Here is a 72,089-nt window from a genome sequence, read left to right as displayed (position 1 = left end):
GAGGCAATTTTATACATTATTTATCACATCAGGAGATTTAAATATAGACTTTTAAATAATCTAATATGTGCCCAGTTAAAAAGCAGAGCTTCAACAACACTGGGACTAAATTAGCGTAATTTTTAGGGGGAAAATAGAAGTATTCCATTAATTTTCTTTATGATTGTAAGTCTCTAATTTAAAACTCTGATGATTTCATCAAAGGAAAGAAAAAAAAAAAAACTAGTGAGCATTAAAAATTATTTAAATATATAATAGAACATCCATCCAAACAGAATTTGGACTTCTGCATTTGCAGCAGGTCACTTAGATTTAAATACAAATAGTAATGTCTGATTTAGTTTCCTAAATACCATGCACTATAAAATATATTATTTGAACTTGCTGCTAGTTCTGAGGTTTTAAAAGGTTTATTAACATTTTATGTCATTCACTGTGAACTAAAGTAGCAGACCAATTACTTCTATGGAACAAAATCCTTAAAGTGATTCATGTTCAAAGGGACTGCTTTAGGACAGCACTAAAAAAACACAACATTCTAATATGCTACTGTTAATACTTTCTTAGGAATGTTGCCATAACATCTCAAAGCTTTACCTCATTAAACATCAACCTCATGCAATTAATTTGGTTTTATTTCCTAGTTATCTTTCCTGTGTGACAGAAAACTGTTAAGTTGGGTACTATTCCTTCATCAGTTTTTATTTTACATTATTCCTTGATTCCGAATTAGGATCATCTAGAATTGAAACTTCTCTCTGCAAATTACAGTCTGTTTGTCTTCTCAGTTCACTTGATAGCAATGAAGGAAATGGATTGTCAACTTAATGAAGAGCAGGTATTAATCAACAAGTGCATGGCAGCCAAAGCTCAGCCTCTGCAGAAGCTGAGTCAGTAAAAGAGTGGCCAGGGGCAACATAGGAATTTGTGACAAGTACTGTGTTCAGCCTCACTTGAATTCCGAGATTTTCTCTCATGTTACAGAGTCTCAGGTCATCAAGCAGCCAGCTCCCAACTGTAGCCAGCTCCCAACTGACTCTCAATTATATTAAAATAAACTTTCCACTCATTAAGGTAATATAGCATCCACATAAGAACTTAGATCTAGACCGAAACCAATCTGGTTTCCAATCCATCAAGCACTATCCAGTCCTCTTGGGTAAATTACTGAACATTTTAGCCTCAGTTTTATCTTTTATAAAATGGGAATAAAAATAGTACTTTCTGCATAAAATTATTGTGAAGGTTAAAGGTGATAATCCATGTAAAGCATTTAGCACCATGCCTGGCATATAGTAAACATTCAATAAACATATATTTTGAAATGGAGTTTTAACTAAAGAACAACCCCCCTTGGCTAAGAAGGCAGCTACAAGCCTTTCCAGCTGTGCTCATCACTATGCCACCCTTCTTGTAATAATGTAACAACTGTGTGCTCTCTGTCCAAGCCAGCAGCCCTGCTAATCAGGTACCCAGCATTGCTTATCAGTTCTGCTTCTGTAACCTTGCTTGCTCAGTTTCTTAGGGAGGAACACTGTCTGCTTGGGGATGGGGGAGGTCTGGGATGCTTACATGGGAAAATCAAGACCTTGTGGTGTATAAAAGTTACTGAGAACAAAGACCTGGTGCTCAGACTCTGGAGGTGACTCCTCTGAGCCCGCACCAGTGCTGAATAAACCTTGCTTTTCCATATCTCCGAGTGCTGTTTATCTCCTTCCACTGCCACGATTTTTGCAGTTTCCGCAACATTTTGGTGCATTGGCCAGGAAGCCAACAACCGAGCCGGCCTCTTGTGCCACCAGTGTCGGGGAACCAGGGGAGGCCACGGTCGCCCGCCCAGAGACAGGTGGATAGCACGCACCGGCCATTTTGCCAGATCCAGACCCTCACTCGGGCCGTGCTGGCCTTGGCCCACACCGCTTCCCAAATGGACTCAGAAGGAGAGTGGAAACAGGTTCCAGGACAGGACGTCTGACTGGTGGGTGCCCCAGGGACATCTGCCCAAGTCAGGACCCGCCATATGGCAGAAGGAGAGACTGATCACCTCTCAGTGACCAAAGGGTCACTCAGGTCAGGGTTTGCTCCCTTGGAATCGGGAGGCTTGTCAATTCTGGTGTGTGTGTGTGTGAGTGACTGGAGAGAACGAAAGCCCATGCTCCACCGTCTTTGGACTACGGAGCCAGAGTGAGTCCTAGCCTGCAGTTCCGCGGCGACCCTCATACGGTTTATGGTGGCCCTCTTCGGGGGGATCCTGACATTGAGGTTTATACAGTCCCACCTATGCTAAGAGGCGCCTGAAATATCTCCTCTGGGGGAGCGGTCAGGCAGACGAAGCGATTTTTACCTGAGGCCTTGTCCTCACTGTTTGTCTTGTGTCACCATCACAGGGTGGGACTTTACACAATGGGTAAATCGGCTTCAGAGCCAATTTAGAGTCTTAGAGTGTATGGTTAAGAATTTTAAGAAAGGATTTTTCTAGAGATTATGGTGTTAGGCTGAATCCTGGAAAACTGTGTACCCTCTGTACCCTAGAGTGGCCCTCCTTTGGTGTTGGCTGACCTCTGGAAGGGACCTTAGATGTGTTCACAGTTACAGCAGTATATAATGTTATAACAGGAGACCCTGGACACCCAGACCAATTTTCATATATTGATCAATGGTTGGAAATTGCCTATTTGAGGCCCCCATGTGTTCGGTTCTGCACCACAGACCAGGGACAGTGTAAGGTGCTAGTAGCCCAGTCCAAGAAGAAAACCTATTCTCAAAAGAAGGTGCCACCTATTTATCAAGGGGAACCTGAGGACTCGCCCCCCTATGCCACAACCTTATGTGCTGCCGGCCCCACCTCCAGGAGCCGAAGGTCCCCAGATGCCAGATAGCCCACCACCTTCTGTTTCTCCTCCTCCTTCTGCTTCTGAAGTTCCCGAGGTGATATCACCCCCACAGCCAGATTCTCCAGAACCTAAGAGCAGGCGTCTCAGGTCAGCTCAGGGAGCAGCCACTCCAGCATTACAAATGACCTTACGGGAAACACGGGGACCACAGCAAGTCGCCCCCAATGGGACCATACAAGAGGGGGGACGTTTTTATTATTACCAGCCCTTTTCCACTGCTGATCTCCTCAACTGGAAACACCATACTCCCTCATATTCTGAAAAGCATCAGGTGCTGATTGATCTCTTGGAATTCATTTTCCAGACACACTGCCCCACCTGGATAGACTGCCGGCAACTCCTTTTTACCCTATTTGACACTAAAGAGTGCTGGTGAATTGTAACAGAAGCCCAAAAATGGTTTCAGGCCAATGCGGGGGGTTGAGCAGACTTGGCAAACTGGGTGAGGGAAGCCTTCCCAGAAGAAAACCCCCACTGGGACTATGACACCGAAGAAGGGAAACGTAACCTAGAGAGGTACCGGCAGGCCTTCCTACAGGGGGCAAAAGCTGGGGCTAAAAAGCCCACTAATATAGCTAAGATCAGTGAGATACTACAAGAGCCAAATGAAAACCCAGCCAAATTCTATGAGAGACTATGTGAGGCTTTCTGAATCTACACCCCTTTTGATCCCGAGGCCCCTGAGAACCAACGGATGATAAATGCTGCCTTTGTGGGACAAGCCCAATCAGACATCCATAAAAAGCTACAGAAATTAGAAGGATTTGCAGGAGAGAATGCCACTAAACTATTGGAAATAGCCAACAAGGTTTTTATTAACCGAGACCAGGTGGCCCGCCATGATGCAGAAAAGAGAATGAAACAAAATGTGACTCTTCTGGCAGCCGCCCTGTCAAAACCGGTGCCCCCAGTGGGACCATCCTGTAGGGGACAAGGCACAAGGCCAGGGAAAAGGAGTCCCCTGGAACATGACCAATGCGCTTACTGCTTATTGGTCATGTTGGAAAAATGAATGCCCCAACCGTCCTGAGAAAAAGACCAAGGCCCCACCTAGCTGGTACCGATCTGAGCCATTCAGCACCAACCTGATCGGCCTAGCTGAGTCTGATTAGGGGGGACCAGGCTCTCTCCAACTGGGCCCCCAAGAGCCTATGGTCAAAATTCAGGTAGGGGTCCACCCCATAGACTTTATGGTTGACACAGGTGCCGAACTTTCTGTGGTTACACAACCTGTGGCTCCCCTCTCAGGGAAAGAAACCACCATTGTTGGGGCTACAGGTAACCAAACCCACAGGCCCTTCTGCGGTCCTTGACGATGTCGGTTAGGAGATCATGAAGTAATACATGAACTTCTTTACCTGCCTGACTGCCCAGTCCCCCTGATGGGAAGAGACCTGCTGGCTAAAATGGGGGCACAAATTTCCTTTTCTACTGATGGATAAGCCCAACTTAAATTGACAGAACCCCCTCTCCTTTAATCATGGCTCTTGCTGTAAAAAGAGGAATGGTGCTTGTACTCTTCCCCTTCAGAAATGGGGACCATTCCCCCAGAACTAGAGACTAAACACCCATTGGTTTGGGCTAAAGGAAACCCACCAGGACTGGCAAAACGCCACGCTCCTGTCTTAATTGATCTAAAACCTGGGGCTCAACCGGTAAAGCTATGGCAATACTCAATTCCCAAAGAAGCTCGACTGGGAATCCAGGTTCACCTGGATAGGCTGCTTCAGCATGGACTGTTAATAAAATGTCAGTCCCCTTGGAACACCCCTTTACTGCCCGTGAAAAAAACCAGGAACACAGGACTACCGCCCAGTATAGGACTCGAGAGCCATAAATGAAGCAACAGTCACATTACACCCATCCATCCCTAACCCGTATACCCTGCTAGGGCTGATCCCCTCCACTGCTGAGTGGTTTACTTGCCTGGACTTAAAAGACGCTTTTTTCTTCCTCTGGGTGGCACCTGCCAGTCAGCCCTTGTTTGCTTTTGAATGGGAGAATCCACATACAGGGCCAAAGGAACAGCTCACCTGGACTAGACTCCCACAAGGATTCAAAAACTCTCCCACTCTTTTTAGCGGCACCTTAGCTGCTGACCTGGCTAAATTTCCTGGACGAAAACTGGGCTGTGTTTTGCTACAGTATGTTGACGACCTCTTACTAGCGGGCACCACGGAGGCTCAGTGCCTAGAGGGAACAAGAGCTCTCCTTTCCCTACTGATGGAGGCAGGGTATTGGGTATCAAAGAAAAAGGCACAAATCTGCAAAAAACAAGTCTAGTATCTGGGCTTCTACATCATGCAGGGCCAACAAATGCTGGGGACTGAAAGAAAGCAAGCAGTTTGTGCCATTCCTGTCCCTACCACCCACTGGAAGGTTCGTGAGTTCCTAGAGGCAGTATGGGAACCTAAAGAAGTTGCAGTTATCCACTGTAAAGGCCACCAAAAGGGGGATGACCCAGTGACAAAAGGAAACCATAGTGCTGATGCAGCTGCCAGAGAGGCAGCCCAGGGACAACAACCAGACAAACCTAAGGTCTTAAAATTAGAACACTCCCTAACACCATACACAAAAATAAACTCCAAATGGATTAAAGACCTAGATATAAGACCAGACACTATCAAACTCCTAAAGGAAAACATATGCCAAACACTCTCTGACATAAACAACAGCAACATCTTCTCAGATCCACCTATCAGAGTATTGACAATAAAAAGAAAAAAAAAAAAAAAAAAAAAAAAAAAAACCTAAGGTCTTGCTGGCCCCAGAAGTGCCACCTGTCCCCAGATATTCTCCAGAGGAAGAAAAATGGATAAGGGAGGAAGGAGGAACTAAATCTAAAATGGGATGGTGGGTCACACAGGACCACCGAGTTTACATTCCAGAACAGCTGGCCTGCAAACTAATCCACCAAGAGCATGAGCTAACCCACATGGGCAAAACTGCCTTAGAGACCCTACTGGGCTGGTACTATCTCATTGCTCGTCTTCCTGCACTCTGCTCCTCTGTCTCCCAAAGAGGCATAACCTGTTTACAGAATAATGCCCGCCAGGGGCCCCACAGACCAGCTGGGGCACAACACTGTGGACTGTCCCCATTTGAGGATATAAAAGTGGACTTCACTGAGGTCACCCCTAGTGAGGGGTACAAATATTTACTAGTTTTTATCTGTACTTTTTCAGGATGGGTAGAGGCCTTCCCTACCTGAACTGAAAAGGCAAGTTCAAGGGAAGTAACCAAGGCACTCCTGAGACATTATTCCCAGATACGGAATGCCTCTGACCATTGGGTCAGATAATGGTCCGGCATTTGTGGCTGAAACAGTACAACAGGTGGCAAAAGCTTTACAGATCCAATGGAAACTACCTTCTGCTTATTGCCCTCAAAGTTCAGGGAAAGTAGAACGCATAAACCGAACCCTTAAACAGACCCTGGCAAAGTTATGTCAGGAAACTGGCTTGCCCTGGATAAACATGTTGCTGGTGGCCCTCTTAAAAGTGAGATGCTAACCCCAAGCGGGAATAGGATTCTCGCCATTTGAAATCTTATATGGAAGGCCACCTCCACTAATCAGTTTAAAAGGAAACACCAGGGAATTGAGAGACAAAATTACATAAACAATTACAAGGACTGGGGCTCACTATTTCTCAGATACATAAATGGGTCACAGACAGAATACCTGTGTCCTTAGGTATAACAGTACACCCCCACAAGCCGGGGGACCAGGTGTGGATAAAGGACTGGAAAAAGGAGCCTTTGAGGCCGGTATGGAAGGGCCCCTATACTGTAATTCTAACCACCCCCACTGCTCTTAAAGTAACAGGAATATATGCTTAGATCCATCATTCTAGAGTAAAACCGGCTGGCACAGCTGACAACCATGTAGAGTGGGAGACTGCCCTCGATCCGGAGAGACCTCTTCGCCTGACAATACAGAGAAGGAGACGACAATCTCAAAGCCCTGCTCTGACCACACCGGAAGCTGGTCAGTCAACGCACGGCTGAAGCTTGAGGAATAGGCTGCCTGTGAGCCCAAATGAAAGGAGGGTTTCAAAATAAGCATTCGCATTGACAGAAGAGGCCTTGACCCTGGAGCTGTGCTACATTTCCAGAAAATCACGTTTGCGCTCCAAGCTGCCTCTCACAGCACCTTTCATTTCTTTTATAAAGAGATAAGAAACACCCCACCTCCCATTCTGGCCACAACTAAGAACTTGTTCTTAGCCCTGGCAGAAACTATTGCACAAACTCTCAAGGTCTCCTCTTGTTATGTATGCGGGGGAACGAACACAGGAGACCACTGGCCTTGGCAAGCCAGAAAACTGAACCCATTAGAGCCTCATAATGAGACTGCATACCCCCAACTCACTGATGGGGTATGGCTCCTCAAAACTACTATTATAGGGAGAAATTGTCTTGCGATGCAGGGAGGATGGTTTAATGTTTCAGTTGGAAGCCTAACATGTTTAGGCCTAAGGTATTATAATCTGACTGCCCAAAAGACTCAATGGTGGTCATCCTCCAATCGCTCAGAGCCCAAGCCTAATCCCTTGTCTAACTTTTCCCACCTTCGACAAACATGGGAAGATATCAGTACTAATATCCAGTGGCGGGCACCAAAGGGATTATATTGGATTTGTAAAAAAATGGCCTATTCCATACTCCCCCCAAATTGGGCTGGGACATGTGTACTGGGAACAATCAGACCTTCCTTCTTCCTGCTCCCACTGTTGCTAGGGGAGCAACTGGGAGTTCCTATATATAGGGCACAGAGTTCCCAGAGAGACCAGAGGGCTCTCCAAATTGGAGACTGGAAAGATGATGAATGGCCCCCAGAATGGATAATTCAATATTATGCACCTGCCAACTGGGCAGAGGATGGCTCTTAGGGATATCGCACCCCTATCTATATGCTGAACCGCATCATCAGACTACAGACAGTTTTGAAACTTATAACAAATGATACTACAAGGGCCTTGACTATATTGGCCCAACAACAAGCTAAAATGCGCAATGCAATCTACCAAAATTGCTTGGCCTCGGATTATTTACTTGCTTCTAAAGGAGGGTTTGTGAAAAATTTAACTTAAATAATTGCTGTCTACAAATAGATGACACCAGAAAGGTGGTAGAAAAAATTGCTGACCGCATGACTAAACCAGCCCATGTACCTGTACAAACTTGGAAAGGATGGGATGCAGACAGTCTCTTTGGTAAACGGTTCTCTTGGTTGGGAGGAATTAAGACAATGGTTGGAATAGTCATGGTTATACTCGCAGGGTGCCTACTTGTTCCCTGCCTTGTACCTCTCCTGATAAGTATTATGAAAGGTTTTATAAAAACCATGGTTGAAAGAAAACCAGCCTCCCACCTGCTACTTATTAGAGGCTACCAAAGGGTTATGACTGATGATGATCTGTAAAGGGTGCAGATGCACCCTGAACATCAAGAGGGGGGAATGAAATGGAGTTTTAACTAAAGAACAACCCCCCTTGGCTAAGAAGGCAGCTACAAGCCTTTCCAGCTGTGCTCATCACTATGCCACCCTTCTTGTAATAATGTAACAACTGTGTGCTCTCTGTCCAAGCCAGCAGCCCTGCTAATCAGGTACCCAGCATTGCTTATCAGTTCTGCTTCTGTAACCTTGCTTGCTCAGTTTCTTAGGGAGGAACACTGTCTGCTTGGGGATGGGGGAGGTCTGGGATGCTTACATGGGAAAATCAAGACCTTGTGGTGTATAAAAGTTACTGAGAACAAAGACCTGGTGCTCAGACTCTGGAGGTGACTCCTCTGAGCCCGCACCAGTGCTGAATAAACCTTGCTTTTCCATATCTCCGAGTGCTGTTTATCTCCTTCCACTGCCACGATTTTTGCGGTTTCCGCAACAATTTCAGTAAGTACACGTTATCAATGATTTTTCAAATTTTACATTAGAGACCCCTGGTCACAAATCTATTTTTTATTATTAAATGTTTTTTGTATTATGTACCTGGTTTGAAGGATAGCAAATACGCCTTAATTTGAAAAGTATAGGCAGTTGATACTTTTGCCAAGATAATAATCATAAAATACATTCAGAACTAAAATACAATGGATGTTGGATTTTTACCCTTTTTATTCGTCATGGCCTCTGTATTACCACCACAGTGAACTGACAGTTAACCACAATTCCATAGAAATTTGGGCATATCTGATCTAGAGATTCAGGTTGCTGAATCTGGGCGTGAATTCAGATTGCTTTTGCAGCCCTGGCCCCATCTTGGCAAGACTTTGCAGGTCCAGAAAGGTACATAGAGACTAACAAATGTGTGCCCCCAGCACAGATCAGGAGGAGAGGAGATGATCAAGATTAGAGCTAAATAGTTGTAAGATGCATTTTGGACACAAGCACACTTCTCTGTGCTCTGCAGCAACCCAGCCACAGGGTGGGCATAAGTGGCAGCTAAATGTCCTGTTTATTGCCACATATCTGTGGCTCATTGGATCAGGTGTGGACACTGGTCCAAACTTGACTAACAAAAATCACTCCCTGGGCAATTTCCAACTAAGGCTGACAGAGTGAAGTGTCTTTCTCAGTCACCTGAATTAAAGAAATGTTGACACTGAAAGCAGCCCTCAGTTACCTGGTGCATAGATGGCAAAGGAAGTTTTCCAGAGAGAGAAGAATGAGGCTAGAAACAAGATGATGTATAGGGAATTAGAGAGAGTGCTGGTCTTTGTTTCCAACATACCCAGTTTTATTTATTGCCACTCAAAGGGACTGAAAGTACTCCTTGCCTGGTTTAGTGGAGCAGCTCAGAGTCAGAATGATTCCCCTCCCTCACCCTTTTTTTTTTTTTTTTTTGGCTAATAAGTTTTTGTGTGGTATGACCAAATCAGACATAAACTGCTTATAAAGTTTACTGCTAATTCAGAAGGGATTCTGAATCTTTAAGGGATTTCATTTTTTTAAGTCTCAGTAAGAGTAAATTACACCTTTTCTCCACATAAAAAGTGCAATGGCTGCTCCTGCAAAATAGAAAAAAAGTGTAAATATATCTGAGTTTGCCTGTGTGTGTGTGCCTGTGTGTTTAGGTAACCAAAGTAGGGAAGGGTATAAAGAAAAATACCAAATGCATTTAAATAGCTTCCATTATTGAAGTTCCCTTAGTGGCTCAGAGGTTAACAAACCCAAATAGGATCCATGAGGATTTGGGTTCAATCCCTGGCCTTGCTCAGTGAGTTAAGGATCTGGCATTGCCGTGAGCTGTGTTGTAGGTCACAGACTCGGCTTGGATCCTGCGTTGCTGTGGCTGTGGCATGGCCTTGGTGGCTGTAGCTCTGATTTGACCCCAGCCTTGGAAGAAGGCATATGCCATGAGTGTGCCCATAAAAAGAAAAAATAATAATAATAATAGAAAACCTACAAATTCACAGACTTTTTCATAGAGAACCTACAAATTCACAGACTTTTTCAATACAACATCACATTTATTACAGTAAACTCTCTCAATGACCCTGGGAAAGACCCTATAACAACTATGAGGCCTGGGGGAAGAGGGAAAAGTGACTAATCCAAGATCACACATGAAGGGATTCATCTTTACATGTGATTTCATCTTTATATGTGATTTTATACCCTTAGTATTTTGTTCTTACTGTTTTCTCTGTTTCTGAAAATGTATTCTTAATTTTACCCTTCCTTTGGGATATTCTATGATTCAATAAATTTGGGAACTACTAAATAATCCCTCTCTTAGAAATTAACATTATACATCCAAATTATAAGTAGTCTGTAAAGAAATGCATTCATCTTTAAAGCATTTTTGAACTTGTGTTGGCAAAAGAGCTATTAATAAACTGGAGTGTTAATAGTTATTTGACTAAAATTAAGAAATGTTGAATAGTACATTGCTTATTTTCATGTATTTTGCTGACTATATTTCTTTTGAATATATTTTCTTATTGTTAAAAACACTAAAATAAATTAAAGTACAAATAAATAAAAGTCAATTAAAATCCCTTAACCCACGAGTTCCCCTGTGGCACAGTGGAAACGAATCCAATCAGTATCCATGAGGATTCGGGTTCAATTCCTGGGCTCGCTCAGTGGGTAAGGGATCCGGCGTTGCTGTTAGTTGTGGTGTAGGTCAGAGATGCAGTTTGGATCCCTTGTTGCCATGGCAGTGGCCATAGGCAGACCTCTGTAGCTCCAATTCAGCCCCTAGCCTGGGAACTTCCATATGCTTCAGGTATGGCCCTATTAAACAACAACAAAAAAATTCCCATAACCCTGGGAGAACCACTATCAACATTTCACTGATGATGCTATCATGTGTCTCTATCAATATCCACTTGCAATTACAAATGGTTTGGCATAAATCAGGTAGCACTGTAGGATGATTTCTCTTGACTATTCCCACATTTTCTCTCTTTAACTCCACCTGCATCGACAATATTTAAAAATTGGTAACCAATGTTTAAAAATTTGATATGCAGTTTTCTATGACTGGACAGGTGAGGAGAGAGGGAGCAAGATGGAGTGCTGGTTTCTCGGCTTTGATTGTGTTATTATCTTTTCTCACTGTCCAATATAATGTGAAAATTCCTCCAAGTTAAATGGTGTAGAAAATAAGAAGAATAAAAATGAATCAAATAATTAAATAATCCAGAAAAAATATAGCTTCAGATATGGCTGCTTAAAAGAGCACAATCAATATTTTTTTTTTCCATTTCTTGGTTCTTCTAGATGCTTCTCTTAGATAGACTTTTCCCCTGGGGTGGGGAGAAAGTAATCTCTGGTGATCCTAGGGCTACCTCCATTCTGATTCAGTTTTATCAGCCAGAAGTGTGCGTATTTTTAGCCCAAAATTCCCTACACTTTCACTCTAGCGTGTATACTGATTGAACTGACTTAGGTCACCAGCCTGTCCCTCAACAAATCCCCTTGGTCAGTGCTGTGTACATCCCCAGTGAGCTTTCCACTTTTAACAGGGCATTCAGCTTTCCCAAATCCGATAGATTTAAATGAAGATGGCAAAGTCCCAGCTAAAAACTGAGAGAGATTAGTGCCAGTAATAAAGTAAATGAGTAATGGGTGTCCAAAATTAACCAAGTTCTTACAAACATATTAAAAGGTGGAAATCAAAATAGAAAAACATAATGTTCTACTAAACACCAAGAAAATACAGCATGATTATACTTCTTATTTTTAGAGAGTTAACTCTAACATGGAATATTGAGATGAAACAAAGCTACTTACCATAATGGTATCTTGAATATCTTAGTCATCATGCGGCAAAGGAAGCGGGGGGGTCATTTCAGCTGGTTTAAGGTGAAGGTGACTTAAGCTGAAGTCTACAGAGGAACCATGGATAACCACATGGCAAGAAGTACAACAGGTGTAGCTGGGTCTCACAGAGAGCTGGAGTTTCTCAAGGAGATGATCTAAGACTTCATAGTCTCCTATCTACACCTTTCTGTACATCTACATCATTCTCTTCTCACATCAATTTCTTCTCCAATATAGGATTAGGGATGCTCACTTTCCTACTGAAAAAAAAAAGATGAGGTTTCTATCCCCTTTTTTTCTTTGTGTAACTTGCCACCGGAATCTTATTTCCTTCCTGATACTTCTCCCCAGAAGAGCATTTTGCCCACATTTTTGCTTTTGAAATATAAAGATGCCGACTCCAGCCCCATTTCCATGCAGTCTCTCATGTGGAACACATTCCTGTTTTTTTTATTTTGCCGGGCTCTCTCTGCTGGTCTCTGTGTCTGAATGAAACAAACCCTCTGCCGAACCTGGAAGGAGAGGCCTCTTGTAGACAAAACTTATCCTGCAGCCCTGCCCCGGCCCTTGGTCGACTCTCAGCCCTGGTGACCCACCTGCAGCCAGTTTTGTTCCTTGGCCAGGGCGGTGGAGGCTGTGCCCAGACCCGCCAGCGTCTGGAAGCTCAGGTCTCCGCACCTGATTTGGGCTACCCAGCCTCAGGCAAGTTTTTAAAGTACACAAACATATCCCTGTGCGACCTCAGGCCAAAGCCACCAGAGCCAGGCTGTCTGGAGGTCCCCTATGCATCAGAGGTAAAAATCCAGGCTCCACCGGACGGTCGAAGCTCCCGAGTGCAGCGCAGGGCGAACTGCCCCAGCAGCGCGGGGCCGGAAAGATGGCGGCCGTCCAACGCCCTGGGGGCGTTCCTCCGGACCCTGCAGACTCGACGCGGTTCTCCTGACGAGAAGCCCGCCCCTCAGGCTGAAGCTCCTGGAATGTGCAAAAAGGCTTCTTTCTCAGAAAAAAACGGGGTGTGTGTTCCAGTCAGCAATCTGTGCTTTGGGGCGGGGAGCCGGCTTCCAAGAACTGTGAGTCCCGTGGGACCAGGTACACACCAGAGAGAGTGATGCTGTGTCGGAAGCGCAGCCTGGGAGAGCCTACACCGCCTCCGAATTCTGGAAAGGGTCACCTGAGCCCTCAGCATGGGTTTAATTAGAAGACGCCTCTCAGGTCACAGCTGGTGAGGACAAGTGAATATCTGTTTCACAGAGAGATCCAGCTCCTGGGTCCCTTGCCTCTTGCTCTGCCCCTATGGGTGGTCGCTGTGGAAGAACTTTCTCTCTGTGGGTTACAGTCTGTGGGACCCCTTCGGTCCCCAGAGCCAGGTGTTGTAGCTGAGTACCCTTGAGGCAGCTGCAAAAACCAGGACCCCAAAACCAGTAAACCTCCAGAGCTAAGAAGTGGGCAGTGGGGGAACAGGAAGATGGTACCTTCCAGAGCCTCTCAGCAAGCACCACATGTTTCCCCAGCACAGCCTGCCCCTCAGGACCAGCTCCACCTGGCGAAAGAGCTTCTCCTGCCACAACCTTCAGCGCTCTCAACGGGAACCTGAGGCTGGTGAGTCCAGGCTGCGAGCCCTTTGAGAGGTACTTCTCAGGTCTATAATCTCTTGTGCATCTCCTGGATGTAGCTCCACTGGTTTTCAAAGCTGAATGTTCTGGGGGCTTGTCTTTCAGCTGTAGGTCTTGGCGTCTGGTTCAAACTCTTCACTCCTCAGCACCTCTGGTGTTGCAGTTCCCTCTAAGGGTGGGTCTCAGCCCTGGACTGGGGTTCCTAGCCAGATGTGTCCCAGCCTCTCCTACCTGTTTCAGTGACACTGGCCTCCTCTCTTCTGACTCATGTGATGCAAAGGAGTCATTCAGAGAGGTCTTAGGTTTTTTTCCCAGAGAAGTCTGTTTCATATCTAGCTGTAGATCTGGTGTTGTCATGGGAGGAGGTGAGTTCAGGGTCCTCTGGTGTCGCCATCCTGGAGGGGAACCTCATGTGTACATGACCTTGTATCCCCCCAAGGGCTCATTTAATTCGCTATCCATTTCTTAATTCCAAATTCCTGACACAGAATTGGATTGGGACATCTTAGGTCAGGTATGCATTCCTAGTACAACCATCTATAGCTGAAGGGGGAACTTGGCATATTTTCCAAGGGAAGTCTGCGAGGAGGATGTTGCTTTGGCTGCAAAGCTGGGCATCTTATAGGTGAACCAGCTGCAGGGGTGTGAAAACACATAGTCCTCATACTTCATTTCGAGGCCTGGTGGTTAAGCTTGCTGGTGCTAAAAGCAGACTACCTAAATTTGAGACCTAGATCCATTACCTTTTTATGTGACTCTGATTTTCTTAATCTCATCTGCAAGTGAGGATAATGCTGATTACCTGGTAGGGTTGCTATGAACAATAAAGAAGTTAATAGAGCTAAAACTTTTAGATTCATGGCTGGTACGCAGAAATCACTAAATAAATATTTGCTCTTATTAAAATAGAAGGTCCATAACCTCTGTGGCTGAAGTGACAATTTCAGACAAAGACTCAATTGATGCAGAGTGAAATTTACAGTGAGAGCCAGGCAAACATGTCATCCACAATCTCAATCTTAATAATCAGAAGAATGGGGACTGGAGACTAAAGTTGACACTGAGGACAAAACTCCCTGATCCTGTGTTTATTAGCCCCCCGTTGACCTAGCAGCTGTTACTGTTGCACTAGGGCAACATGCCCCAGCCTCCAATAGATCCATTCTACTTTAAAACCCCTTCTGCCAAATTGCTGAGGCTTTTGCTTGATCAAATTTACATGGAGTGAGAACTTGCCCCATTGAACAGCAGTGGGTAGGTGAAGCCAAACATGGCATCTTCTCATTAAGTCAGGGAGCAGAGGCAAGAAAGCCAATTATGGCAGCCTGGAGCCCCGTGCAGGGGCTGCTGTCAGGGGCTGCCAGCCATTCTTGCCTTAGGGCACCAGATAATAACTTCGGAAACAGCACTTGGACGGCCAGCCAGGCTCAGCTCCTACTTCAGAGCGGGTGGACATGAAAGGCAATATCTTTCAGAACAGCAGAAATGTCCTGAAAGCAGCAGGGAGATGGAGTGTTTAATAGGTATGTTCTCCTGGTAGGCGGGTGTCAAGGAAAATGGTCTTAGGGTGCTCATTAAATGTTACCAAGACATTGAGACAGAGATGGCACAAGAGGCCCAAGCAAAACTCAAACACTGTCTCACAGTGAGCATGAGTGGATGGATTTCATAGGAATAAAATTCACCAGCTCACAAGAGGTCCTGGGTTCTGAATGCACCAGAGTTATGGGATGAAATTACAAAGGAAGTCAAGAAGAGTTTAATAAATTCATAGATAATATTCTTAATGCAGGTAGAAGTTAGGAAAAGCCATCCTCCACTTTCACTGAGTCTCACAGGACATTGGTAACAAGCTTTAATACTGATGGTGTGGTTTGGAAAGGACTATTCATGGTGCGTATGCTGATGCATAACTTTCTTCTGAAAATCAACCCACCTGGAAGAGGTCAACATGATCATACAAATAACATATCAAGCATAGCACCTCACATATAGTCAACATTCAGAAACATCAGCCTTTTTTTTTTTTTTTTTTTTTCCCTCTCCCTTGTATAACGCCCTCTGGAGTAAGAGTTCCTTATTTTTTACAATTTATATCTCTATTTATTTGACAACCACACACAGCGTGACTATGTGCCAGGCAATCTTCTCAATGCTTGATATATAATAACTCACTTAAACCTTATAACAAATCCATCAGGTAGAGTCAGTTATAAACTCTGCTTTAAAAGTAGGACACAGTAGAGTTGCTAAGTAGTTAATAAACAGTGAGGCCAGGATTTGAAGACAACGATGCATGCTTTTAGTCACTAATAGTGGACTCTGTTCTTTGAGGACAGAGAGGATGTATATTTGTCTCTCTTATCTGGGCTTAGGCTCTTTCTGTACCATAAGAGGTATCCAGGAGGCATCCAGTATATGGTTATTGAATATCAGGAAGAGTAAGTTACTTGTTCCTAAGACACTGGTACATACCTATACCATCTGCACTAAAATGATTTATATTCTCACTTAAGAATTTAAAACAGGAATTTCCTGCTGTGGCATTGTTGGTTAAGAATCCTTGCCACAGCTGTGGCATAGGTTACAATAGTGGCTCAGATTCCACCCCTGGCCTCGGGAACTTCCATGGTGCAGTAGGTGCGGCCATTAAAAAGAGAATTTGAAAGAGAATGGGCTTAGTGAAAAGAGTGGCTTTATTGTATGACTGTTCCACCAGTCCAGAAGGAGAATAGAGAACATAAAAATGTGTAGAGTTTTCATTTCATTTCTCTACAACCAAATATTCAGAAGCTCTCTGTTGAATCATTTTGCCAATTCCCAGGCTGCTCCATCTCTGTTGTATTTCCTGCTCCTGCCATAATGAGATGAAAGACATCTATTAGGATGCTATCTTTCATGAGTCTTTTGGTTGCAAGGGCATGATTCTACCTTTAGGTTCAGCTAATCGAGGACTCCCCTGGTGTCATTGATGTTTGGCTATTCTTCCATCGCTTTCATCTGCCTTTTCCAATTTGCTGCATACACAGGTTCTTCCCTCAACAGCATGAACTGGCTACATCAGCTCCAGATTTTATAGTTTCTTAGTCCTTTAGCCCATGAGAAAGACAGACTTTCTAAGAAATTCCGGCCAGTTTTGTTATAATGCATAAGTTTGGACTGGGTTATATGTCATCTATGAGCAAACCAACTAATAACTACTATAGATGTGATCCCCTTTGAAATATGGGACTCAAATTAACAATCACTTTGGATCAGGGGAATCTTATCTACTAATTGATTAGGCCAGGCTAAGTGCTCTATCTTTGGACCAAAGGAAGAGATGAGTGGCTCTACAAACAAATGCTACACAGTGCAGGCATAATGGTTATTTCTGCAGATGCAAACAATCTCCATTATAAAATTTAATATCAATCTAAATGGATACTGGAGAACTTACATAGGATAACTAATAACTCCTAGTTTTTTTCCTCATCCATCCCCCTACCACTTTTACACCCTCAAAGTTTGTCTTTCTAAGGACAGTTTCATTTGGCTTTAAACTTGCCATTAGTGGAAAATCTAATTGCCATGGGCAGGATCTTTATACATCAAGTGCAAGAACAGATTGCTGTCATCTTAAAAGAATAATCAGTGGAGGTTTATTCCCTGAACTACTTAGAAGCAGCTTTTCTCTCTCTCTTCCCAAAACACCAAAATGAATCAATTGCCTACAAACATAAGTACATTTCCCTAGTTGTTAGATTCACAGCAGAGGCTCTTGGTGCATTTCCTCTTCCCACAGAAGAAAGGCATGCAAGAGGAATTTTTTGATTTTCAGTTTGGAGTTAAGAAGTTACTATTAAACTTTTAAAATAATTGCTATGGTTAAATTTGAGTGAGAACATGATATTACTTGTGAAAGTATGAAAGATTTAAAGAATAATGATACAACAAACACTAGTTACAAACCTCACCATCTGAGACATAAACCCTCCTTTGAAGGCTCCTGTGTGTCCCTCTTTTATCGCATCTTCTTCTCTAGAGTTCTAGGGGGTGTGAATAAAGGGGATGGAAATTCCTAAAGATATGGATGAGGCTGGAGAGAAAAAGTGGTATCCTACACATAGGTTCCTGTCATTAATTTATTCAACATTTTCATAACATATTCTTTTCTAGCCCAAGTAACATTCTACTTGCTATAAGGTAGCAGAACAGCTTAGTCTTTATATGAATCCTAGTAAGGACAAATAGGTGTCTGATTCATCTCTGAACTCACAATGTCTAGAACAGAGTTTTGTATCTAAGTGCCTAATACAGCTGATGTTTCCAAGAGAACAGTTCTATCATTGTACTTAAAAGAGACGGTCCTATGCAGGCACATACCCAGTTATTCCCCAGAGGTAAAACCGCCTTGCCAGTGGCTATTTCTGCATAGTTTCCTGGGATCCCTACCAGAGAGTAAAAGGATTGTTATTTAGGTTTCTTCAAAAATAACTTTAGAAGAAATCACCAAAGTTAAAACAGCTGGTTAATGAAAGCTATCAGGAAGCAGTAGCAAAGTTAAGTGTTTTGTACCATTTGCACAAATACTAAAATCACCTTTGTCAGAAGATCAAAAAGCAAAATATCAAGTGGTTTCTTTACCATTAAAATTAACCATTTGTGGGGCAGTTAGCTGAAGCCATGGGCTTCAGTTTTTATAAGACAAATTTCAGTTTTTCTTGATTTGTTTTTCTTTCTTTCTTCCTCCCTCCCTCCCTCTTTCCCTTCCTTCCTTCATTTCTTTTTTGTTTTTCCGGTTTTTGGCCACCCCACGGCATATGGAGTTCCCAGGCCAGGGATCAGATCCAAGCCACAGTTGCAACCTACACCACAGCTGCAGGAATGCTGGATCTTTAACTCACTGTGCTGGGCCAGAGATCAAACCTACATCTCAGTGCTCCAAAGACTATGCTACTGATTCCATTACACCACAGCAGAAATTACAGTTTTTCTCTCTCTTGAAATAAGATATTTAAGAAGAGGGAGTTCCCACTGTGGCTCAGTGGAAAGACACCCAGCTAATATCTATGAAGATGTGGGTTTGATCCCTGGCCTCAATCAGTGGAGTAAGGAGCCAGCATTGCCTGAACTATGGTAAAGGTCACGGATATGGCTCAGATCTGGTGTTGCTGTGGCTGTGGTGTAGGCTGGCAGCTGTAGCTCTGATTCAACCCCTAGCCTGGGAATTTCCATATGCCACAGGAGAAGTGGCCCTAAGAAAAAAGAAAGACAAAAAAAAGATATTTATGAAGCAATATAACTTACAATTTAAATCAAGCCCAAAAGGCACAACTAAGATTTTTTTCTCTAGATTAAATTTTGAACATTTATTTAAATATAAAGAAATTTGAAAGAATTCCACAGTGAGCATAAAAATACTATCAGCGTTCTACTATTCTACTATTAATATTTTACTCATCTTGTTTTTTGCATATCTGTCCATCTATCTGTACCTCTCTCCTTGCATCACACCTTCCCATGCTTAAGCATTTCAAAGTCAGCTACAAATATCCATAGGCTTTTCCCAAATATTTCAGCTGTGTGTCCTTTACTAGAAGATTATAGGACACTGCATTGACAACCTCATAGATTATGCAGAGTGAGAGAGGAATAGTTTTCTGAAGGATGGGTTGCTTTGAAAAGACGCGTCCATTACTTCAGTCTGAGCTGAGATTTCTTGATTCCTTCTTTACTGATTAACACTAAGTCTTGCTGATGTAGATTAGGAGCACTTGACTAGTTGTGTAGATCATAATTACTACTATGTATTACAAGACATAGGAGTTACTTAAACAGAAAGAAGAACTTTCATGTAAGACATGTCATTTAGCTGAATCATGAGCTATGAGTAGGATTTCACACTGGCTTCCTCGCACAGTGCCCTGCCCAAAAGAAATGCTCAATTAATAAATTTTCAAAACCATTTTAGGATTTTCTGTTCCCTCCTCATTCAAGGCTCACCTAATATGACTAGCCTGAATTAGTGTAAACATCCTTTACGTTCCAAAGCCCTTGCCCATTGCTTTTATCTGATGCTCAAAGATTATACAATATAAAAAAATAAAACTCTTTGCCTTGCCCACATTAATAATGTCCTTCCATTCTCTGCTTCTCATGCTGGAGTTTTAATTATTGAGTGCATTTTTTCTAAGTATAAGGTATATAATTTAATCACTTTTCCTTCCTGCCCTCTTATTTTTAGGAGTTGTGGATTTTAAGTAAAGGAAAGAGTACTGGGACAGGAATCTAACTAGTTTCTTCAAAAATCAATATCATGTAATAGATGTTAAATAATAAGTCTTTGGCTGGCGTGTTGACTGTCTAAAAGACAGTGTGTACATCTGTGCCTTGTCTGCCACCATTGTGATTTTTAATTTTGATTTTAGTTCCTACAGAATAAAATTTAATAATCTGGCAAGATATACCACCAGAAGGTTTTCTCAACTACTGGTCAATAACGTGATACTTCAGTAAGCCTTGGTTTTTCTGCTGTATGTGTAATGGACTACATGTAAATTAAGGGGAGGAACTGAGGCTGTTTTTGCTGACAGTCAGCTATTCAGAAGCTAGCAAAGGGTCTGGTGCCTAGTAGACATTCTATAAATATTTTGGATGTGCACATGTTATTGTTTAATCCAAGTGTAAAATAATTTCTAAATGCATAAATGTAAGCATACTTTGATATTATTGTGTTGTAAGTATAATAGACTATAGTATCTTATAAATATAATAACCTATAATAATGAATGAAATCAAAGCCTCCCAGAGAATAGAGGATAGGTAGTATGTACTTTCTAGGGTTGCTGCAACATATTGCCACAAACTTGACGGATTGACACACAAGAATTTATTTTCTCACAGTTCTGGAGGCCAGAAGCCCAAAACCTAGGTGTTGTCAGGGCCATCCTCCCTCTGGAAGATCTAGGGGAGAATTCTGCCTAGCTTTTGCCAGATATCCATGGGTCCAGACATTCGTTGTGGCTGGATGTCTCTGATCACTGCCTGAATCTTAATCTAGCTTCTCCTCTATGATTTCTCCTCTTCCAGCCTTTCACTTAAAAGGACATTTGTTTTTGGATTTAGGGCCCACCCAGGTAATAAACCTCAGCTAGACATCTTTAATTATATTTTCAAAGACCCTTTTTCCAAATAAGGTCACATTCACAGGTTGTGAGGTTTAGGACATGGATATAACTTTTTGTGGGCCACTGTTCAACCCACTCCTCATTCAATATTTTGTTACGCTCTCCTAATACTTGTCATGTGGAAAAATGCAATTCAAGAGAATACTGTGAAGCAAAGCTTTTAAATTAACAATGTGTATTTAAGGAACTGTTGAGAAAAATAACTGATGTATTTTTAACTTAAGCTGCAATTTTCCTTTCTCAAAATCTTTTCTCTGTATAATGTATCTAGAACTCACATCATCCAAAAATGTAGCAAACTGTTGCTGTAAAGAATTTCATAATTTACCACTAACAAAATTAAATTAAAACTACTATAGATCTTAAAGCAGCAATTCTAGTTAGAGAAATACTCTTTGGGGCATCTCCTCTAAGGAGCTAAAATCTCTCATCCATTCTTCAAAAATCTCTATATCTAAGGTTGTTGGCCACAGGGCTGAAATCAGTACAGTTATAAGATGAGTTTAAGTACAAGTCGTGTATCTGATTGCCTTTACTGATGCTGTTTTCCCATTATAATTGAAAGCATCAAATTAAATACATGGATTGAATACTTCTTTAGTGGAGTTCCCTTTGTGGCTCTGTAGTTAAAGAGCCAGACTAGGATCCATGAGGATCCAGGTTCAATCCCTGCCCTTGCTCAGTGGGTTAAGGATCCAGCATTTCTGTGAGCTGTGGTGTAGGTCACAGATGCAGCTTGGATCCTGCATTACTGTGGCTCTGATGTAGGCCAGCAGCTGCAGCTCCAATTCGACCTGTAGCCTGGGAACCTCCATGTGCCACGGGTGAGGCCCTAAAGTGCAAAAAAAAAGAAAAAGAAAAGAAAAAAACATTTATTTAGTAATTTAATGACTGTTGAAATAGGCACATTTTCAACATTTGTTGTAATCAATAGCCTGAATTAAAATAAATTTACTTTCAAGATTTTTTCTCTTCTGCCATTTTCTGAGCTACCTCTAGGTTAATGGCTCTTTGGAAATCTAACACACTGATTTGTGTTGCTAGTCAGAAGTCACATACATCAGACCATTGGCATGATATGAATTACATTGATTTGTCAAAAACAAAATAATACATCATGATTTTGGAGCTATGTGTTAGCAGATGACTGTGCTTCCATTTTATTTGGTGGATGTTGCCCCCAGATTGGTGCTGTATGTTGACTGACCATCTGAGTTTTTCCTGCCATTCTGTACTCTTCTCTTTTGGTGATCCTCCATAGGTATTTTAGAAGAATGTTAATCAGATTCCCTTAAACTGAGAGCTGAATGTGATAGGGTTTTGATATGTGAAGACTGGGATAAAATCTTTTAGATGCAGTAAACCATGTGACTCAAGACAGAGAAGCCAAAGTTGTCCAAGAGGCCTGAGCAAAGGAGATCACAGATGGAGGATGACCTACTGATTGTTTCACAGCAGGCTGCAAAGGGAAGTGGATGGGACATTGGCAGGGAGGGGAAGGCAGGTGTCCCAGGAGGGGGGAGGGGAGATTGTCAAGAAGATTTATGTAAACGCCTAGCATGAATGCCCAGCTCTTCTACCAGCAGGCCCTAAATGGTTTAAATAAATGTCCATATCTCCCAACTTTATGCAGCGGTCTACATGAAGGTGCTGCCTGTTTGCATCCTCCTGAGTCCATCCTGCTCTTATATTGGTTACAAGTGTGCAATTATAGATGAAGATGAGAGCTATGAAGGCAGTGAACATAGTCCCACAAAGTAGTAACAAAGCAGTACTTTGAGCCCTTGAGTTGGACTGGAGATAAGGGAAGGCTTCACTAAAGAAGCAGCTAGTCCTAAGATAAAAAGAATGAGTAGAATTTACTAGTGAAAGGGGAGAGTGGGAAAACTGGATGAAAGAGAATGGCCATATGGTGGAATCAGCATGTATAAAAGATTGGTTAAGTCTGAGAGCTTGCTATAGTCGAGAAACTGAAGATGAACAGTAAAGCTAGATATAAGAAATTGAGGGGGAAGTGACAGGACAGGAGGCTAGGGAGTAAGCAAAGCCCATCGCATACCTGTTTTTAAGCCTTGGATGAGAATATCATTGCCTAGGGAAGATGGGCATTCAGATGTGCATTCCTTTCAGCGGGTGGTGGAACAGGACAAGTTGGAAGAACAGCATTATTCATTCAATCCAACTTGTCAAATACACATTTTCCTTCCTTAGAGCCTTTATCATAACACATTGCATTTCTTTTAACTTACTTCATTTACTTTAACCTGTATGGTGTTATAGTTCCTGGTATCTTTGTTTAAACCCCTTCATTAGATTGTAAGCTCCTGGCCTAGCACTCTTATGATAAATGATTGCAGAGCTCAAAGAAAAGGCATTGCAAATACCAAGTTTATCCATGGATTAGAAGCAGATCACCAGGTCCATTGGGCCCTAGGGTTATTTCAAGTTGCTGTTGAAATGTATTTCTAGTCTTTGGAGTTTCTTGCTTCTTTAGATCTCAGCATTTTTCATAGTTATTATTCTTATTTTTGTTTTTATTTTTTATTTTATGCCATTATCTCATGTATTCTATATCCCAGATCTTATATTCATTCATTCATTCAGCCATTCATTCCTCATATTTCTGCATACATTCCTGTATACCATACTTGGTACTAGAAAGTATGTAAGGTATCATTTTGGGGAATAAATTATTAGGTCTTCCATCAATATGATCATATTATTCAAACTTCTGGATCTCAATTTCCTGATAGTGGTGATGATATTATTTGCCTCACAGAATTCCTGTGAAGATTCAATGAGATCAACCTTATAAGGTGCAATATCTATAATAAATCCTGAATCCATGCCATCAACTGTTATTATTTATATGAATGTCATAGTGATAATGATGATGGTGATGATGGTGGTAGTTTTGAAGGAGATATGGGAATGTCTTTTCCAGTTATAGAATCAATACCCTTTCTATGTATTACATTTACTTTTGTTCTTGACATAGTTTATCGACCATTGTTATTAATGAGTATGACACATTTCAGGTGTTCTGAATCCTCGCATTATATAAGCAAAATCATGAATAACAATAATTGTTACCATTTATTGAATGCCTACCACATGCTTAATTTTGATTCATACTTTATAATAATTTGTTGCATGAAACAATCTTAGAGGGCAGGTAGTATTGGCTCTGTTTTATAGTTGAGAAAAGTAAGGCTTACCTAGGAATCCACCAAAGGCTCGCTGATTGTAAATTATTACATCTATGTCTGGCTCCATTAGGGAAAATGGGAGTAAAGGGTTTTTTTTATGGTTTTTTTTTTTTTTCCCTTTTATTTTAGGAAGCCATCTCCATGTCAAATTCTGAGAGATCTGCTTCTCTTGGGTTAGTGTACAACTTATCTTGGCACTTTTATATTGTATTAATATCTTCTGTTTACTCATCTGTTTTTTCCAACATTCTGATTCTTAAAGGCAAGGAGGATGGGATTTAAATATATATCCCCTAATATTTAACACAGGGCCAAACATATGGAATAAATGAGTGAGAAAAGGAGTCCCCGTCATGGCTCAGGGGAAATGAATCTGACTAGCATCCATGAGGATGCAGATTCAATCCGGGGCCTTGCTCAATGGGTTAAGGATCTGGCATTGCCATGAATTGTGGTATAGGTCACAGTCTCGGCTCAGATCCCACATTGCTGTGGCTGTGGCAGAGGCCAGCAGCTACAGCTCTGATTCAATCCCTTGCCTAAGAACCTCCATATACCAAGGATGTGGCCCTAAATAAAAGACAAAAAAAAATGAGAATGACCAATATGTGTATAGCCATTCATATAAATGTTTGAATTCTACCTTGAAATACAAGTCCAGTTTTTTTTCCATTTTTAAAAATTTATTGAAGTATAGTTGATTTACAATCTTGTGATAATTTCTGTTGTACAAAAAAGTGATTCAGTTATACATGTACACACATGCATTCTTATCAGATTCTTTTCCCACATAGATTATCTTAGAATATTGGGTAGAATTAACTGTACTGTACAACAAGTGCCTATTGGCCAGTCACTCTATATACTACAGTATGTATATGCCAATCCCAAACCTCCAGTCCATCCCTGCCACCACTACCTGTCCCCTTTGGTAACCATAAATTTGTTTTCGAAGTCTATGAGTCTGTTTCTGTTGTGCAAATAGCTCATTTGTATCCATTTTTCAGATTCCACATATAAGTGATATCATATGATGTTTGTCTTCGACTGTCTCTGACTTATTTCACTTATGATAATCTCTAGGTATATCCATGTTGCTGCAGTTGGCATTATTTCATTCATTTTTATGGCTGAATAATACTCCATTGTGTGTGTGTCTTCTTTATTCATTCCTCTGTTGATGGACATTTAGGTTGCGTCTATGTCTTGGCTGTTGTAAATTTATCAGGAGAAAATTATAATTTGAAAAGATACATGCACCCTAATGTTTATTGCAACAAATCCAGTTGTTCTTTTTTTTTTAATACTCAAATGAATTTATCACATCTATAGTTGTATAATGATCATAACAATCTGATTTCACAGGATTTCCATCCCACAGCCCAAGCACATCCCCCAAGCCCCCAAACTGTCTCCTCCGGAGACCATAAGTTTTTCAGTGTCTGTGAATCAGCATCTGTTCTTCAAAGAAGTTCAGTCTGTCCTTTTTTTCAGATTCCACATGTCAGTGAAAGCATTTGATGTTGGTGTCTCATTGTATGGCTGACTTCACTTAGCATGATAGTTTCTAGGTGCATCCACGTTGCTAAAAATGCCAGAATTTCGTTCTTTTTAATGGCAAAGTAATATTCCATTGTGTATATGTACCACATCTTCTGGATCCACTCTTCTGTCAATGGACATATAGGTTTTTTCCATGTCTTGGATATTGCAAAGAGTGCTGCAATGAACATTGGAGTACATGTGTCTGCGAGTCACAGTTTTCTCTGGATAGATGTCCAGGAGTGGGATTGCTGGATCACGTGGTAGTTCTATGTTTAGTTTTCTGAGGACTCTCCATACTGTTTTCCACAGTGGTTGCACCAGTTTACAATCCCACCAACAGGGTACTAGGGTTCCTTTTTCTCCACACACTCTCTGGCACTTACTGTTAATGAGTGATGTTGAGTGTGTTTTTTGGCCATCCATATGTCTTCTTTGGAGAATTGTCTGCTTAGATCTTCTGCCCATTTTTTGATGGGGTTGTTTGTTTGTTTGGTATTGAGGGGTAGGAGGTGTTTATAAATTTTGGAGATTAATCCCTTGTTAGTCGCTTCATTTGCAAAGATTTTCTCCCATTCTGTGGGTTGCCTTTTCCTTATGTTTAGGGTTTCCTTTGCTGTGCAGAAACTTTTAAGTTTAATTAGGTCCCATTTATTTATTTTTGTTTTTATTGTCATAACTCTAAGAGGTGGATCTGAGAAGAGGTTGCTGTCATTTATGTCAGAGAGTGTTTGGCCTGCATTTTCCTCTAGTAGTTTTATAGTGTCTGGTCTTATACCTAGGTCTTTAATCCATTTTGAGTTTATTTTTGTGTATGGTGTTACCAGTGAATCACTGAAGAAATCAAAGAGGAAATTAAAAAATGCCTAGAAGTAAATGACAACAAAGATATGACACTCCAAAACCTATGGGATGTTTAGTTCTAATGACCTAGAGATTGTAAAAACAAAAATAGTCATTGTATTAGAAAACAGGTAATTATATTCCTGGACTGGACTTAAAGAGAACTTGGGGGAGTTCCCATCGTGGCGCAGTGGAAATGAATCCGACTAGGAACCATGAGGTTGCGGGTTTGATCCCTGACCTCGTTCAGTGGGTTAGGGATCCGTGAGCTGTGTAGGTTGCAGACACGGCTGGGATCTAGCATTGCTGTGGCTGTAGCATAGGCTGGCAGCTGCAGCTTTGATTAGACCCCTAGCCTGGGAACCTCCATATGCTGAGGATGCAGCCCCAAAAAGCAAAAAAAAAAAAAAAAAACAAAAAAAAAAACAAAAAAAAAAAAAAAGAGAGAGAGAGAACGTGCATCTAGTTCTGGATCTTTTCATAAGTACTTGAAATTCCACATAAATTTTTTTATCATCTCAATTTCCTTTTCTCTAAAATAAAACCACAGGACTGGATTAACTAAAAAAATCTTCTTGTTTTGACATTTTATGACTCTAGAATTTAAAGCAATTCTTCTTTTCTACTCTATTATGCATACAGAACACTATACCTCCCAGCCTAACATGCAGGTAGTTCTAAGGAGCCATGAATGAAAGTGGCATATAAGGAACCCTTCATCCTCTCTTCCTCTGTCTCAGCAATCAGAAGCAGTGTGTTCAACTGGCAGAGAAATGTGATGGAGGAGTTTCCCTGTGCCACTTCTTGGAAGGAAGCTGACCTATAGAAGATTTCCTAAAAAGAAAAAATGTCAGGTTCAGGACTGACCCTCCAAAGCCCAATAATCTCATTAAGTTGAGAAGCAAGGAAATGAGAAAGCAAAGAAATAAAGATGTAAGAAAATCTGCAAACAAATGCTATGTGTAGTCACTGGCACATAGTGATAAAAAAGCTTGTGAAGATTTTATAGATAATTTTGTTGCCAAAGACATCTGAGCCAGAAGTTAAAAAAAAAAAAAAAAAAAGCCTGTGACTTAACATAAACCTTAAAATTGCTCTTGGTCCATCAGTTTTCACGGGATGAGAAAGCTGAGTAGCCTCCAAGAAGAGCATATGACCAATGTCAACTTCGAAGTGCCCAGGGACTATGGAAAACAATGGCAATCATGAAAGCCAAGTGTTGAGAAGATGGAGTCTCAGGATGAAAGCATATGTGAATTTCTTCCTGATGATAGGTGACCCACAGCAGCTGGACCTAAAGCAGACATTGAGAAACCAGAAATACACTTGTGTGTGTGAAGGCACTGAGTTTTGATGGTTGATGTGTTATCCCAGCAGAGACTAGGTAACCTGAATATTACAGATCTTCCATTTCTATTGAACATAGTAAGTTGTATCTTACCAACTACACATTTAGTCCCTGACTTTGTGCAACGCAGAACTGACAGCTGGTTTTGGATGGCCAGAAGATTTCCAGATAAAACACAGTGGGAAGGTAACTCTATTAATGCAAAGCAAACCAGGGCACTGGCCATCTCTAAGAGAAGGTCTAATAAAACATCCCAAAACACCTAGTAGATATTCAGGGAACAAAATGCTTGAAGAAGCTGTGTTCTTTTCCTGATTTAAAAATCTTACTTTTTTTTGCCACAAACCTGAAAAATTCTTCCTCTGAGAAAACCAAAGGCTTTGTTTTGCTTTTCTCATGTAGCTTTAAATCTATGAGAGATTAAAAGTAGGAAACGTGTTTCAGATTTATTTAAAAATAATTGTAACAGAACTGTACTTAAATCCTTCTGATAAAAGGGGTTGTGAATGTGTGTGTGTGTAATGAATATTATAAATCTATTTAGGGTCTGATAGGTTACTTTAACAAGCCGTGTCCTTCTGTTTCGAGTAGTACATGAAGACATTGTCAGACAAATGTTCATGCTATTGAAATGCGGCTGGCCTTTTGGTAAATGTTCAGGTTTGTCACTTCGCAGTGATTAAAAGCTTAGGAGCTGCTGTGCTGTAAGAAGCAATGCTTTGAAGGTATCAAGCTGAGAACCCACTGGAGACCAAGTCTACCAAGATGCAAGAGACCCCGGAGAGTCTATTTTAGAACTCTGTTTCTAATCTCACCAGCAGGAAGCACCAGTGCACTCAACTGTCTCAAAAGCAAGACTCTCTCCCATTTATCACAGAAATCAAATGCATTGTATTTCCCCCCTATCAGTTAGTGACTTACCTTATTCATCTTTACTTCAAGATGACCCTTGAGATCTTTGGGGATATTGATGGTCAATAGGAAGCAAAGCATGAATCGGTGTGGCAGACATCAAAGACTCAGCTGAAGCGATGGTTGAACCAGATCCATAAATGGTATTTCAATTATTTTCATTGATACTGTGTGTTTCAAGTGTGGGAAGGTTGGCAGGCCATTCTTTTCAGGTTGCCATGCATGTTCCAATGGCAATGCCATGCACAGGAGAAAAGAGTCAGCATAGAACCCTCACTTTTGCGGGAGCAGCTGCAGGAGCATCATCAAAGCTACCATTTAGTAAGAGCTTCCTAGTTGCCAGGCATGGTCCTTCTACAAGCTTTAAAATATATATTTATTTAACCATCACAGTAACCTTGTGAGACTTATTCCCATGTTATCAGTGAGGAACTAAATAAGCATCAGAACAGCCAGGATGTTTTTCTCTAAAAAGACCTCCAAAGTTCACATATGGAACTACCACAGTCAGGAATATAAAAGCAGACCAGAGAGCTGCAAGCAAAGCAGGAAAATATTTTCTCTAGGTTGAGTCCTCTCTACGTGAGACTTGCATACTGGGCAAGAATCTTTCTTCTTAAAATTAACTATAGCACAGGAGGCACAGAAGGGCCTTAGCCACTTAAGACTGCAGTAATTTAAGTCAGTGTGAGTTTGAAATCAATCTTAAAAAGAGCTTACAAACGTACATTTTCAAAATGACCTATTCAAAGAAGCCCTAAATAACTTAAACAGTAAGTTAAAAATATTTGTTATTTCAAAATAACGATTTCCTTTAAATTCGCTCTGGCTTTTAAATATTATGATAATCCTAGACATGCCATCTTTAAAAATAATTGAAGTGCTAGGTTGCATCCTAAAATTGCTTGAAATCACAGAGCCTTTCTAATATTAGGAAAGCAGTTTCATATGTATTAGTTGGGATTACCTTCCCAACTAGAAAAGTGAGGTTCAGAGGTTTAATAACCTGCTGTATCTATCAGGATGGGCAAAGTTACACTGCAGTAACTATCAATGAACCAATCTCAAAGTCCTAAACAACAGAATATATTTCTTTCTCACTTCATTCCACTAAGGATGGGGGCGAGGACTCAGCTGAACAAAGTCACTCAGGAACTCAGAGTGATGGATGTTCCCTCTAGATATGTATTTCTGTGAAGGCAGAGGAAAGAAGTCTGGGGAAACATGTGGCGATTCTTATAGATTCTGTGTAGAAGAGGCACATATCACATCTGTAAACACAGCATTGACCAGAGTAACACCAAGGCCAAGTCTTATGCCAGTGGTGCAAAGAAAAGTACAAGTCTGCCCAGTGTGTCATTTTCATTTGTCTCTCAAGTGCCTTCTCCACCCCTTTCCAACTGCTTCTGTCCAAGGGAACTTATAGAAACTGTATCATTGGGCTCCTATGTCCTCTGGAATATTAGCGGGAGGAAGGAAAGTCAGGTGATGATTAGTCCCTGGCCACCTCCCTATGATGTCACCTCCAGCCTGCTGTATTTCCCAACACTGCTCCTCTCCTTCCTTCTGTATAGAGTTTTCTCCTTCCAGGTTCTGTCCTACTACCCAACCTCATCCATTTACATTTTGATTAGTAACAGCCCCTCCACATGTTGACCCTAAATTTTTAGACTATTAAACCTATATTCCACCCTGTCTTTATTAATAGTCCCTTTGTAAATAACACCTGGATTTATTCTAATTTATCTGTTATCTGTTGGGACACTGAAAGGGCAACAAATATTCAAGAACAATAATCCAGGCTTCTGTGCTGTCCTGTGATGACATAGTGGTTAGGGTAGAAAAGAGGGATTATTAATGAGAATTCACTGATCATCAATGATAATATATCAGGAACTATTCTGTAGAAGACCATATTTGCCAAACAAGTAATATCATGGTATTTCTTATCTGAAAATTCCCCTAAATAGCACAGTAAGAACTTAAAATCTCAGGATATCTATTAAGATATTACTGAGAATATGAACAGAAATTATTGTCTACTCTTTTCCCAAAAAAATCCCACTGCTAATTAGCCTAAAGTGATTCCTAAATAGTGCAGCAAGTTTGATATGTGTTTTAGGTACCAAATATATTAAACATTGATTATATTTGGGTTTTTACCTAAAATTCACTTGATCACAGCTTGTCATGCTATCTTTATTGATTTTTTACTGGTCACACTGTTCATTAAAATGCCAGAGAGCAAGGGATTCATTTTTAGTGCTCCTCCAGACACCAGATTTTTATCTCCAAACAGTATAATTCAAGGTCAAGGGTGTTTATTGTGTTTAGACAGAAAAGCAATCAAAGTAGCTTGGGTTTAAAAACACACAGAGAGAGGGAAGTTTGCCGTTTTTGCTTACCCTAAGGATTGCAGCTTTGATCGCAATATGTGATCTGAAGAGTCTCTGGATATTTGCTGAGTTTTCAAGGTTTAGAGTGGGAGGGTCGTTTTGTTTTTGTTTTTGTTTTTGTTTTTCTTCTCCTTCTTTAAAATTTCACTAGTTGCAGAAAGAGTGATAGTAATTATTGCCTTTTATTCCCAAGCAATTTTGCTTTCTGAGTGACTTCATTTTAAATTCTGTGATCTATCTCCAAGGTAACCTTAAAGTCAACAGACTGCTTAATTCACCACTTTCTGGGGCAGAATTTTTAGTTTAGTAATGTCTCCAGCCAGTTTCCCACCTAATCTTAAAGTTTTCCAGAAATAAGATGTTCAATATTTTGTTTATGTTTGATCCCTGTGAATACTGGTGAACCATTAGGTGTATCTTGTAAAAAGGTGACAAAATGAATACCTAGAATATCTTTTAAAGATATTCTACTATCAACTTACCAGACCAGAATTTATTAAATTAAATTTCTAGTTATGTGAAAATACCAACAGCTCCCTATGAATGATGACAAAAAGAGGCATACCTCCAGAAAATAAGGTTGCAAGTAGGCAGTTTTCATAAAGGAAAGGTATAAGGCTAATGTACATAGTAAGCCATGCTCAAGCTCACTAATAGGAAAGAAAATATAAATTAAAATGAAAAGCGAGAGCATTTCTCTTGCCCATCAGAATGACAAATGTGTATAAACAATAATCCATTTCTGGGGAGGATATGGGGAAATGATTATATATGTTGGTGGTGGTGCAAAGTAAATTCTCTCCCTTTTTTGAGCAGTATCTTTAGAAATAAAAAAAGTGAAATACCTATTTTTGATCAAGCAATTCCATTTTTGGTAACTTCTATAGAAATGAATTCAAAAAGGTATGTGCAAGAATATTTATTACTTTATGCTTCTGGAAAACTGCCTACAATCTGAATCAATAGAGGAACAATAAATCGAATCTAATGTTAGCTACCATGCAAAGAATGAATTAGATTCATAACTACCAAGCTGGAAGAAAGGCAGTGAGGTATGTTTATGTGGGGGGAAAAAAAGCTTGCAAATAAATATATATAGCATGATTATATTTTGATAAAAATGATACCAAAAACTATGTGGGTGGAGCCAGACTCCAAGATGGCTCCCAATGATGACTGGCCTGCAGTGTTCATGCTGCTGTGTAGTTCCTCCCCAATCTATATCAAGATGGTTCTCTGTGACTCCCAAAATACAGAAGTGATGGTGTGATTTTCAAGGCCAGGCCATAAAAGACATTGCTGCTATGCCTTGCTCTTTTTATTGAATCATTTTTTTTCTAGGTGAACCCAGTGGCCATTTTGTGAGGCCTCTCAAGCAGTTCTGTGGAGAGGTTAACATAGTGAGGAACTAGGGCCACAGCCAATCATTATGTGAGGAGGTCCTCTTGGAAGCAGACTTTCCAGCTAGCTCTAGTTAAACCCTCAGGTGACCAGGGGTCACCTGGACCCATCAACATCTTAACTGCAATCTCAGTAGAACCTTTGAACCAGAACCACCCAGCTAAATCATTCCTGGCCTCCTGACTTTCTGAAAGTGTGATATAATAAATATCTTTGTTTTTGTACATGCTGAGTTTCTGGGTAATTTATTACATAGCAATGGTAAACTAATACAATATGGAAAGATGTAGAAGACAAATCACACTGTTAAATCATTACCTTAGTGAAATTAGGGTGGAAAGAATTTTTTTTTTTTTTTTTTTTGGCTTTTTAAGGCCACACTTGTGGCACATGGAGGTTCCCAGGCTAGGGGTCTAATCAGAGCTACAGCTGCTGACCTACGTCACAGCCACAGCAACACTGGATCCAAGCCGAGTCTATGACCTACACTATAGCTCATGGTAATGCTGGATCCTTAACCCACTGAGTGAGGCCAGGGATCAAACCCTCATGGTTCCTAGTCGGATTCATTTCCACTGCACCATGATGGGAACTCCCAATTTTTGAACTAAGTTTTAGTTTCCATTTTTATATTTTGTGCTCTATAGTTACCACACAGAAGTAGTTAAATGCTCCAGACAGCATCCCAGGGATTTATGTATTTGCTTAACTAACAAATACTGCAAATATTGACTAAGTACTCTGAGTCAAACACTGTTATAGGTGAAGATTTAAAAGTAAATAACACACTTCCTCAAGAAGACTACTCTGTTATAGGAGGTAAAAACTGGTGTTTATTTTCTCCCATTTTGATCTTAATAAATATTGCAGGAATTTTCACAGAATGTCATTGGAGCACAGAGGGAAATGAGGATGATTCTTCAGTGGAAAATTACTCGACTTTGAAAAGAAACTTCCCTTTATGGTGCATCCTGAGGGATGAAAAGTTTTCTAGCAAGGGAAAAGTGTATGGGATGAAGAGAACAATATTGGAAAATACTAGAATTTGAATTTATCAAAGTTGTGCTACTTAACACATCTTTGCTTCTGTGTTTTCACTATCACAGAGAATGAAGAGAACCTATATCTAAAATCAGTAGACAGGTTTTCCTTATTTGTTTGTATCTTGATTTATTACGAGTATAACATCAAGGAAGAAAACCTTCTCTCCTATTCAATTTCAATATCCATTTTGGTAGAATCTGATCACTAAGAGAAAAATTGGAGGATAAGCTTGTGGATCAGCCCGTACGCAATGTGTGGCCATGGCCATCTCCAGACAGCCAACATCAGTGCTCACCTGTCTTACCACTCTGAATACTTCACGGCAAAAGATTAAATAACTTGCAGGCTGAGTAATGCTACTTCACAATCAGTACCAACTGAATTGCATTTGTGAAGCTGAGTGGTTTGAATTAACTCTGCCTTTTGTTTTTCACAGCTGTCCCTGGTTTTCAAAGACACGCACTCTCAAAAACATCTCTAAAGTTACAAAGGGTAATTACAAATAGGGCTTTCTATTTATTTTTTGTTAAAACTCATATGTGTGCAGAGCAAAATTTGGCTCATTTGTTATTAACAGAACAGGATCTTGTCTATAATCTGGGATAAAATGACTTAACTAAGTGAAAGAATGCCATTCTCCTTCCTATACCCACATCTCACCCTGCAATAATTGAGGCCTTCGGGACACATCTCTGCTGGTTTTTTTTTTTTTTTTTTTATGAGAGCCAATATATACATTTATAGGACATCAGAATTGTGTATCTTTTATCTGCTTTATGCCATTTGGATAGGAATATTGGACTAGTGTTACAATAGGAAAATATAGTTCTTCAGTCAATGCAGTTGTTATATTACATCTCTTAAATTGTGGTCAGTTATGGTCAAGTCAGTGCAACAGGGAACACCTGATTCTGTGGGTCACTTTTTGCAGTTTTTTTCCAAAGATAGAGAACTATGGCATATTTGAACTACAAGGGGAGGGGAGGTATATAAATTAGGTATTAGGATTATAAGTGACAGAAAATCTGATTAGTTTTAGTTCAGTCAGAGAACGTATTGCCTAAGGTAATGGGAAATCTAGGTACTGTGGTCATTTCAAGGAAGATTTCGATCAAGTCTAATGGATCCTTTCTGTCCATAGTCTGGTCCCCCATGAGTTGGGCTGACTCCATTCTCAAAGCTTAGACAGCTGCTTAATTTCCAGTCTGCCTTCTCCCAGATTGAAATCCATTGGTCTAATCTCCTGAGTAATGGGGTATCATTGGCTCTTACTGATTATTATAACCAATGCAGCACCAATCATGTGGCCTAGGGAATAGATCTCAGACATAGACCAGCCCTGGCTGCCAAGGGTGGGATCAACTCCATCAGAGCTATTGGAACAGAGTTCCAAATCATCTAAAAACAGTACCACTTAGGATGTGGGTGAAAGTATCAAAAGCCTCAAAAGGCTTCCACATTAACATCTGCTTTATTGTTTCTCAGGCCATGTCTGAGAGAATTGGCTGCTAATCAGAGGTTCTCGTGTCTCCCCAAAATTTATACATTGAAGCCTAATCTCTAGCGTGATGGTATTTGGAGATGGAGCCTCTGAGAAGTGATTAGGTTTGGATGAGGTCATAGGGGTGGAGCCACGGGATGGGATTGGTGTCCTATAAGAGGATGAAGATCTCAGCTCTCTCTGACACATGAGGACACAGTGAGAAGACAGCTGTCTATGAACCAGCAAGATGGCTCTCAGCAGATAACAAATTTGCCCGTACCTTGGTTTTGGAGTCCCCAGCCTGCAGAACTATGAGACACAGATGTTTGTTGTTTAAATCAGCCAATCTATAATATTTTCATCTTAGCATCCTAAGCTAAGGCAGACTTCCAAATTGCTCATTTAATTTTCCATGCTTCTCTGACAGTTCCTTATCTCTGGAGCCTTCCAGAATCCCAAGAAGAGAGAAGTCATGTAGGTCTACAATACTCAACTAAAACCTTGGACTTCAGTATCAACAGAGTATTTTCAGCTCTGCATTCCACCTTCTCCCCCTTATAATCATCTCATGCTCAAGGGAAGAAGTCAGCAAACTGCAGCTTTTGGTCCGTACCTGTATTGTCTCCTGGATATGTCAGGCTCCTGAGCTAAGAAGAAGGGTTTTTTTATATTTTTTTTAAGTAGTTTAAAAATATTAAAAGGAAAACTATATGAAATTCATTTATCAGTGTGTGCATAGATAGTTATTACAACACAGCTGTATCTGTTCATATATGTATTTTATGATTTTGTCTTATGATGACAGGAAATCCAGCCAGCAAATCTGAACATATTTACAATCTGAGGCCCTTTGCAGAACAAGTTTGCAAACTCCCGTGCTAGGGCAACTGTTCCAACACTTTAGTGACAATACTTTGGTGACCAGGGATGCTATAACAAACAGAGAGCCTTGGGGCACCTCCACACAAAATCTGATTCTAATTCCCTTAGACCGGCCCTGGGTCATAGCCTGGGATCTCTATTGGAAAACCTCTGCAGATGCTTCTGTGAACATCCTCTGATGCTCGCACTTCAGGAAAATCATATCTTCCTCATAAAATACTCTAAGGAGAAGAATCCTTATTCTATACAATTGGAGTTTTCTTTTGCACAGCATTTGTGTTAGGAGGCCTATTAAGGACACTGGCAATTATGAAAATAAAATCCAAAGGTTATTTTCATTTTAATAATGACAACTTGTCAACAGGTGTAGAAAATCATTGGCTTCTTTCCTGTTTCATGTAGACAAGTTTTTAAGGATAAGACCCAGGCAGGATGTGGTTTTCAAAACCAATCTTTTATGCTCCTTAGGAGATACAGCTTCAATGGATGCAAGAGACAATACTGACTGCAGAAGAAAGACCGTGTGGCTGAAGTCAGAGAAGGTCAGTAAAGACAAACCATAGGGATCCCTGAGCTCAACTTAACCAGGAAATAAGTCATGTAAGAGACCAGCAACCCAACAACAGCTACCTGGGATAATAATAAGCCCCAGTAGTCCTGAAAGAATAGGTTTCCTTGGTAGGGAATAGGCTAGAATCTGGAAACCACAGCTCAAGAAATGGATTTTAAAAATGGACAAATGAACATTTCACTCAAAGACACATCCTCTGTTCACAGTCAATAGTGGGGCTTTAATCAAGATCTTTGATTCAGACTTCTCATTCGACAATGCTTTGGCACCGTGTGCCAAAGTCTAAGCTGCTAAAAGATCCGTGAATAAGACAGGCATGGTCTCTAGTGCTTAGATCATCTATCTGCAAAGGTAAACATTGAATAAGATACAGGAAACAGAGAGTGTGTCAGCAGGTCTCAAAGCATGATCCCCTGAGCCACAGCATTGACATCACCTGGGAACTTGTTAGAAATGCATATTCCCAGGTGCCACCCCAGATCTCCTGATTCAGTAAATCTGGAAGTCAGATCCAGCCATCTGCATGTTAATGAGCCCAGCAGGTGATTCTGATACAGGGGCCAATGAACGGTTCTCATTTGTAAGGTGGGGTGAACAATACATGCCTACAGATGGAGCCCCGTTGTATTGGCATGAAGTACTTAGTAACAGCCCTAAGGTTAAGCAAGGCTACAGAGAAAATGGTTAATGGTATTATACACAAATGTCCAAAGCTGTACTGAACTGGGGACCATTTTCAATTCTCCTTTGATCTTCAGGGTCTCTCCCAACCTCAGGGCCTTCCAAGCAGCATCCCATCAACATAGCACATGGAGATCACAGTCACAGAGCAGAACACCTTTGATACATGCAGAGAGAAGACAGGGAGCCTCCAGGCTACTGCTCTCCAAAGCCATTCCTCGCTAAAAGGATAAAGCCAGAATCTTCTAGGATCACTCTTGAGAACCTGACACGTAAATCAGACAGTCACTGTTGTATGAAGAAACAGTGGTATCACACTTCTAACTGGATGAGCTTTATTCCCTTATTCTAAGAGTTAGTGAGAGTCAATAGGCAATGGAGACTTGGTTAGAATTCCTCAATATCCAAGACAGTATTATATTATCCATAGATAATGTCCTGAGGTAGGTAGAATATGTTGTATATAATTTTCCTCACAGCTTGACATAATTTCAAAAAATCTTTTTCTCATGTTTGTGAACTTCTATAGACAATATCATTATTGCACATCCCATATACCCCTGCCCACTCAGAGTTCACCTGTTCCAGGCTGACAGCTCCCCTGCCCAAGTGCCAGCCTCTCTCTTCCTCCCTACCTGCCTGTGGGCTTTCTTGGAGCTTGTACTTCTCCTGGGAGAAGCAGCCAGGAAGAGTCCAGGTTTTAACATCATGATGAAGATCTCTTGGGCCCTGAAAAACGGGTCTAGCTTCCCCAACCCTCTGTGGGACAATCCAAAGCACTTTTCCAGGGAGCCCCTGAAGAACTGCCCATACTAAACCCCACTTGCCCACAGCACTAATCAGCTATTAACTCACCTCCACTGACTTTTCTTCCTACTTTGTCTCATTTTTCTTTCTCCCTCTCCTGTGCTTGGAACCCCCTTCCAGATTAGCTACCCACAGCTAAGTCCCTGTCTCAGGATTGGCTGTCATGAGAATGCAAGTTACACAGCTTAAACATGGTAGAGCTGTGCTTCAACTCCAGACAGTCTGATGCCACAGCGTATGTTCTTTTCCACTGTGCTTTACTCCCTCGGTATAGCACTTTCTTAAGTCTGCAGAAGCACTGATCCTCATCCTATACAACTCAGGAACTGAAAAGTTCAGTCGAAAGCAATCTAGTCCCCAGATTCATCAACTAGATCATTGAGAGAAAACAATGACTGTTTCATTCCTAAAAGAGAAGTAAGGTTTTTTTACTTATAAAACTGCTGAAATGCTTCAAATGTAAGAACACCTCTGTGTTATCAAACCAGCCTACCATTGAGAACACTGTTTGATGCCTGTCTCTGGGGATACTGCCAGGCACTGTAAATGCATTTCAGTTTTTCAAAGATGCCCAGTGTTAAAAAGGAACATTCAATATTTCCGCCCATGGAAACGTTGATTTTGTTACGCATCTCTGCATTTCATAAACAACCATTTAAAAAGCCAATGTGAATTATACATATTTTAAAGGAGCTGCACTTCAGCTTATCTAAATAGTTTTATTGTACAAACCTATAAAGAAAATAGCAGATTTCAGTAAGCTGAATAATCCCAGAGGAAAGTACCAGGAAGAAATAATGCTTTCAGCCATTCTCAGAGACGAGTAAAGAGATTACAGTGCCTTCCAAGATACCTTCCATCTCAGGGACCCTATGATAAAAAAAAGAGTAGGTGGAAAGACAGCCTCCATATCCATCCATTAGCTCTATTTGAATCGTTTTTCTCCAGAATTCTTTCATTCTGAGGCTTAACAAATCTTATCAGTTCACAATAATGATTTGGGCCTAAAGTCTGAAATGTACAGAAAAGTGGGTAATGCAGATTCACTCTTTTGAATAGTTAAGTTTTAATTTTACTCTGCCACATTATGTTTCTACATTAAATTAAATCTGACTTGGAGATCCCTTTAATCAGAGTGATAGGAAATCAATTCAACTCATGATTTAAGGTATGTTACTATTAGATTGTAAGAATCCAGGGACATTATGTAGTGTTTGGAAAATAGGAAAAGAGCCTGTTATCTTTAATCATTGTAATCACTGATAGGAAAATTGCCCAGTTGGGTTCATTTGAGGCAGACTGGCCCTCTATTTCCAGTACTGGGCCCAGAGCTTTTATAGCAAAACTATCAGCCACATCTGTTATGCCTTAGGTCTCAGGGTCTCCAAGGCCTTGGGTCACCTCTGAAGTAGTCCTGTGTGGGAGGGACAGTGCTCACCACTCCTGGACTAAGCCAGTCCCTTCCCAGTCTGCAGTGTGCTCTAGGATTCCTGCTCAACTTCTGCATCCTCCACACTTAGCCTTTCCTTCCGTCAAATCCTCATCTAAGAGAACTCCTTTCTCTTCTCAGCAAGCTTCTAGAAACACCACCGCCAGCCTCCTTTCCTGTGGGTGTCAGTGAGTTAAAAAAAGAAACAAAACACAGTTTTTTTTTTTTCCCTCCTAACTTACCCTGTTCCACCTGCAATATCTATTAATAGCCAAGGATAATGCCTCAGGTTTGATTATAATTATGTGCTGGGCACTTTACAGATAACATTTCATGAAGAATGGTACTATCCGTGCCATTTTTCATGTTACAAACTGAAACCCAGAGAAATGGAAGGCTTGCTAACATTTCATCGCTAGGAAGATCCAGAGCCAGGATTTGATCACAGACTATCTGGATCTAGTTCTGTTATCCTTGTTAAGTCAGCCCTCACTGGACTAATAATGGCTAGTAATGAAACATCTTAAGAGTTAATACGTGCTGAGCATTTACTCTGTCCCAGGCATTGAAGCTGGCTTTCTTCTACCCTGAAGAAAAAGGAGAGATGTCTCTGCCTTTATTGTATGGTACCAAAGACAATATTTGGGGAGAATTCTAGCATTAAACACAGAAGTTTCTAACCTAGCCCACATGAACCGTCTTGTCAAGTACAAAGCACGGGAAAATACTGAAGATGTGGGTTAATAAAAGTGGGGAAAGTTTATCAAGATGCTACATTAAGAAAGGGAGGTAGTTCCCGTCGTGGCTCAGTGGTTAAAGAATCCGACTAGGAACAATGAGGTTGTGGGTTTGATCCTTGTCCTTGCTCAGTGGGTTAAGGATCCGGCGTTGTCATGAGCTGTGTTGTAGGTCGCAGACACAGCTCAGATCCCACGTTGCTGTAGCTCTGGCATAGGCCGGTGGCTACAGCTCTGATTTAACCCCTAGCCTGGGAACCTCCATACGCCATGGGAGCGGCCCTAGAAAAGGCCAAAAAGACAAAAAAAAAAAAGAAGGGGAGGTGGTAAACTGCAGAAACAAAGAGTGGACTCAATACCACCACTATTCAGTTATTTCCTTTTTTTTGCCTCCAGATATTAAAAGTGCGGAGCTCACAATGTCCCTTTTCAGCTTTCAACCCTATAGTATCTGTCCCATTTAATTAAATCTAAATGCACATCCCTCACCATGTTTTGCTAGATCTGCTGCCATCCAGTCTCTGCCTACTTCTTTGACGTCAGGTACCATCTCCAACCCTCAGACTCCAAATGTGTCTGCCTCCACCACACTGTTCCTCAAACATAGCAAACTCATTTCCTGTCTAGGACCTGCACGTTTGCTATTCTTTCCATCTGGAATTTCATCTCCTTTTTCTCTTCTTGGCCAGCTCCTTCTTAATTAAGTATCAGCTCAAATGTTAGCTCAGAATCTCTGTTACCCAGTTTACTGTGACAGTGCTCCAGCTTCCCCCCTCACTTCCTTACTTCTATCCTTCCTTCCTTCCTTTCATTGGTGAATGTTGAGCACTGTGTTCTAGTACTGGTCTAGGCCCGCGGGTAAAGCAAGGCATAAACTTGTCCTAGTACTTTCTACTTGCTCTAAAAGTTTTCTTTTCTTTTTTCTTCTTTCTTTTCTTCCTTCCTCTTCCTTCCTTCCTTCCTTCCTTCCTTCCTTCCTTCCTTCCTTTCTTTCTTTCTTTCTTTCTTTCTTTCCTTCCTTCCTTCCTTCCTTCCTTCCTTCTTTCTTTCCTTCCTTCTTTCCTTCCTTCCTTCCTTCCTTCCTTCCTTCCTCTCTTTCCTTTTTCGGGCCATAACCACAGCATATGAAATTTCCCAGGCTAGGGGTCACATTGGAGCCACAGCAATGTGAGATCTGAGCTGCATCTATGACCTACACCACAGCTCAGGGCAACACTGGATCCCCAACCTATGGAGCAAGGCCAGGGATTGAACCTGCCTCCTCATATATACTAGTAGAATTCTTTCTGCTGTGCCACAATGGGAACTCTGATAATATTTATTTTCTAGTGAAAGCGTAGAAAGATTAAAAAGGGGAAAAGTAGAGTTACTGGGATGTATTACTTTCCTAACTTGCTCCCTCTGGCATTGCCATGAGCTGGCTGCATGCCTGGATGGAAGGTCACAGCTCCTATGGAGTGGTCCTCACCACACAGCTGTGTGTCAAATTCCCATAACTGTTTATTCTCCTTGAGTCCCCCCTCATTAATTCCAGCGTACTGCATTTTCCCTTATAGTTCCTCCATAACTTGACTGTACCTTTTTAGTCACTTTATTAAAATCCTTAAATTACCCAATATATGAGTGTCAGGAGTCTGAATGTTATGGAAGACCTCACTGGGAAGATAGTAATTCATCAGAAACCTGTAGGCAAGTAGGCAGAGGGATATTGGTGTCTGGGGGTTATTTTAGGAAAGATAAACAGCAAGTGAAAAGAGCCTTATTAGGCTTTTTTTTTTTCTTGAATAAAAAAATTAAAATAAGCATAGTGTCTTAAAACAACATACATGTATTTTTTCATAGCTCCTGTGGATCGCAAGTCTGGGCACAGTATGACAGGGTTCTTTGCTTAGGGCCTTAAACGGCTGAAATCAGGGTATTAGCTGGGCTTGAGGCTCAGGGTCCTCTCTTAGCTCATTTGGGGTTTTGAATTCAGTTCCTTGTGGTGACCAGACTAAAGTCTCATTTTCTGGCTGGATGATAGCTGGTGGCCACTCTTAGGAACAGGAGGTCACTGTCATCCACTGCCAGGCAGCCCTCTTCATTTCCAAGCCAGCAACAGAGAACACTTCAAATGCCAAAACTTCCTGGTACTTTGAATCTCTGACTTTCTCTGGGTCTGACATCTAGATCCAGATTTAATCATGTAATCATGGTTCAGCTCATGTAATCAGGTTTGGCTCACCCTGGTAGTCTCCCTGTCAGGAGGACTGATTGGGGACTTAAATCAACTGACTGAGGACTTCAATTACACCTGAAAAAAACTTTCATAGCAGTACCTAAACTCATGTTTGATTAAATAACTGGAAGATGGTGTGTGTACATCTGGAATCTTGGGGGACCATTTTGGAATTCTGCCTACACAGAGCCTAGGGCAAGAGCAAGCCTCCTGTGCTCAAAGAAAACAGGAGAGCCATTGTTCTAGGTCATTGTGGGCTGTGAGGGTACTGGGTGATCAGGTCACAGAGGTGGAGGGCAGAGGAAGGAACAGTAACTGATGAAGGGCCATGAAGAGATACCACTGCAGGGACTTTGCCTTTTATTCTGAGATCAGAGCCATGGAACTAAGTGGCATGACTTGATTCCTATTTTAGACATGCATGGAAATAGACTAGTAATAAGGAAGGTGATGGCTAAAACAGAGAGACCCTGAAGATACTCCTGCATAACAGAGGTAAAAGAAGATGCTGGCTTGGACCAGGGTGAAGATGACTCCTTGAGAAGGAGTTCAGTTTTGGAAATTTTTAAAAGAAGTGCTAATAGTTTTAGCTAATGGATTGAATGTGGGCTGTGAGCAAAGTGAAAAGTCAATTTTCACTTCACCCCACTACCGCTCTCTTAAAATATGTAATTTATGTTTTTGTCAATCCCTTAAAACACTTCATCTGTGTTGTTATTCCATTATTGTCTGTTGGCCCCTCCGACAAAAGCGGGAACACTCTTGTCTACTGCCTCATCCCCAGTGCTTAGCACAGAGTCTTGACAAAATGGGCCCACAGTAGATATTATTTAACACATTAATAAACAAATGAATAGTGATTCTGAAATAGCAGCAATGGAAAGCAGATATTTCCTTTTTAAACTCCCCATGAGGTCAGATCCAAACTAGTGAAACACTTTACTCCAATGAATATTGGCATCATCAGAGAAACATAACTTTTTGCCAAATGTTTACTTGACTTACATTTTAGTTCTCTCACACATATACAGGGTGTTTCACATCTCAATTTTCTCCTCCATCGCTTGGGTTTTTCTTTTTTTCTGTTTCGTTTTTTTTTTTTTCCTTTATCTCCAACAGTCATGCTTTTCAGTTTTCAATTGTGTAGACTTTTTGCAAGAGAGTTCTGTTGTACCTACTAAACATAATGTGTTGCTAATTTTCAAGGTACTGTTCACTCGGTTCAGCTGTGGGGCAATGTGAACTTTGCAGACAATGGAATTTCATGACAAACTTCCCATGGTGCGCTTGGAAAACCACTGAGGCTGGAAGGTATGATGACTTAAAGAGGCCAAGGACTGGCTTAGGTACTAGAGAGAAGAAAGGCTGATAAGTTATAGGAATACCAGGCAGTGATTAAAAAAAAAAAAAATCCAGCCTAATAAAACCTTTTAATTGGCAATACATGTGAGCCATTAAAATCAATAAACGTTCATTGTCAGGATGTTCATGGTGAATATATAATGTGGATCATGAATAATGAAAAGAGATTGTGCAAAATCCTATTTTTGCTTATTTTTCATGAACTTTAATGTGACTTCTGATTTTAAAAATAGGCAGTGATCAAGAATATAACAAGATTTCCAGTCCAGAAGTGAAATAATTCTAAAATGAATGATATTGGACAATTTGTTGTTTGTGGAACTGAGTGATGGGTTGCAAAGCTTTCTGAAAGTCTGTTATGATAAGGCAAATTCTCCCCTTGCACAAACAGATTAGAACATTTTATGTGCTTAGTTGTTGAATCCATTACTGGCTTAGCTGACTGAACAGAATGACTAAGTGAGGCCATCTTAAAAGCTACATGCATCCCTGCAGATGTCCTCAGTGCTGTGGGCACATGGCTACCAAATGATTAATAATCACCCATCTGAACACAAAGAACACTAGCCATACTCAGGATTATGCTCTTTGACTTGCAGGTCAGGGGCCATCTATTATTTCCTTCTGTATGTGTTCTTCTCTTCTCTGTTGTGTTTCCTTAAGCCCCTGATGTTACAATGTTAAGTTAATCAGTGAGAGCTAGAAAGGAGATAGGCCTGAAGTAAAGGAAAAGAAAGGCTGGGGAGGAGAGAAGGAGGAAGAGATCCTTCGAATATATGACAAAGAGGGTCAAACTTGTAAGAAACTCAGAATTCACTCTAGCTCTTAGGATCAAGTCTGTTCTTATCCAAGTCAAAATTAGTATGTGAGAGATGAGCTGTGTGCAAGAATCACAAACATTCCTTTGTCTTTGAACAATTCCATTTGGTTGTCTGAAGAGAGCTGATTGTGTTCTTTGGTTTGCAATATTAAACACCCTTAGCCAGCTTGAGAAGATGTCAGGAAACATGTCATTTCGAGACCTGCAGTTTTGCCAATCCCTTCATACAGAACACCTTCAAGTGTCTTACTGTGTAATTCTTTTAGCATTGCAAAGGGCATATGGTGAGAACTGGCCATGTTAAAAACACTCTCTCTTTGTTAAGGATCCATAGAGATATATAAACACTCTACATGTGTATACTTTAAAAATACTCAGTGTAAACAAACATTGATAAGACTTGACTAGTGTGGAAGCCTCCACAATTTTCCTTGATGCCTGGAACAGCCAGAGTTCATTCTTTACTTTCTCTTTTCCCTTATTTTTTAAATTCCAGCCATTTCTAAGCCTCACCTATTTTATCACCAAATATCTCTCTTTTCTCCATACCAATGTCACTTCTTTAATTTAGACTAGGTTTCTAAAACTTTGGCCAAAGATGCTCCTAAAACTTACCTGTAAATTTTCTAAATGTTTATTTAAAAAAATTGTTTGTATTGCAGTGGTTCCTTAGGGGTTATATTCTCCTGGTTTCTTTTCTGCAGTGGTTCTATGCAGATATCCAACATCCCCCTACATGTCGGCGTTCTTTGGTATTCTGTTCCAGGCCTTTTTCTGTAACTATATGCATTCACTTTGGTACGTGTCTTCCACTCCCAGGTCTTCTTCTATATATTGAAATGTTCTCTATGCTGATAGTTCTTGGATTCTTATTTCCAGTCCATTTTCTCTTGCTAAGATTTACACCTATATATTGAATCCCTACTTGGCTGTATTAAATATATCCTGGCATTTATACTTGGATATCTTACAGAAACTTCAAGTTTAATAGGACCCAGACTGTACCCATTATCTCATTCCCAGATCCAAAGTCCATTCCAAGAAGGCTTACTCTTTTACTTTGGGGCACCAGGAACAATGCCAGTGTTCTGATTCCATGTAAAATTTTCATGGGTTACTAATGGCCCAGGACTAATGATTTGGATCCTCTGATCCAATAGATCAAAGTCATCTGATTTTATTATTATTATTATTATTTAGATTTTGGCAACCAATTATGAAATATTTGAATTTTATTGCTGAACATTCACTTCCAATCAGGGATATACAAGAACCTTGGAACCATCTTATAAGCAAAGCCTTTTGAATAAAACTAGATAGTAAATCTAAATAAAGGTGGTTCATAGTGGATATTTTATGGATAGAATTTGAAATGAAGAGGCCTAATAAGTAGATCCAGAAAGCTAAAACATCCCCCCATGTGTTTGGGAGCAATCAGAATTTGGGGCACATTTACTTTTGCTTTTACCCCCACCTCCCTTGATAACAGAATTGCATATGCTGCCAGCTCCTCTCTTGCTCTCCTCTCATACTCAGACATGAGAGGCAAAGAACATAGGGTGAGAATGAATCTCTTCCCTTCCCCCTGAAGGAAATAAAATACAGGCAGCTGCCAGGAAAGAGTATAAAGTTGATCATTTTGACTGCCACAATGCAGTTTGGCAGGTGACTTCTGCAGAAGACAAGCACATGAAACAGAGACACGGAGACTCAGAAACTGTGCCTGTGTGTGTTGAGGGGGGCAAGGAGGCAGATGTCAGAGACTCAACCCTTAGTGTGACAAGGAAAGAGGGATCAGGTTGTCCTTGCCACAACCGTGCTTATTTTATTGGTTTAAGACAGATAGTAGAAAGCAGAGACAGGCTTGAAGTAGAGGTGTGTTTATCCCTAACCCTCTGGAAGAAATCTGTCATCCAAGTGAAAGCTGTAACCCTTATATTATAGGAAGGTCAGTGTTATCAGAAGGGCAGACTGAAGCAGGTTCTCTCTGTGAGTTAAATCTAATTTAAGCTTATTTACAACCTTGCACAATTTGTACTATTTCCACATTCCTTCTTCACATGACCAGGTCTATAGACCCTCAGTTTTCCCTCATCCCAAGGAATATTGGAAAAAAAAATATAAGTAATGATTTGGGGACCTCAAGCCTTGTAATATTCTCCATAGAGGGAGAGAAAACTGAGGTGAATGTTTTGGTTCTAATGGAACCACTAGTTCCTGCTCCTCCTTAATTTCTCCTTGGCTGTAGACTGCAATTCTTCCTCCCAACATAGCATCAGTTGTCTTTCTCATTAACAGCCCACTTTATTCTTTAGTGATCTACCCCTTATCCCTCTCATTTTGCATTATTTGGGTGCGGGCTGCACCCAAGGGCCTAGAGGACATGTGATTCAGTGATTAGTTTGAGGTCCAGCATAAACGCAATTAGGTCAAATCAAAGCTCATTCTTTCACTTTCTGGAGTGAATGTTTGATTTGAGGTTGTGAAGGTATAAATCCCAGAGGTGTCAGAGAACTATGGAAACTAGAGATTAGAGATGGAGGAAGAGATACTGGGTCCTGATGAGTCCTTGGGTCCATCTATGTCTTAATCTGCTCCCTGGACTTCTCTCTTATGGCAGCTGATGAATCCCTGCTTCATATCAGTCAGAATTGTTTGATTCTGTAATTTGTTTATTTGCAAACCATTTATAGCCATTTCCTCTCTGATAGGACCGGATTATTTGGTCTCTGTGCACAACCCCAGCTCTAATCTGCTGGGTATGGTCCTCCCATGGGAACTCTGGATCTGATCCATTTCTACAGTTGAGATGATGACTACAGAAGCTAGAAGATTTTTTCCACCCTTAACTCAGGCTTAAACTTTGGCAAACAGAAAATTCATGGTCAAACTTGAAAACTAGTTTTATTCTTAATTTTCAATTTTAGATAGTATTTAGAGAAATTGTGACTGAGGGAACATAAAAAAAAAAAAAACTTATGGCAAAAGATGGTGGACCAAACTTTCTAATTGTTTGTTGGGAAATTGGGCAACATATTTTGAAAACCCCAAATTCAAAGCTCTGTTCTATTTGTCATTCTAGATTTGCAATGTGTCATTTAAGTTCCAGTAACATGAGGATAAATGCATTATAAATTATTGATTATTACATACTAAAAGTATTAGTACATTAATACTAATGTTAGAATCCAGTTCATTCTGACCTTTCTGTTTGGTTGTCATTTCTCAAATATAGAAAATAGTTCACATTTTTATCAGTCTTATGATAAAAATGTTACCAGTATAGTAAAATCCAACATTAAAATGTATGAAGCATGGTACCGACATTTCTAGGTATTTGTTCTAACATAAATAAAGCTATATTGCTCCTCCTATTGCCGAGTGCAGTCTTTAAAATTCTGAAAATACTGTGCTGCTTTAAAGGTTCCTTAAGCTATTTTTTGTGTGTGTGAAATTTTGCTACGTTCCCAAGAATCAAATGAATCATAAAGTCACATGACCTTGAGGGCACACACATTTTTTAAATTGTGCATCTGGGCTACACAATGGCTTGTGGTACCATATGCTCAGGGAACAATTAGTTGAAATATTGTCATGTGACGTCATAAAATCCCGGAAAGAGAACAGGGCATTTATCAGAACAGCCTGGAGACAGCCTGACTCCATGTCTGCTAAACTCATATCCAAGAAGAAAATCATATTCTGTTTACTCAATTGGTAGCTAATGAGAGGGCCAGATAGGAATTATTTTTTGTAACACTCTGTCTTTTTATATTTACTTGATGAGAGAGTAATTTCAAAGGAGCCAAAGATAATTAATTGCTCTGAGTGGGTGCACTGTCTGTGATTGAAGTAGAGCAATAAAAAAAATAGCTATATGAAGACAAGATCTGGAGGAGAAGGAATAAGTAGCTGTATTAGTCCCCTCAGTGACATTGGGAGTGTGCATGGTAACCCCTCTTGGTTCACTGTGGACATGATGTAAATGATAAGTGACACAAGTCACTTACACTTGAGATCTGAGACCTACGAGCTTGTGCTGATGCTGTCACCAAATTACACTCCCAAGCCTCACACTTACCAATGAGCTTGTAGACACAGTGAGTAAGGTCCTTTTGGTTATGGTTTACCTTTTTCACTGAATAAGCTCAGCCCTTCAAGAAACAAAATTTAAATACATGCTACAACTGTATTTAAGTCAATGGACTGTACTCTTCGGATGGTTGTCGATTATACCAACCAAACATACTTCCAGAGTTGCCTACATTTGAAGGCAGTGCAGAACTAATTCTTGGATCAAGACTTCTGATCCATCACTCTTTCTCTATATTTCCCATAGTGAGAGACATAGATTAGGAACAACAATAAGAGAATTGGCCTTTGGTCCTCTCTTCTCATGGGGGTGGTGGTCCTGAAACCAATACCTGTGGATACCAAGGGAAGACAATAATGTTATCTTCACTATGAATGGACTGTTTAGAATATGTTGATAAGAATCAGTCAATAAGCCAACACGAAAATCAATCAAAACACCTATTTTAAGAAGAAATAAGCTGTTTTCTGGATGTTTAGAATACTTACACTCATAAATAAGTAAATGATTGACTGCCACTTTCAATACCTATGTCTAAAAGAAATGTGGACAATCAAAATAAAAATAATGAAAAAATAAAAATAAGTAAAAATAGGAGTTCCGTTCATGTCACAGTGGAAACAAATCTGACTAGTATCCATGATGATGCAGGTTTGATCCCTGGTCTATGCTCAGGGGTCAAGTATCTGGCATTGCTCTGAGCTGTGGTGTAGGTCTCAGATGTGGCTCGGATCCTGTGTTGCTGTGGCTATGGTGTAGGCCGGCAGCTGTAGCTCTGATTTGACCCCTAGCCTGGGAGCTTCCATATGCCATGGGTGCCACCCTAAAAAAGAAAAAAAAAAAAAAGTAAAAATAGTGATAAACCATTCAGTATTTGTAAAAGAGATTAATTACCTCCTATATTCTAAAGAGTAAAGAAATATGACTACAATATATGATGCAATTTATTTATGTTCCTGAGAAGTTATGCAGTAAATTTTTATTATTCAAATTATGAAAGAAAGGGTATGGGAGATTTGCTATAGATTTACAGATCAAATCTTAAGAAAACAAATTTTTTTTTGTGTGTGTCTTTTTGCTATCTCTTTGGGCCGCTTCCGCGGCATATGGAGGTTCCCAGGCTAGGGGTCTCATCGGAGCCCTCCATAGCCAATGGCCTACACCAGAGCCACAGCACCGTGGGATCTGAGCCGCGTCTGCAACCTACACCACAGCTCACAGCAACGCCAGATCGTTAACCCACTGAGCAAGGGCAGGGACCAAACCAGCAACCTCATGGTTCCTACTGGGATTCGTTAACCACTGAGCCACAACGGGAACTCCAGGAAAACAAATTTCTTGGCAATATAATCATTCCAACTTATAAGTTCTGAATTTTATATATCAAATTTTCTTAACAAGGAATACAGTATCACTGATGGAGGTAACATTGATCTTTTTCTCACATAAATATTAAAATTAGCGGAGTAAAAAACATTTTCTAAATGTTTTAGACTATCAGGACTTCTATCACTTATAGGTGCTACCCAGAAGAATATGACCATGTGAGATGTTTCCTTCATTTAGACTAACACTGTCCTCAAAAATAATTGCTTACGAAATAACTTAAGAACATGCCATCTGGTGTTCAGGGAAGGATGCTGGCCAATTTCACAAAGGTTGATCCATACTAGAATGTTTGGCTGTGTGGAAGATGTCAGTGCATCAAATGTCACACCCTCTTCCTAGTCTAATGTGGGTTGTAACAACCACTTTCATGCAGTGAATAGTAAGGAGAAGGAAAGAAATGATTATTTAGACTTGCTAGGAAGGATTGCAGATTCTTGCTTGTTCTTACAAAGTTAAATACAGATTTCCTTCTAGCTGGGTACACAAAGGTTTGAAAGACAGAAGAAAAATGTGGAGCACAATAGCACTGATGGAAATGTCATGTAAGCATCTCGCTGAAATATGTAAATTGTCCTTATTGATGAAGTAAATAAAGCTTTCTATTAAAAGAGGGATGGTAATGGTGAACATGTTAAGTATCCAGTACAATTTTTGCTCATTGGCTTAATTAAGTTGCCGTGTTATGTGTTCTATTCTGCTGTCTTTTACCTGTGTAAACAAAAACTGATCTCCTCTAAGTATTTTTTTTAATATTAAATCAATCAGAAAATAATGGAGAGGAAATAAAATGAATGATGTGCTTTATTTCAATAATTTTCAAAGGGTGTTATTTGTACCCTCCGTGATGCACAGTATTATTTTATGTGGCATGTTGAGATACCTTTTTTATTTTAATAATTTTGTTTATAGGTTAGAAATGTATATAGTAACATTCCATACATATGTTATAAGTTTCCTTTAAAATAAGTCCAGAACCAAAAGAAAATTGAGTCGTCTTAAATATTTCCTCTATAATAGTAGGGGCAGGATGCAAAAATGTTAATAACTGTGTTGGTGGTACACACATGACTCAAGTTAGAAAAACTGGCTTAGTGGAAACAAGCAAAGAAAGAAGAACAGGACTCTCCAGGCCTTCTATTAAAAAATAATTTTTATGTGATTTCTAGATTGTGAGTCACGGAGGCACAGCTAGAAGCAGGGTTCTTCTGATCTTTAACAAACTGCTGAAATCTTTGGACGTCTCTCCCAGCAACCTGCAGAGAACTTATTCTGTGACAATGATTTCACCATGACATTCTCATCACTGGCAAACAATGTCAAGTACTTTTTCCCTATGTCAAATTACCCTGCTACTTCTAAGTAGAAACAGGTGAAAGAGTATTCTTTTAATTCAATAGCTGACATTCTTTGGCAGACCAGCAGGGAACTAGCTTGGGCTGACACAGCTGCTGTCAAGACAGCGGAGGCCAGCCACATTTCCCTTTCTCAAGTGCTTAGCATGGCAAATATGAGGCAAGAAATGCCATAAGACACCTAAGGACAATTTGCATTAAAATTATTCCTTTTAGCTATAGATTTATTAGGATTTCAAATCAGGTGTGCTACAATGAATTTGAAGTTTTTCTCAACATCTGCTAACTTCATAGAGTGTTTAAACATGTGATATATTTGCTTTCTTTGGATCCGACACTTTAAAGTGAATTACCAAACATTATATACATTTGCCATGTCTCAAAAAACAGGTGTACCAGAGTCTGGATTTGTGCTAAAAAGTCTCAACGAGTGCCGCTGGGCATATAAAGCAGATTAAACTCCTTATTATAGCTGAATAGGACTCCTGTATTGAAGACCTTTGGGTTTTTTCCAAAGCCTCTCTTCTTAGAAAAGCAAAAGCAGGAGGGTTTGGATAGCATAGTCTGATAAAAGCTCCTAATCAGTAGGACACTGGTGAACTTCTTTTCCAAGAGTTAATGAGAATATTTGCAAACTTCTTCTGATCTTGTAGTTAATTAAAGAGACTGTATGGTAACTGATATGGAAAGTACTAAGGAAATATAGAATAAAACTGCATACAGGAGATAATTAGGAATTGTATGTTATTTTAAGAATGAGAAACAACTTAACTTCCTAAAATTTGAGGGTAAAGATTTCTAAGTGCAAGGATGAGCAAATTTTTATGGATAACTGTTTAGTGGACAAAACCTTGAGGACATTACTTCCTTAACTTTTAAAGTGTTATATTCATCCTTTGGTAGAGAAAACATGGCCCTAAATGTACAATGATATGCATTTTTGGCTAATTCAGTAATTCTTAGATAGAAAGTAGTTATGTAGTGTAGAAGAAATGCCTCTTTCTTTGGGTGAACTATACCTTTTAACACATTGATATTAAACATAAAGGATACTTATTTAATAACAGCACAGATTGTAATTATTTTATAGGCTTTAATCATCTCAAATAGAAATACAGGATAGGATTGCATTTTGGTAACAAATTGCTCCAGGAGCAGGCCTATGAATTGGAAAAGAAATACATTGTCTTCTGCTTACAAACACTAGCCCAGCATAAATCAACAAATTAGGTATAAGGGCATCTACTGCTGGATATGTGGAATAGTCTGATTAATTTCTAAATGTTTATTGAATATCTTCTGTGCACCTAGCAGTTAGCATGAAACTTTCTCAAATATGGCACCCATTTTCAAAGACATTTACTAATCTGGCTGGCTCATTGTGGTTATTTGGAGAAAGCTGTTAATTTTTTTTTTTTTCTGAGTCTGAATCTGGTTTCAGTAGGAATAAATATACTGACAATATCTTTTACAAGGGCAGGGAAAATTATCATCCAGTTACAATTAGCTTGCTATCCTTGTTCTGGCTAAGTTAATATTCTTCAGTATGCATTAACCTGGGAGTTTTAAAACATACTGATGCCTGCTATCTATTGTCAAAGATTTTGATTTAATGTAATAGATGCACACAGATGTCAATATTTTTGTAAAGTTTCCCAGGTAACTCTCACGTGCAGCTAGAGTAAAGAACCTCTTCTAAGGGTCGTACAGAGGTCAGAAAAATCTCAATCTCAAGCCTCATGGGATCAGACTCCTGGAGTATGTCTTTTCTATGGTGTTTCCAGGGAGCTGGACTTGTTCCTTAAGAGTCTAGGATAACCCTGAAAATTAACCATTCCTTTGAACTTGGTAAATGGCATCTAACTCCTAATAATATATTTGTCATTAAAAGTCTCTAACAAGATAACATACTAGTTAGCAGACATCACATTTGCACGTGTCATCAATTCTCTTTTAAATGACACACCAAAGGTCTTATTAGTGATTAATATTTTACACATGTATTAACCTGACTTGTAAAACAAGTGAGTTGTACTTCTCTGTGATGATCATTTCAAAATGGTGGTGACACCTGAATGCCTTTAAAGCAATCATTTTTTTTTTAATACATTCGTTTAGCATTTACTCGATCTACTTTATTCTTCTGGGAATGCCGCATCTCCAAAATAGCTTCCAGATTGTGTTAGGAAATTTTGAAATGATTTTAAAATAGACTTTCTCACTTCATGTGAAAATGAAGTACTAAAATAGAAAAGGAGAAAGTTGGTTCCAACTAAAGGATGCTTTGACTAGTCAATGAAAATGTGAAACCCTGGCTCTGATTTAATCAGACAATAGTGTTTACTATTATATAAACTCCCTCCCCCTCCTGAGCCTTTACCTTCATTGAAGTGTCTTGCAGAAGGTATTACGGAAAGTAAGAAGATGTCTTTCAGACCTCAAAGACTCCTACAGTTGGCATTGACTTTACACAAACTGACCATGGGTATTTTCTATCCTTAGAGTTTCTCGTGGCACCTACTTTAGGTCAAACATACATTGAGCAACCATCTATGTGCCCAGCCCTGTGCTTGGTACTAGGGATAGAGATAGCAATAAGACACAATAGCTACCCATAAGTAGTTTATAATCTAGTCCTTAAAGTAGCCCTGGAAAATCTCCATTCAAAACAACAATAGCAACAAAATATTTGTTTGGCCTTCCAGTATTGACATGTGATCTACATTTGAAGTTAATCAGATATGTGTGAAAGATATAAAACCATTTGCACTATTCAAGTTAAGAATGTATGGCGAAGAGGTAGGATGGAAATTAATTGGACAAAAATGGAGACACTTGAATAATGATGGTGGGGCTCCTCCAGGTATATCCGTGTCATACTAAAAATGTATGTTGTCCAATTGCATCTTGACCCATAAAGCATGTCCTCACAAAAGGAGACCACAGGACTAGCCCTGCCATTTTGATGTGTCACTATGTCACAATTTTTTTTAAGTATTTTTCCTTATTTTCCAGATAAGGAAGCTGAATCTCAGGGATGTTGGATGACTTTCTGAAACCATACTGTTTGAAAGCCTAGATTATAAACTATGCCTTTTCTAAGGACTTTGTGTGGGGTCCTGCTATATTCTGCCTCCACAGAGATGTACATAGGATATAGCATCTGTCACAAGCATTCTAGCAAGTGCAGAAATTACATGTTTTTACCCCATATCTCAATTTCTGCAATATGTACATTAAAAGGCAATATAAATATTAGTGATAAATTATCAGGAAAATAAGTATCCTCAAATTTCCATTGGTTTGTATGTTTTATCTAAGCTGTTCATTTTGCCTAGACACTATTATACGTACTAATAAAACAGGCAATTATTACCAGAAGTTGATTGACTGATAGCTTCAGAGATAATAAACTTTCCTTCAGGCTGAATTAATCATATTAAATGGCCATTTATTCTAACATTTTGAATACCTACCATATCAAAATATATTGAACACCATGAATCTTTATTAGTAACTTTTTTTTCTTATGTCAAAACTTTGGTATTTTTGGAACCAGGTGAGAAATGGGATCTGGCCTTATAATTTCTCTGGAGACTGAAATATAATAATAGCATAGTCTATAGTAGAACATATGCATATATTTCAATTTCATTGGTAGGGTTTAGTATTTAACAAAGAAGAATTCATTCTAGAATTTTATGATTGTGTAAGTATAAAAAGGGACTATTTAGGTTGCTTCCTATTGGCTATTGTAAATAGTGCTGCAGTGAGCATTGGAATGCATGCATCTTTACAGATTATGGTTTTCTCTGGATATATGCCCAGTAGTGGGATTGCTAAATTGTATTGTAGTTCTATATTTAGTTCTTTAAGGAACTGCCACACTGTTCTCCATAGTGGTTGCACCAATTTACATTCTGACCAACAATGTAGAAGGGTTCCCTTTTCTCCACACCCTCTCCAGCATTTATTGTTTGTAGACTTCTTGATGATAGCTATTTTGACTAGCATGAGGTGATATCTTATTGTGGTTCTGATTTGCAATCCTCTAATAATTAGTGATGTTGAGCATCTTTTAATGTGCGTTTTGGTCATCTGTCTGAATGTCCATCAATAGAGGAATGGATAAAGAAAATAAGGTACAGATATATAGTGGAATATTACTCAACCATAAAAAAGAATGAAATAATGACACTTGCAGCAACATGAATGGATCTAGAGATTATCATACTAGGTGAAATATGAAAAGACAAATACCATATGATATTGCTGATATGTGGAATCTAATAAAAATGCTACAAGTAAACTTATTTGCAGAACAGAAGAGGAACTAGTGGGGCAGATAAATTAGGAAGTTGAGATGAACATATATGCACTACTTTATATAAAATAGGTAAGCAACAAGGACCTACTGTAGAGCACAGGGAAATATACCCAATACTCTGTAATAACCTATATGGGAAAATAATCAAAAAAGAATGGATATATATATGTGGATAACTAAATAACTTTGCTGTATACTGAAACTAACACAACACTGTGAGTCAACAATACTGCAAAAAAAATTCTTTTTAAAGACACTATAGTTACATAAATAGCATAATTATGTCTTATGTGGCCCTTAGAAAGAGTAGAGGGTACCAAAAAAGGTATTCAGTTTTCAAATTCAGTCTTCAGTTTGGATTGTCAAGATTTGGAAATGTGTTACTTCATCATTTAGCATCAAACAATATGAAAGGCCACTAACAATGGGGAGGAACACACAAAAAGAGAGAAAGTAATATGATATTTAGAGGTAATAATAACCAAGTAATCCAAAGGCGAAGACAACAACTAGTATTGACACTTTCAGATTTTCATTCTCCCCTGGCAAGAAACAGCCTACAGTCCATAAAGAGGAGACAGATGAGTTACTAACTTGACCACATGTATCTGTGACAAAAAGCTAATAAGTCCGAATGACAGTTTTTATTTTCATTCTAATCCTAGATGACAGAATTTTTTAAATCATTAATTTATTTAAAATGGTAATTTTTAATGAACTGTGTAAATATTTTACCCATTCTGAAATGCTTTCTAGAATCCATACACATATTTCATTTGAAAATTCACAATCCAGTAGGGCAAAAATAGAAGTCTTTTTTTACCCACATTATCAACAATATCACAATGTTCCATTCTATAATCAATCTGGATTTAAAGAATTGGGTAAGTTCATTTTTTAATCTTGTTAACAATGATTTCCATTGTAAAATGCCATTTGACTTTTCTTATCAACTATATTAGATAATGTTGTGACTTCAGGAATTGCAGAGTCTGGCAAATATCTGGTCCATTGAGGATGGTTAATAAATAGATATTGAATGAATGAGTAAGTAAAGGAATAATGGAGGAATAAATGAATTTTAATCATTTGAACTAAATGGATGGAATTACTTTAGCTATCTAATTTTGTCTGTATTGATCATAAATAAAGGTTTATAAATCCTTTAAAAATAATAATAACATATTTAATTTAAAGTTTTTCTTTAGCTATCTAATGAGAAGCAAGTTTTTAAACTGAGAGGAAAGATTGCTAAGTTGTTTTCCCCCAATTTGCATTAAACTCAAGCTTATAAAAATGTAATGTTTATATATTACAATGCATGTACATAAGTAGTATACGCCTATAAATACAGTATGCACATGTAAATATAAATATAACATAACATATAGTATGTTTTATTAGTTCTATATATTGTATACACATAATATGCATATATGGTAGCTGACTCATTTCTTTCAAGTGATTTTTGGAGAAATAGTGGTTTTTCTATTTTACCTAATAAGTAAAAGTAAACCCTTCATAAAATAATTGAGTGAATTATTCTAAACTGCTTTTTTATGTGAGTATTGAAAATGTACTTGTTAAATGGAATTTTAACAATTAAATAAAAGAAGTTTGCTTTGGTTTGAATATAATTTCCCCACCCTCCACTTTAGGTTTAGAAACAGAAAAACAAAGATGCTCAAAGTAGTTGCTCTTGGTAAATGTTTAAGTATCTGCTATGGCTTTTCCTAGATTACATTTAAAGTAACATCAGATTTCAGATTTTCAACCTACAAATTTAGTGCTAGATGGAAATGCAGTTCAAAATCTCATAATCTCTTCAAAATCAAAGGGGCAACTGAGGAACATATAGAGCCAGTAGTCCCAGGATACCTGTGACATTGAAAATATAGTGTTATTCAATGAAAATTAGCCTGAAGCCTTCTATAAATACATAAATAGTACTGTGTGAAGAGCAGTTGGATGGTACCATTAAGTAAGAGTAGTCAAAAGGAAGTTTTTATAGTTCCAAGATCTCAGGGTTTAAGTTCAACAGTGATTGAATTATTGAAGAACCAGTTCTTTATTAGTGTGGGAGGAAAGCTAATTCTCAAAATAAAAATGGAAGTCTACTCCATTCTGTATACCATAACAATGTATAATGTAGTTACTATATATTCTTAGTCTACATGGTAATTATGTGATCTTACAGTGTTTTTATTAAATGCACTTATTAGGGCCCAAATTAATGACTGCATACCTTAATCTTAAGTTATGATTTTTTTTTTCTTTTTCCCTTTTCTAGGGCCGCACCTGTGGCACATGGAGGATCCCAGGCTAGGGGTCTAATCAGAACTGTCGCCACAGGCCTATGCCACAGCCACAGCAATGCAGGATCAGAGCTGCTTCTGCGACCTACACCACAGCTCATGGCAATGCTGGATCCTTAACCCACTGAGCGAGGCCAGGGATCAAACCTTCAACCTCATGGTTCCTAGTCGGATTCGCTAACCACTGAACCACGACGGGAACTCCAAGTTATGATGTTAAGTAATGTTACATTTATTTTTTTAAAGGGCTATCTATTTTTTCTTTCATTTCAGACTTATGGCTAGGTCTTCAATTTCAAACCAGAGTGTCTTTTGCTAAATTATACCCTGACTAATTAAATTATGTCTGCTCCTTGCGAATATGTATGTAAGTATTATATTAATTGACTTCAGAGGTTTGTTGTTTTTTTTTTTTTTTTTCTTTTCAAGTCACTTGGTTGGCAAAACCTTTAAGAAATAAAATGAAGTAATGCCTAGCTACTAAGGGTCTGCTTGTTTACTCTCAGGGTGAATGTGAGCTTCCAGAAGAGAAAGAGTTTACAGAAAAGGTGGGAAACTGGTGGTATCCTCAGCTCAACAAAGTGGCTGACTTTGTGTAGAGCCTAAGATGCCTGCTTGAGTCCATGTGTCAGTGGATCTTTGTATAATGCCAAACCTTTGGAAACCCTCTACCTGTATAGAGTTTCCATATGTATTGATATTTTCCCAAATTGTAGCTGAATGCCAGCTATAGAATTGGACCTTAATAAATGTTTTGATAAGTAGATAAAGTCATAGAAAGAATCCCAGACAAAGAAAATACCAGGAATTGGTACTCGACTGATAACATCTGGATATTTCTAATGACTCCTATCAACCTATCCTTCTGGTTTCAGTTTCTTTAGTAGAACAATGACTGTTACATTCAAGCAGCTTAAAAGTAAGTGGATGAAAATGATATGCCATGCAAACACTAATTAGGAGAAATCCAGTGTAGAGCAATATTAATTTGAGACAAAGTAGACTTTAATGCAAGAAATATTGCCAGAAATAAAGAATATATTTTATAATAACAGAAGGATTAATTAATCAAGAAAATATAGCAATTCTAATCATATATGTCTTTAATAACATAGATTCATACATAAGAAACAAAAATATGAAGTACTAGGAGAGAACAGACAAATCAATACCATAAATATTTAAAATATTAAAAAGGGTATCAACCTCTGTGCAAAACTACAACTAAATTATCTTAATTTATATTTTAGGACACTGTAGCCAACAACTTTCAGACTGCAAATTTTAATCAAGTACAAATGAAATTTTTACCAACTCAGAAAAGTAATACTTCACAAAGCAAGCCTCAATAAATTTTAATTAATTTGAAACATGCAAAACATGCTAACATAGTAGAATTCAACTAAGATTAATAACAAAATAATAAACATAAAATAATCAAGTGATAATAAATTGACAAGCTTCTACAAGTCTTGTAAACCAATGAAAAAAAATCACAATGAAAATTCAATAGTCTGATCTGAAAATAATGAAAGTATACCGTATTAAAATTTATGAAGAGTTCTATTTGTTTTGGATACAGAAATCACAGAGAATATTTCTCTATTTTAATAGTGAGAAAAAGTCAGATAATTTATGAAATCATATACTTTTTTGAGCTTGTCAGAAAACTAAGGCCACAAGAGAAAATGTGAATTAGTTTCTAAAGAGCAACAAATCAATCTGAAGAGAGGCAGGACAAATAAATTATTTTATGTTTAGCAGAACATGGGAGGAGACAGCAGCCACCATAAAAGTGAGTACCAAGAAAAAGTGGCAATTTTAACAATAGCAGAAAACTCTATTTCCAGATGACATAATTACCATTCAAAAAAAAAAAAAACCTAGGGATAAAACTGAGAAAAAGACATCCAAAATTGCTTTACTGAAAACCCTAGAACATTGCTAAAAGAAATTTTGAAATACCTACACAAGTTCATATATTGGAAAGCTTAATGTTATTAATACACATATTCTAAAATTGATCCATTGAATCAGTGGAATACCAATTAAAATTCTAGCAGTCATTTTTTTAAAGGAAACAGTAAAATAATATTAAGATATGAATACCTAATATAACTAAAGTTATTTTAAAATATAAAATAAAAAAGAATAATGCTGGAGGATTTTATGTGACTTCAGACTTATTTTATATGTTTTTTGTGTTTTTTTTGTTTTTGTCTTTTTAGGGCCGCACTGACGGCATATGGACGTTCCCAGGCTAGGGGTCGAATTGGAGCTATAGCTGCCAGCCTACGCCACAGCCATAGCAATGTGGGATCCAAGCTGCATCTGCAACCTATACTAGAGCTCATGGCAACACTGAATCTTTAATCCACTGAGCAAGGTCAGGGATAAAACCTGTGACCTCATGGACACTAGATGGGTTCATTAACCACTGAGCCATGATGGGAAATCCCCAGACTTACTGTGAATTTATGATAAATGAGACAATTTAGTAATAGTGGAAATATAGATCAGTGGAAAATAACTGAGAGCCCGGAAACAGACATACTGTATATCTATAGATTTTTGGTAAATATGCTGAGGCAACATAATAAAGGAAATAAAAACTTTCTGACAAATTTTGTTTGATAAGTTCATTAAAAATGAATATTTTTGCATCACAACATGAAAAAAATCAACTTAAAATGGGTCATAGACCTAAATGTAAAAAAAAAAAAAAAAAATCAATGAAATTTCTATAATAAAAATAGAATAAAATCTTTTCAACCTTAGAGCTTGCAAAGTTTTTCTACATCTAGAAAACATTTAAAAATCTTGGAAACATTTTTAAAAGATATTGGATTTCATTAAAGTTTAAAATGTTGCTTTTAAAAGACAGCATTTAGAAAACTAAAAGACATGATAAAGATTGAAGAAAACATTTATAATGCATATATAATATAAAGGGATTATAGTCAAAATATATAAAATGTTTTTATGACTAAAAAATAATAAGACAAATAAAAATATTTTAAAAAGGGAAAAGATTTGAAAAGGCACTTCACCAAAAAGAGAGAGACAGAGACAGTGAGGGGCAGAGACAGAAACAAAGATTAATAGTCAAGAAGTACATACAAAGAGGATACATTATTAGTCACTAGATAAGTACAAATTAAGCCTAAAATGACATAGTAGTACATATTAATTAGACTGTCTAAAATTAAAAAGGCTGACCATGAAAAGTATTGGTAAGGATGCTGAAAAACTGGAACGCTCATACGATGCTAGTGGAAATGTAAAATGCTACAACCACCATGGAAAAAAAGATCGGCAGTTTCTTAAAAAGAAATAATATTACATATTATATATAATATTACATACATAACATATACCAATCATTTCTACTCCTAAGTGCACATTCAAGAGAAAAAATTATTGTCCAAAGCCTTGTGCACAAATACTCATAATAGTTTTATTCATAATAGCTAACAATTGGAGGAAAAAACCAAGTATACCCCAACAGAGGAATGGATAAGCAAATTGTTGTATATGCATTTTAAAGAGGCTCAGGAATAAAAATTAATTATTTATACTTATTAACAATATGGATATCAAAATTATTATGCAGAATCAGAGAAGCCAAGCCAAAAACAAACAAATAGCTGTCTCTCAAGTGAGTACTCTGTGACATCATTTATAAAACTTTCTAGAAAATCTAATCTATAGTGACAGAAAGCATATTAGGAGCTGTTTAGGGATAGAAGTAGAAAGAAGGATGGATTACAGATGGAAAAGAAAATACTTGAGGGTGATATAAATGTTTATTATCTTGATTGTGATTATGGTTTAATGGGTGCCTACATATATCAAACCTCATCGGATGGTACACATTCAATTTTCGCACTTAATATTTATGTATTTCTCAAAAAGAGCTCTAATTTTTTTCAGTGAACAAAGAATTCAATACACTTCCTAAAAAAAGTCTCAAACTAGATATAGAAGAAATCTTCTTCAATCTAGAAATAGATACCTACAAAACCCCACAGCTGATATTCTGTTAGTAAATATCGATTGCTTTACCCTCAATGTCATGAAAAAAACAAGGACATCCACTCAAATTATTTTTATTCAAAACATATAGCTGTTCTTAACTGATACAACAGGTAAGATAAATAAAATGCATAATGATTGAAAAATAAGAATTAAAGTCTATTTGCAGATGACAATATTCTGTACATAAAAATATTTAAAAGAAAATATAAATTACTAGAACTTATATAAAAAATTCACCAGGTACAGGGTTAATATGTAATAATCAGTTTTTCTAAAACCAGCATCCACACAAGATTTAAATGTATATAATAAGATTTAAAATAATGAAACCATTTGCAGTAACATTAAACAAGATCAAATTCTTAGGAGGGAGTTAACATATGGTTTGATTGCATTTATATGAAATTTGAGAATAGGCAAAACTTGTCTATGAGGATGGAAATCAGAATAGCAATGACCTCAGATCCAGTTGGAGTGTTTCAGATTGAGAAGGTGATGAGAAAATTTTCTGAAGCAACAGAATTGTCTTTACCACGACCTGCTGGTATTAACCAGTTATATACATAGGCAAAAACTCATCAAGTCATATACTTGAATGTTATACAATTTACTATATATAAATTACACCTCAATTTAAAGAAAAAAATGAAAGTTCATTAATGATAAGGGCCATGTGAAGAAATTAATCATTTTTATGACATACCCTACCCTTCTGACAAAATATATAAGCAAGAAGAAAATTGTTCAATAGTCACTTTTTGTTCATTTTTTTCATTCATTCTACAAGTATTTATTATTTCCCTTTTCATACATATGGAAACCAAATAAGGAAAAGAAAAATAGATGACACAGTGTAAGGAAGTGTCATCTGAGTACCTGTGCTTGCATCAGTCTGTGTGCCAGGACTAGGAATAGAGTGAGAGTAGTGAGGCACCTAAAATGCGAAATATAAGGCAGCACTTCCTCTTGTATCTTGCTCATGCTGAGCTTAAATATGTCTCTTTCAGGTGTCTCTAGGTGCCTTGCTTGACCCACCTTAGTTCCATATATTGCCAGGAGAGATACAATTTTCAGAATAGCTTTCTGAAAAATCCTTGAGATTTTCTTCCAGTTCTAGGGAAAGTGATAGCATCAATTTTGACAAATTTAAATGAGAAATAACCTCTGCGGCTCATTTTTTTTCTTTCTTTCTTTCTTTCTTTCTTTCTTTCTTTCTTTCTTTCTTTCTTTCTGTCTGTCTGTCTGTCTGTCTGTCTGTCTTTCTGTCTTTCTTTCTGTCTTTCTTTCTGTCTTTTTGTCTTTCCTAGGGCCGAGCCCACTGCGTGTGGAGGTTCCCAGGCTAGGGGTCTAATCAGAGTTACAGCCGCTGGCCTATGCCAGAGCCACAGCAACGCCAGATCCAAACCGTGTCTGCGACCTACATCACAGCTCCCAGCAACACCAGATCCTTAACCCACTGAGTGAGGCCAGGGATCAAACCCACAGCCTCATGGTTCCTAGTTAGATTCGTTTCTACTGCGCCACGACGAGAACTCCTGAGGCTCATTTCTAAGTTCACGTTCATGATTTGGATTTGATTTGTTGGGCTTGGATTTGATTTGTTGAAAATGTTTTTTAAAACCCACAGCATCAGATATTATTTGATTGTCCATGGGAGATCTACTAAGAGCAGTGACTGTAGTCACCACTGCATATATTTCTTTAAAAAATAGAGAGTGAGTATTTACAGAGCACTTAGCATATCTTAGGATCGGCATTATATATTTTAATGTTTACAATAACCTTATTACTACTAATTTTCTCTCATTATAAATGTCTAGGATCACAGAGTTAACAAGTGGCTGGGCCAAGTTTCAAACCCAGAAGCTAAACCTAAGAGTTACAAAGAATTTGCTTTTCACTCTAAGTGACTTAAATTCAAAAATATGTATTCCCTTTTGGTACAGGTAGGCAGTCAAAAAATCTTATGGCAGCTCCATGTATTTATTAAGGGACAGGCTTCTATTCTTTTAGTCTCCTACTCCACTAGGATCTTAGGTCCTTGGCTTGTCAAGATCGCTTCATGGTTCAACCTTCAGCTCCTCAGCCTCTAGCTATCAGGTCTGCACTACAGGCAGAAGGGTGAAAGAAGAGAGGGAGCGGTGAGGCGGTGAGGCGGTGAGGGACCGGGGGCCAGGGGAGGGAAAGTTTACTCCCGTCCCATTTTAGAGAATCTTTCCAGAAGCACTATAGTACATATACTTTAGCTTCACTGAACAAATTTAATTATATGATCATATCAATAGGAAGGAATACTAGAAATGCAGTGTTTCAGATGGATAAATTCTCATTAGGAAATAAGAGGAGACTGGACATTGAGAGAACTAGAGAATGCCCAGTTTTATAATTAGTCCTTGGTGCACATAAGCTCAGGTACACGTACTTGTTTAAAAAATAAGTTGATTATACTCTGCAATGGCTTGATCATGCCATGGGCACAGTTTTTGTCAATTATCTCTGTGAAACTATACATCCTTGTCTTGAAATAGTAGGTTTTCAAATAAAAAGCAAAAGCATCATGTTTGTGGGGAAAAAGAGAAAAGAAAGAGAATCTGCTTTGCTTTTATGCTCTCATTGTTTGGGACCACTTGAAGTTTTATTTTTGTTTAAAATCTGAAATGTAGGGTAAAATATTTTCATGAGTTTATGGCAAAATCATATCTTTTTTTTTTTTTTTTTTTTTCAGGGCCACACCTGGGGTGTATGGAAATTCTCAGGCTAGGGGTCATATTGGAGCTGTAGCTGCTGGCCTACACCACAGCCATAGCAAGGCAGAATTTAAGCTGCATCTGGGACCTGCACCACAGCTCACAGCAACACTGGGTCCTTAACCCACTGCGAAAGGCCAAAGGTGAAACCCGCATCCTCATGGATACTAGTCATGTTCATTGTTGCTGAGTCGCAATAGGAACTCCAAAATCATATCTTATTGTTGTAGACTTTTCCCATTGGTGTATCTGTGCTTTATGTAACAAACACTTTTCAAAATAAAAATTGATTAAAATGTATGCTTTGATCAATCATGAGTTAAGATAGAGCCACAAATCGGGCTGTACTGCCTATTGAATATGAATATGCAGAGACCAATTGTGATGAAGTAACTGACAAATTTGCAGAAGTTTGAAAACTGAAATTGTTATTCTTAAGTGCAAAGCAATATGAGGTATAGGATTCTCCCCGTTTAAAAAGACATATACTATTGTAATAAAAGCTATTAATCCTTCACTTTTTGTTTCTTTTCTTTTTTATCATTCCTATGAATTTTTAAAAAACCATCATTGTTGAACAAGTTCAAATAACATTTTCACTGTCTTTTTTTTCTGGTTGTGATTATTATCCATTTCACTTAAGGTTATTTTCTTCTAGAGAAGGGAGGGAATGTTAAAAAATGATCTGTTCTGGTTGTCAAATTTATTAACTACATCACTGATAACTACAAAATATGGTATCTTCATTTTTCTTTAATGTGAAAAAAATGGGCTATTATCTTCCTTCCTTGGCAGAAATGGAATGGTTATGAGGGAAAATGAGGTAGTTTAATTCCTGGTTTTGTCACTGAGTATGTAATCTCTGGAAATCCACATAATCTTATTGATTCTTTATTTATTCATAATTAAAATTAGTATAATACCATTTAGTAAACAGGGTGTTACAAAATGTAACTAATTAATTCTACCAGAGTAGACTGAAATCCTTATAGGAGTTGCAGAAAGAACAAAGCATTACGTTTGTATTCATGTATCTCAATCTCTTGTGTTTCTCTACGAAAATTATTCTGATAGGTTCTTTGACAGATTGAAAATTTGACAAAATATTGAAGAATCTGTGTATGACATACAAAAAGTATTAGTTCTCCAACTTGCTGCATCAGAGCTCCCTATATTCGGTTCTATCCATCACAGTTGTAAAGTAGGATGACTCACTTGAGCACCCTCACAAGGGAAGTCAAAAACAACAAGAAAGATAAAAAAAAAAATTGGAAACCATGACATGTAGACCAGTGGAGGGAGTTAGTATTAGATATATCTAGATAGAGGTCAGGGACAGGGCTTGCTTTGTTTTTCTTTGTTTTGGCATGGGTCATGTGTGAGATGGTGTGGTCTTTCCTGGTATAATTATGATTTCTGCCTCCTCTCTTCCTAATTGTGATGCAGATAGTAGCACCTTTGGTAGGCCAGTTCTGCAGTACTGTTTAAAGATCTATTTCTGAAAGCCTTGCCTACAGCCTATTCCACTCGCTCTTCTAAGTTTGTCAGTATTTAATTCTCCCTTTCAAAAAATATTTCTGTTGGAAGTAGCGGGAGTGGATTCTTCCATACGCAACTAAATATAACTCTTAACAAACACAAGCACCAATAGCTGTTGCTTCTATTATTACTACTATTAATTTACAGAAAGGCAGATTTTAGCTCTAAAGAAGAAAGACATTTCAAACAATTAAATTAAAATGGAATGGGCTACATATGGAGATTGTGAGTTAATCCCCTCCAGAGGTTTCAAAGCCATAGAGGCATAAAGAGATATAAAAGAAATTCCCCATAAGGTATGTTGGCTTTTCTGTGACCTCTCCTCAAATTGTTTCCAGTGCTGAGATTTAGTAATTCTATTTTTAAAAGGTGCGCTAGTGAAACCCACAGGAGCTGTGAAGGGTGTGAATCATTTTATTCAGAGACAGAAAGACCGAAAATGAATCCCTTCTCCTCTTTGCACTTCCAACCCATTATAACACTTGCTGATGAGGTATCTCAACCTGCAGTTAGCAGCAAGCATATCACCAGGCATGATGCCCATTAGGGATGCTGGAAAAATTACTTTTAACACTAACATATCATCATGTCTCCATCAGGATTTTGGTTAGATCTACTATTTGAAAAAATTTTAATTGGTCTAAATACCATCACAAATACTGTGTGTTTTAAATTACATCAGTACATGACATAGAATGAAATAGGAGGAAATGGATTTAACTCATTTTTTAATAAAATTTAATAGATGTACAACATTTTTTTAACTTAGATGTTGTTATTTATATAGTAAACATAATTGAGCACAATCATTACAGTAGAGTCAAAATTGTGGGAAAACACTAAAGGAAAAATCCTCTCAAAGTAATGAAATTCAGAGAGTTCCCATCGTGGCTCAGTGGAAACGAATCCAACTAGGAACCATGAGGTTGCAGGTTCTATCCCTGGCATCGCTCATTGCTGTGAGCTGTGGTGTAGGTCACAAATGGGGCTCGGATCTGGCATTGCTGTGGCTCTGGTGTAGGCCGGCAGCAATAGCTTGGATTAGACCCCTAGCCTGGGAACCTCCATATACTGTGGGTATGGCCCTGAAAAGACAAAAGACCAAAAAAAAAAAAAAAAAAGAAAAAAGTAATTCAGATTGACCAAAATATCCTCCGTAAGTAGAATCTCATCTCAAATTACCATGTTGTCCTAAGTAAATCATTACATAAATAGATCATATACATGTTAGTCACCTTAAACCCCCAAGATCTCTCAAAGTTTGCCATTTGCAGATACCTGGCATATATTAAAAATACCCAGAAAGACTATTTGGGCATACTTTGAGATCTATAATTTTTAAATGATATAGGTAGACTTACTATATCATATTTATTAGTAACATTTGAAACAAGGGAGGATTTCTCTCTAACAGTTTGATTTTCAGCAGAATATAACATCCTATGACTATTTGTGATAGACAGTGTTTTGTTAAAGATGACATGGGTCCCAGTCTCAGCAACTTACATCTATGGCAATAAGACCACCCAGAGCATCTGCTTTGTTGGAAAGATATGGCCTTGGACCCTTTAGCTGTATAGGTTCGCTTCTGGACTCTCTTATTTTCTGTCTCTTCAGAATTTTCACTGTAGCTCCCACCTGACCTACTCCATTCATTTCTCATCAAATACATATCATACTCAATCCAAATATCCAAAATTCTAATTACTCTGCCAAGAAACAGACAAACATTTCCTCTGTTCTGGAGATTTGACTATCCTGTAAGAATCACCACATCCCAGAGTGAAACTGATCTTTTTCTCATTATCACTACTTTCCTGTGTCTACTAGTAACATTATTGTTCAATAGTTAACACTAACAAAGTATTCAGAATTTTCCTGACACATAGTGAGCATCTAAAAAATGTTAGCCATTTATTAATATCTTCATCTAATCCCCATACTTCCATTTTTTAAGTTTACGTCTTTAGGATCCTGCTGTTTCTTGAACCATCACTTGGCAAGTGTTTTGGATTCTGTTTTTCTACATCACTCATTTTTAGTTGTCTCTTACCTCCAATTTTTCTATACTTGAGGATTAGAGTCATAACTTTCACTATTAAAAAAACAACCACGGGAGTTCCCGTTGTGGCTCAGTGGGTTGGAGGCCCAGAATTGTCTCTTTGAGGATACAGGTTTGATTCCTGGCCTTGCTCAGTGGGTTAAGAATCCAGCGTTACCACAAGCTATGGTGTGGGTCTCAGATGCTGCCACTCAGATCCAGTGTGACTGCAGCTGTGGCACAGGCCTCAGCTGCAGCTCCAACTCAACCCCTGGCCCAGGAACTTCCGAATGCTACAGGCGTGACTGCTAAAAAAAAAAAAAAAAAAAAAAAAAAAAAAAAAAAAAAAAAAAAAAAAAAAAAAATCATAGTACTAACATACTACTGATAGTAGTAGCATATATATGTTATTCTCTCTAGCATTTGTGCTCAACTGCATGTAACAAACCCAACCAAAGTTGTTTGAACCAAATGTGAGCTTATTTTGGTCAATCTAACTAGTCAAGAAGATCATCAAAAATCCAGATTCTCTATGCATCACCATTTTTAAAATGTGGCTTTTCAACTCACACAGAAGAGAATATTACTCAGGGTCCAGGCATCATATTGGCAGATGAGGCATTAAGAAAAAGGAGGGGGAAAGATTAATTGTCTCTGCCAACTGAGTCTGTTGCTGACTCTGTCTCCCATTTCAAGAAACCAATATTTTTCCCAGAAACTATGTTTAGAAGTCACTCAAAAAAAATTTTTTTTTTGCTATGACTACACCAAATGGCCATCCCTACATTTAGGGAAACAAAAAGATGAAGTGTTCTGAGAAAATTGTCATCTTTCCACACCCTGAAAAGTAGTTCTAATAGAAAGGCAAAATCAGGAATGGTTGGATAACAAATAGAATTAATTCATTTGATTCTCAAAATCATGCTCTTAGGTGGTACAACGCATCCCCATTTACAGAGGAGCAAATGAAGTGTTAGAAAATTAAGCAGCTTCCCCACAGCTAACAAATTTATCAGATAGGTCTTATTGTATTCCCATTCAATAAATGAGAAAGTTGAATAATATTAGAACATTTCAGAATGAAATTGTCTAACTAATGTAAATTGTCCAGAAATAAGGATTCAAGTCTGGTATATTTGATTACAGAGTCACACAATAATTCTAGACCTAATACCTAGACCAAGATCTTGTCCCTGCTCTGTCTCTTTTCCTAGGTCCTGCAGGTAAATTATTCTGAAATACACTTTTGGTTCTATCCTTAATCTGCTCATAAACCTGCCATTACTCTTTCAGCAGGTGCTTTTGGGGTCCTTTATCACAACCCTAGCCTCACCCTTGATTATTCCACTCACAGATGATGTAGAAAACATCTGTGACAGGAGTTCCCGTCGTGGCCCAGTGGTTAACGAATCCGACTAGGAACCATGAGGTTGCGAGTTCGATCCCTGCCCTTGCTCAGTGGGTTAACGATCCGGCGTTGCCATGAGCTGTGGTGTAGGTTGCAGACGCGGCTCGGATCCCGCGTTGCTGTGGCTCTGGCGTAGGCCGGTGGCTACAGCTGCGATTCAACCCCTAGCCTGGGAACCTCCATATGCCGCGGGAGCGGCCCAAGAAATAGCAACAATAACAACAACAACAACAACAAAAAAGAGACAAAAAGACAAAAAAAAAAAAAGAAAAAAAAAAAAGAAAACATCTGTGACTACTGAGAGGATCCCACCTTTAATACCTACTGCATATCTTCTCTTTTCACCCTCATCCTGTGCACATGGAAAAATGGGGATTAACATTTCTTATAATAACATTTAATAATGGAGGTAGTGACTTAGTAAATAAATTCTACAGTATCCCTCTCTTACAAGAGATAATTCAGTGGCAAATTTTTCATGGTTCCTGTGGGGTCCTTGGAAATGTATTTTGCATATCTTCAACTATAAGGAGCATCATTGATTGAGGGCCCCTGTTGCTGTGCTCTGAAATCCATCTTCAGGTTTATAGTAAGCCCATGGTTTCCACTGGCTTCTCCCATCTAGAGACAAATTACAAGTCTGTTTCTGTGAGTCTCTAGAATCCTTTGACAGATGGCTTTGACCCTAGCAACTTCCCAACTGCCTCACTGAAATTTCTCTAGACTACCTGACAATCTGGAACGCTTCACCCTCCTCAATTTATCTGAGATATGTCTTGTAATAAAATGTCTCCTTGGAGGACCCAGACAAACACAGTTCATCACTTCATCCTTATTGGGATTGACCTAGGATTGTCCATGGCACTAACCAACTCTACAATGTATGTGCTATTGGCTACTCTTCTTTATTATCTAACTTTCCTATTCCCTCATTCCTGTTTCTTGAGATCACCTCGAAATAGGCTACTTGAAATCTCCAGGGTTCTACTTAGGGGGAGACCTAACCTACAACAAATCTGCTTGTATGGAATAACATTACTATCCAAACCTCTTGGATAGACATTCAGTCTGTCACATTTTTTTCCTGAAGTGACTGTTATTCTTTCTTTCCATTTACCTCCTATCCTAGTAACCAGTTTCTCTTATCCTAAGTTTCCCTGAACCCTTCCCTAAGTATTTATGCTTGAACCATTTTTAAATACAGTATGCCTATCTTCATCACTGCCTGGTACCCTGATACAGCATCATTACTCACTAATATCCACTACCCTTCCGTAAAGGAAGATTATACATCCCTATGTTTTCAACTCTGGCATGAACATCTGATTTTCATGAAGAATGAAATGTAACATAACTTGTAGGTTTCACTTCTAGACAGAAGCTTTGAGAGCCAGGATCTGCTTCATTGTGCTCTTTCCTCTCTTCCATACTAGCAAGAATATTGAGTAGGGACTTTCCATCATTTTGGGACCCAGTGTGAAACTGGTATGTGTCAGAGTTACACATGAATCACAATGTACATGAAGTACAAGTGATAAATAAAGATTTATCATTAAAAGCCATTGAGATTGGGAATCATTTGTTATTGAAGCGTACTGAGACTGTACTGACAGATACATAATACTCTCAGCTGGATAAAAGTTTATAGACTGATCTTCCTGTCTCCCATAAATGCCTGAACATACTGCCCCAGTTATTCCTAAATCATTTTTAACCTCCTAGATTCCTTGAAGAATTTATCCATGTTTATAGCCCATCTAATTTCCTTCTGATGATATACCCCTGGCATAATGACATTTAATTCAGCTTCAAATATTCATTCTAAAATATCAAATGTCAAATAGGTTTTATGATTAAGTTGTCCTTGTTAGATTTTGGTAGAAAACACCTTTATCCTATTTGTATTCTGTCCATGGTTAGACTTGTAAAAATGGAAGCAAATGCTTTGTTTTTGGGCAGTTTATAATCATCTGAAAATTTTCTTCTATATTTTATGGCTTAGGAAATATATGAGAGGAAAGTATGATGAACTCAATGGAATAATTAAGGATTTAGGCTTATTTAGGCATCACCACGGTGGCACACAAGTTCACAAAAAGTATGGTAATGTATGATCATAGAAATTGTCTCTGAAACATTTGTTTCATAATTCTGTGTTAAGTGCTAGCTAAGTTATTACATTAGAAAATTATAGTATTATTGTTG

At 38.8% G+C, this 72,089-nt stretch overlaps 1 protein-coding gene and 1 long non-coding RNA gene across 2 annotated transcripts; both read left to right on the top strand.

Annotated features, from left to right (window-relative positions):
- Positions 1-1,623: 1,623 nt before the first annotated feature.
- LOC146397417 (uncharacterized) lies at positions 1,624-8,728 on the top strand. Its single transcript, XR_014823648.1, has 2 exons — positions 1,624-1,978; positions 6,735-8,728. It is a non-coding gene; the product is annotated as an uncharacterized LOC146397417 (long non-coding RNA).
- A 3,518-nt stretch (positions 8,729-12,246) lies between these two features.
- Positions 12,247-49,320, top strand: LOC146397416 (uncharacterized). The gene is made up of 5 exons (XM_084989961.1): positions 12,247-12,287; positions 12,560-13,767; positions 36,479-36,552; positions 43,660-43,764; positions 47,347-49,320. The coding sequence occupies exons 1-2, from the start codon at positions 12,247-12,249 to the stop codon at positions 13,275-13,277; spliced, it is 759 nt and encodes a 252-aa protein (XP_084846087.1). The 3' UTR covers positions 13,278-13,767; positions 36,479-36,552; positions 43,660-43,764; positions 47,347-49,320.
- The last annotated feature ends 22,769 nt before the right edge of the window (positions 49,321-72,089 follow it).

Source organism: Sus scrofa, chromosome 13 (genome assembly GCF_054392235.1).
Source record: "Sus scrofa isolate SSC_HxYL_T2T_F1_AM1 chromosome 13, Sscrofa_HxYL_maternal_Yorkshire_Landrace_v2.0, whole genome shotgun sequence".
Lineage (NCBI taxonomy): Eukaryota > Metazoa > Chordata > Mammalia > Artiodactyla > Suidae > Sus > Sus scrofa.
Note: the sequence above shows the minus strand (reverse complement) of the source record. Positions and strands in the feature narration are given on the sequence as shown.

Bases quoted from the DNA above. Each gene is read 5' to 3' on its own strand.
- LOC146397416 (XM_084989961.1), top strand. From the start codon at position 12,247: ATGGATAACCACATGGCAAGAAGTACAACAGGTGTAGCTGG. The intron at 12,288-12,559 runs GTCTCACAGAGA...TGAAATATAAAG, and splicing joins AGTACAACAGGTGTAGCTGG to ATGCCGACTCCAGCCCCATT.